The sequence below is a fragment of the Hemibagrus wyckioides genome, linkage group LG18, assembly GCF_019097595.1.
Source record: "Hemibagrus wyckioides isolate EC202008001 linkage group LG18, SWU_Hwy_1.0, whole genome shotgun sequence".
Lineage (NCBI taxonomy): Eukaryota > Metazoa > Chordata > Actinopteri > Siluriformes > Bagridae > Hemibagrus > Hemibagrus wyckioides.
This window is the reverse complement of record NC_080727.1, coordinates 4,090,669-4,162,757: the sequence shown is the minus strand read 5'-3', so window position 1 is coordinate 4,162,757 and position 72,089 is coordinate 4,090,669. Positions and strand designations below refer to the sequence as shown.

Genomic DNA, 72,089 nt, shown 5'->3' with positions numbered 1-72,089 from the left:
CGTCATATTAAATTTTTTTAAATGCTTAAATCCTCATACAATACAATTTTTTACATTTTTAAAATCCTCATATTAAATTTTTTTAAATACGCATATTAACATTTTTTTGTTTTTTTTTTCTGGTTATTTTACAGCATGTCCTGAAGTGTTTTGTTCGTCATATTAAATTTTTTTAAATGCTTAAATCCTCATACAATACAATTTTTTACATTTTTAAAATCCTCATATTAATTTTTTTAAATCTTCATATTAATTTTTTTTATTCTGTTTATTTTACAGCATGCCCTGAAGTATTTTTTTCTTCATTTAAATTTTTTGTTTTTTTACATTTTTACATCCTCATAATACAATTTTTTATATTTTTTAAATCCTCATATTAAATTTTTTTAAATACGCATATTAACATTTTTTTGTTTTTTTTTCTGGTTATTTTACAGCATGTCCTGAAGTGTTTTGTTCCTCATATTAATTTTTTTTTTAATTTTTAAATCCTCTTATTAAAATTTTTTACATTTTTAAAATCCTCATATTAAAAAAAAAATAAAATCCTCATATTAAAATTTTTATTTTTTCTGTTTATTTTATTCCATGTCCTGAAGTGTTTTGTTCCTGATATTAACATTTTTTTTTTGTTTTTACATTTTTTAATTCTCATATTATTATTATTTTAATTTTACAACATATCCTAAAATGTTTTGTTCCTCATATTTTCCTCAAAATTGTTTTTATTTTTTTTAACCAAAGAATGTCTCAGCATTCCTTCATTTATCTTCACGTTTAATATAATGGGATGTCATTGAAAAAAAAAAAAAATCAAGTTATCGCTTATCTTCTGTCCATCATTCCTTTCACCAGCCTAATTTTTCCCCTCTCTGTTTTAAAGTTAACGAGCCAAAGAAACGCTTCATGTCTTACAAGAAACCACAACACTTTACATCTGTCTGTTACAAAGCACTGACACCAGAGTCTCCTTCCAGAAAAATACTAAGTAAACATCTCCATAGTGAAACCTTCACACTGCTATGAACTGAAATAAAGGCCAAGATTTTGCAACATGTCTGATTCTGCAACATCGATAAATTCTGTAGGATTTCATGACACTCTGGCGACGTTGCTGATCTTATTTATTCCAGATTTGAAAGATCTTCTTCTTTATCAGTCTTGACCAGCGCTTTAAATCAGACATAACGGAGCACGTGCGAGGCTTAATATTTCAATCCGCAAACTTAACTAAACCGCCTCGTCTTGTCCATCGGGAGGGGAAGAGTCCATCTTTCTTGTCCATTGGGATGGGACCAATCGTGCTCGGTGCAGAGGTCACGCAAGGGGACAAACGAGAGCTTTAATAATCCACCATGACTCAGAGCATAGCCACGAAGTGACACCCGGTGACAAAAGACATACTGAGGACATCCATCACTGCGGTGAAGGGAAAAAGAGAGAGAGAGACAGAGAGAGAGACAGAGAGAGAAGAAATAGAGCAATGTGGTTTCGCCTTGGGTTTAAGGGAATATGGGACACAGTAAGATTTTCCTTTGGGTGTGCACTATAATGAGTTTCTGTAAATGATTTCATTTGAAGTAATTGTTCCAAGTGAGCTCCACATTAAAAAAATAAGGGCAATAAAAAAATAGAGACTGATAATATCAGCAACATTTACTGGCTAGGATAATCGTATATGAGTAATGCATTATGAAAGACAAGCATGTGGCTTTCAGGCCAGCGTCGTACTCATACTCGTTCGATTTTCCACTTCAGATTGTTTAGATTTTCTTTCTTTCTTTCTTTCTTTCTTTTTTTATTTATTATGAGAAGCAAAAAAGGCACATTTTCAGCTGATACTGTACCAGACTGTACCTGATTAATGTGTTTCTGAAACAAACCCAGGCTAATTAACAAGCCAGAAATGTTTGCTTTTGGAAATGCCATCATTCCCTGGAGCTCTATATGCAGACATGGTGAATTTCCCATCGTGAAGCTTTAAATAGCATGTGAAGAGCGATAGATAGATAGATAGATAGATAGATAGATAGATAGATAGATAGATAGATAGATAGATAGATAGATAGATAGATAGATAGATAGATAGATAGATAGATAGATAGATAGATAGAAAATGAGAAAGAAATAAACAAATAAAAAAATGAAAGAAATGAAAGAACGAAAGTGATAAATGAATCACTAAACAGATAATGAGAAAGAAAGAAAGAAAGAAAGAAAGAAAGAAAGAAAGAAAGAAAGAAAGAAAGAAAGAAGGAAAGAAAGAAAGAAAGGTTTTTTGCCTCAGGAAAGAAAAGAACCATTGTGTTTTTTAAGGGTCGCTACTCAACACGCAGCACATGTGCTCCGAGGCGAGTGAGTTCACCGGCTATCCGAGATACTAAGTAAACAAATTACAGCTCAATATCTGTCCATGTGACTCCCCCCCCAACACTCCCCCCTCCCTCATCATTCCTGACTGAAGACCCCCCAGCACAATCCCCCATAAAAAAGAAAAAGAAAAAAAAAAAGTCATAGTGTTGGTTTGTTGCCTGCTGGAAAGGCATTTTTCCTGCTAAGAGCTGCGGTCAGTGCTGAGGAGAAATAAATGAAGAGCAAAAAGTCAGCTGCGAAAAATGCCCCTTCATCTAAACAATCACGCGTCCGTGACGATCGCCTCAGACTGGTGTTTAGAGATGTGTCAGATTTCACGCTGGACCAGTACGGAGAATCTGAAGTGAAAAGCATGGCTCGGGATTTGGCTGCTGCTGCTGCTGCTTTAGCGATGCTCTTGTTTTCAGCTGCGGGATACGAGTGCATTCCTTGGTTAAAAAAAAAGAGTGCCCCAAAAAAGCAGAGGGGAGGTGAAAATTCCTGTATGTTTATAGTTTTTTTCCCATTTTCTGTACTAAAATGTGAGGAAAGGAATAGGGGCCTGGACAGATCTGGCCTCATGGAGAGCCGGATGTTTGAGAAAGGCAATATTGTGACTGAAATCTTTCCCAGAGAGAGAGAGAGAGAGAGAGAGAGAGAGAGAGAGAGGGCACAAAGCTAGAGTGCAAAGCTAGAAAGAGAGAGAAAGAGAGAGAGAGAGAGAGAGAGAGAGAGAGAGAGAGTGTGGTGAAGAAACCACATCTGTTTTCACTCAAAACAAACAGCATGAACAGCTCGAGCCTGTTATTAAAGGCTTTCTCGATTCGACCGAGAAGCGAGGGACGGCCCACGAGAGCACATTTAGGCAATGTTTCTTGAGTGGACGCTTATTGAGTGGGATGAATAAGTGACGTGGAATTTCAATCAGTCATTTCTGTCACGTTGCCCATACGGAAAAAAAAGAAAGAAAAAGAAACGCTGCTCCCCAGATTTGGGAAGAGTGCAAAAGACAACAGTTGAATTGATTTGAGTAAATGACTGCGGTACAGTGCCTCACGTGTTTACATTTTACATTCACATTTATTCATTTGGCAGATGGTTTTATGCAAGCCAAGCAGAATACAGAGCTGTTCAAGGAGCTGAGAATATCTGAGAGATATTAGTGAGCTAAAAACGAGTGTTAGAACCTGGTACGGAGAACAGAATGAGGCTTAACTGAACACATAAACACACAAATGACCTGAGCCAGGGTATAGTAGCGTTACACTGGAATAACAAGAGCAAATCTGTTAACGTGTGTGTGTGTGTGTGTAGTGCTGCTCATATGGTAAGATTTTGGATATCTTCTACTATATAGTTCTTTATGCTGAAGAGTTCAGGAAATTAGATTACGTGTTAAAAAATTTCTGATTTTTAAGTTTTTAAATGATAAAATCTGTGAAAATCGCATTTCAGATTTTCATTGATTTTCAAGATTTTACTGAAAGATGCAACACAGCAATTGTCTAAAAGAAAGAAAGGAAGAAAGGAAGGAAGGAAGAAAGAAAGAAAGAAAGAAAGAAAGAAAGAAAGAAAGGAAGGAAGGAAGGAAGGAAGGAAGGAAGGAAGGATGAAAGAAAGAAAGAAAGAAAGAAAGAAAGAAAGAAAGAAAGAAAGAAAGAAAGAAAGAAAGAAAGAAAGAAACTGTAAAAAAGAAAGAGCTAAAAGATAAAATAAAGACGTGATAAAGAATATACTGGGGAAAGCAAAAAATTTTTTTTTTAAAAATCAAAGAAAAATTGATAGAGAAAAGAATGATCGATACCCAGGAAAGTGCACATTCTAATCTTTTATTAAAGTGAGGAAACAGAAGAAAAATATATTGTCAGTGATAAATATTGATAACTGATAGCTAATTGTTTAATTTGCAATTATTATTCTTGTTAAATCAATTATAATTGTTGTTGGGGCAGCACGGTGGCTAGTGGTTAGCACTGTTGCCTCACAGCAAGAAGGTCCTGGGTTCGAACAGGGGCCTTTCTGTGTAGAGCAGGCTCTCCCCGTGCCTGTGTGGGTTTACTCCAGGTACTCCGGTTTCCTCCCACAGTCCAAAAACATGTACATTAGGTTGAATAGTAATTCTAAATTGTTCATAGGAGTGAGTGTGTGTGTGTGTGTGTGTGTGGTTGTCTGTCTATATGTGTGGCCCTGTGATGGACTGGTGACCTGTCCAGGGTGTACCACTGCCTTTCGCCCAATGTGTGCTGGGATAGGCTCCAGCAGATCCCCGTGACCCTAATTAGGAATAAAGCGGGTATAGAAAAAAAGCAAACAAAAAGCAGTGCTTAAATATGAGCGCTAATGAAGAATAAGACTGAAGATGTGCGAGTGATCAGCGACAACCAAGAGCTTTCTCAGAACTTCTCATGTGCACTATTGATGTCACTCCATCAGGGACAACTTCCTGAAATGCTAAACCTGAAAAGCTATGAGCATTTTGCTAGCTATGAGCAACATTCTGAATTGCTTTCGTTGCATAAATGATGTGTTATTTGTAAGAAAAAAAAAGTGTTGGTTTCAGTCTTGTTCCAAAACTCACCAGGGGAAATCCCTCAGCCACTCACGTTTCCATCCGAAAGACTCGATTCTAACATCTGCTTTATCTGATTTACCGAGGCTGATTCTTGATCTAGACATGACTCAGTATCAGTGCCTTCCAAAAAGATTCATTTATTGGCTGCCCTTTTTTTTGCATCATTGAAATCCCTGACAGAATTATAGATTTGATTTCCAGCATTTGCATTTCCAGTGTTTTGTATGAATAAGCTTGATGAGATTCTCTGGCAGAACAACAGTAGTTAATCCAAGCACTGAGCTCATAGATGAAATGATTTCACTATATAACAACCATGAGCTCTAGGACACGAGGAGTTGAAGAGTCTTAAGGTAGTTGTGGAGTCTAGAAGAGTCAAAGAAGGGTAATTGGATGAGTTGTGGAGTCTAGAAGAGTCGAAGAAGGGTAGTTGGATGAGTTGTGGAGTCTAGAAGAGTCAAAGAAGGGTAATTGGATGAGTTGTGGAGTCTAGAAGAGTCGAAGAAGGATAGTTGGATGAGTTGTGGAGTCTAGAAGAGTCAAAGAAGGATAGTTGGATGAGTTGTGGAGTCTAGAAGAGTCAAAGAAGGGTAATTGGATGAGTTGTGGAGTCTAGAAGAGTCGAAGAAGGGTAGTTGGATGAGGTGTTGAGTCTAGAAGAGTCGAAGAAGGATAGTTGGATGAGTTGTGGAGTCTAGAAGAGTCAAAGAACGGTAAATGGATGAGTTGTGGAGTCTAGAAGAGTCAAAGAAGGGTAGTTGGATGAGGTGTGGAGTCTAGAAGAGTCGAAGAAGGATAGTTGGATGAGTTGTGGAGTCTAGAAGAGTCAAAGAACGGTAATTGGATGAGTTGTGGAGTCTAGAAGAGTCGAAGAAGGGTAGTTGGATGAGGTATGGAGTCTTAGAAAAGTCGAAGAGTCTTAGGGTAGTTGGATGAGTTGTGTAGTCTAGACAAGTCAAAGAGTCTTAGAGTCTTAGCACTAGCAAGAAAGGGAGGTTTGTCTTTGATATCTTGAGCTGGAGTTGGTCATCTTTCATTCAGGTTGAATGAAATCAGGTCTTGGAGTTTGGCAAGATGCCTACAAAGACCAAGGTGTCCTCCAAAAGCAATAACAAGCAGGCTTAAGTGCCATCAGCATAGCAGTGGTATGAGAGGCCATGTAATTGGATGGCTACTCTCAATACAAGGCCCAAGCACATCCTTGTGATATATCAGATGCAAATTTACAGCTACTTGATGCAAGTCCTGGGTGACAAAGTGACATAGCTTCATGAACTTTCATTCTGCCGGTATCTAAGCGTGTTTCTTCTGGGATCTCCAGAAATAATCACATGTACAGATGAGCAACATCAGCATAGTAACGTGTCAAGAAGGCATGTTATTAAATAAGTTGCATCAACTAATGGCTGGTGTACCTCAAGGATCTGTGCTTGGGATATATATATATTTTTTGCACAGAATGTATTGCATACTATTTGCTCACAACTGCACACATCTGCATTTTATTCACAGTAGTCATACATATGTTTTTTTTAATTATTTTTTTTATATTTTATATATTTTCCCTATGGCTTGTACAGATAATGCTCTTTCTATTTTTTATTGTACCTATTTTTTTGTATTTAATTCTATTTTTTATTTTAATTTTATTCAATTATCACATTTTAATGCTTTTTAAATTCTATTTTGTATGTCGCAAACACTCACAAAGCATTTCACTACATATAAAATATGTATTTTACTTTAAGAAAAGGAAAGAAAAGAAAAACGGCCCAAGCACAGATCCTTGAGGAACACCAGTCATTATATGATGCAACTTTAACTTCTGGCTGATTGCTTTGCTAGAACTCACAGCTCCAGGGTCCCGGGTTTTATCCTGAGCTTGGGTTATTTTCAGTAGAGTTGCACATGTCCATGCGGGATTCCTTTGGAGTTTCCAGAGTTTTCCCACATTATAAAAACACGTGGACTGGCTATGCTTATTGCCTGAGTGAATGATGGCCTGCAATGGACCGGTATCCCAGTCAGGGTCCCTTGTTGCCTCACAACCAGTGGGACGGGCTGCAGATTCACCGTGACCCTGACCGGGACAAAGTCGGTTACTTTACCTCCTTGTCCTTGAGGAAACCTAGTAGAGAGTACAATATGACTATATGAGTCTATTCCCTGTGATGCCAAGGTTGGAGAGAGTGGCAGTTAGAATTTGATGGTTCATGAAATTGAGAAATGAGGAGATGCCTACAGCTCATGCAGATCACAGGCTGTTTGAAAGTCTATAGATTTCTTCTCATGGTGCCTTAAGCGTCTGCTTTTTGAGTTATATGTTGATGATATAAGTGAATGTAAGAGAGATGCTGAGACGTGAGTAAATGGGATCCACGTCGTTTCTAATTTTGAGAGGTTGCATTGATATATTTGGACATTTAGACTGCCTAAGCGTTACCTCGAGTTAATAAAAATAGTCTTTATTAAGAAGTCTGTTAAAAGCTTTTAAAGCAGCCTGTTAAATAATTTGGGGAAAAGCTCCCTAGAGTTAAATTATTCACCTCTGCTTGATGATGAAGAGCCCAGTCTGCTGCTGTTCCATAAACTGAAGCATCCCATAAACTCACATGATTGTGTAAATACATATGTGTGTGTGTGTGTGTGTCTGTGCGTGTATGCATGTGTAAATGTGTATGTGTGCGCTTGTGCATGTGTGTGCATATGTGTGTGTGCATGTGTGTGTGTGCATGTGTGTGTGCATGCACAAGTGTGTGTGCATGTGTGAATATGTGTGTGTGTGTGCGCATGTGTGTGTGTATGCATGTGTAAATGTGTATGTGTGCGCTTGTGTGTGTGTGTGTGTGCTTGTGCATGTGTGTGTGAGCATGTGTGTGTGTGTGCATGTGTGTGTGCGCATCTGTGAATCCATATGTGTGTGAGTGCATATGTGTGTGTATGTGCATGTATGAATGTGTGTGTTTGTGTGTGTGCACTTGTGTGTGTGCGTGTGTGCATGTGTGCGTGTGTGTGCGTGTGTGCGTGTTTCCATCCTCATACTTTCCACTTCGATTAAAGCAGTGTGTTGTGTGGCTCATGCTCCAAACAGGAACTAAGGCTTGTTGATCTCATGCAGAGGTTGAACACTTGGAGTGTTGCACACGTGTTCAGCCAGCAGCCTTGCAAAATAACATTCGAGTCTCACCGTGAACAGCAAATTCTGCACTTCCTGCTGACTCCAGATGCGCTGATGTACGAACCGAGCATTCACAATCATTTCTAATAGACTTCACCTACTGTGCCTCAACAAGCCGTGTACTATAGAGGCGTGTACGTTCAATATAACGATAGTGTTGTACTTCATATCAGGCTTTCCTGAATGCCCTGTGATTAAAGAAAAATGCATTCTATTATATTTCACTCTGACAGCTCTGATGCCGGCACACCTGGTTCTTCAAGAACAAAGAGCCCATGTCCGAGTAAGAAATATTCTGTAAAAACCTGCCTGAGGACATTCAGCAAATCGTGGCTTTCTTTTTTAACTCTCTATACCTTTTCAAGTCTGCACTAAGGAGCTGTTACATCAGTCTACTATCGATACTAATAAAATACAAATAAAAATACATGGCAGAGTTGTATTCATCTTTTGCTGAATGTACTTCATCCCTGCATCCTGCATCAGCTCCTCACAGTACACTCAACACACCCGGCTCTACAGACGTCCAGATATACAGACACAGGACATCAAAGGCACAGCATCTGGATGGATCAATTCTACATTACTATAGGGCAAAAAGGGATTCATATTTTCCATCGGGAGCTGATTTCACTCTTCTCACACGGAGTAGAAGAAAAGGCTGTATGAAGAGCCTGAGGAGGAGCAGTTTTGGAATTGAAAGTGGACAAGGGTCTGCGCTACAGGAAGAAGGAGGATGTATAAGTCTATCATTTATATTTATTTTTTTTATATATCATTCCTCATGCAGGATGAAAGATCGCTCATTTTACTTTTGCAGTAAATGATTGCAGCGGTTTAACCCTTTTAACCAGTATGCTGGAGTTTGCCAGATCAGAAATGGACTTTTTTTAAATATATTTTTTTATACTTTATCAACGCAAGTCTGATATAAAATGAGTCTGTTGGCTTTCAGTGTGATTTAGACGTGTGTTTTTCCCTCTGTTGAATAACCTTACACTGAAGTTCAACCACATCTCGGGGAAGTTTATTTCATCACCTCGGTGCCAGAACAGAAAAGAGTCTTACCTACCTTGTACCCTGAGAGATTGTGGGACCAGTCAGGCAGTGCTAGAAGATCTGAGAGAGCATCATTCAATCATGAATCAGAGCCAAATTTACATCCATAAACCGTCTTAATCTAAAAAATGGCTCTTTGATTTATCATCAAAAGCTACAGCACCATGCCAGTCCAAATTAAGGTGTATGACATTTCTCAGCTCTTTCCTACCCTTTAGTCAGCACTCCTCCTTAGATGGATAGCGTTACCTTGCTACGCCATGACATCTCATCCATTACAGCATCTTTCCTTGGCCATGCCAGTCTATTCAGAGAGACTAATGTCTTAAACTCAAGGACAGGGCAATAACGACAGGTCTGAAGACACACCCTGACTGATAAAAATCACACTGTAAGGAAGAGGGTTTGTCTAATAAACAGGTTAGCAGTCAAAGCAGTGATCAAGTGATGGTGTAGGCCAATCTAGTAACACAAGAGTCCATCATTTATCAGTGTGGAAATTGGAAAGGAAGGGAGCTAGTGTACATAATCATCATTCATCTCGCATCTTCATCTCTCAGCAACATTTATTCACTTCTACCTGCAAGGCTAATGGAAACGAGGGGCCTAGAAAGAGAAAATTACAAAGATAGAGGTTATTATAATATAATTGGCGAGAGAAGTGGGGGAAAAAAAAGAAAGAAATGGAGTGCCATTAATTTCCAGCAGCTGAACAAGAGAACCAAAATGGCTAATAAATACCATTACACGCAAAGCCAAGTACATTTCGTCTAATTGCTTCTATTGTGAACTGATAACCTTTTAGCATTTGTAAACGCACAGAGTGTGATGTTATTTCGCATCGCATTAGCTTCTGCACGTTCCGCACGTTCGCATCCATCATTTCCGAAGCCATCTTATGCTTTTAACATTTCCAGCGTTTAAAGGTCATCCTCCAAATTATGTAGAAAAATTCTAATAAAAATAAATGCAGCAAATATTTAAACATTGTCATTTCTATTTTCAAGCGTGGGCTACTACCGCTTTACAGCTCCAGCACTGAGAATTGTTTCTGCATCTTTAAAAAGTACTAGATAATGAAAAGTACATAAAAAGCAAAAGTTATATAAACATTAAACAGTGCAAGTTTAGGTTTGCTGCTACAGGAGACAAGAAATATGTTAAAGAATTACAAGAATCTTTAATGATGCAGTGGTTTCCTCCAGTGTTTAGGGTTCGATTCCTGTCTCCGTCCCAGAGACCTATGGTAGGTGCTGTGCAGGTAAACCTCACTCCCCTGATCTCAAGAGGCTCACTGGAGACTGATGCTCATGGCTGCAGCCTTTAGACTCCTTGTTAGTGCGCCAACCTCCAATGCAAGAGACCTGGGTTTGAGACCACTTGGAGCAGGTGCGAGAAGGACCTGGGGGGGTTACACTGGTGCTGTGACCCGGATGGAAGTGAGTTTTAGGGGGTTGAGTGTAACGGAGAACAGCGGTAGGTGCTGTGCGGGTAAACCTCACTCCCCTGATCTCAAAAGAATTACTGGCGACGGATGCTAGTGCTAGTAGTCTTTAGCCTCCTTGTTAGTGCGCCCGCCTCCCATGCCGGAGACCCGGGTTCGAGATTTGCTTTAAGAGGGTGCAAGTAGGATCCGGGGGGCGGGTAACATTCACATGCTCTTCACATGCTTTAGGGGTTTCCTCTGGGTACTCTGGTTTTCTTCTCCAGTCATGACATGCTGATTGTCAATCTCTAAATTATCTGAATTGTGCGAGTCTGTGTGTGTGTTGGTGTGTGTGTGTGTGTATATGTGTGTGTGTGTGTAACCCACTGTGATGAGTCGACACCCCATTCTATGCTTGAAGTCTCCTGGGATAGGTTTCCTGTGACTCTGTGAAAGATAAGCAGTACAGATGAACAGATCATTTGAGCAGTTAGTTCAGATTCAGTGTTATTTATTATTAATTCTTATCTAATGTGTCTAATGTGCGAACATCAGGACTCTTAATGGTGACATTGATGGTTCCCCAGTCAGCTGGAATCTGAGAATTTCATACTATTCTACAACAGTCTGCATTTCTTGGTCTTTACTATGAAGGTAACTCGACACTAAATGAACACACAGTGCGTTGGAAACAAGATACACAAACCCGGATACAAAAAAAGAGGTACACTGTTGAGTTTTTGAGGCCAGTTTGTGTGTTTATTAGGATTATTGCACAAGCAGGAGGTTTTAGGAAAGAGAGAGTTAAGTAGTCACATATACGTTACAGCACAGTGAAAAATTACTTCTTTGCATATCCTATCCTTGGAGGGTTGGGGTCAGAGCGCAGGGTCAGCCATAGAGCAGGGCCTTGCTCAAGGCCCCAATGGTGGCAGCTTGGTCCACAAGAGAGAGAGAGAGAGAGAGAGAGATGCAGAGAGAGAGAGAGAGAGAGAGAGAGAGGCCAAGACAGAGAAAGAAAAATTTAACCAAAATATCAGGAACAAATAAAACTGCTTGAATACTACCAGAAAACAGTCTTCTCTTTGAACACCGAACACATTTCTAGTTAAGATTGATCTGAAGCTAAGGAATTATCCGAGCAAGTTCTACCTCTGGATTTATTTTCCAGGTTATTTTTGTTTTTCTAATCTTGAATACTGCCAATACATATTTTCAGTGAACTCCAAATCTGAGTTTAAAACCTCATTCCAAAGTATTAAAAAAAGAGAACGAAATCAGTCTCCTTCTCATGTGGTACATGTAATACAGCGTTCGAGCCAAGACATGCGGCAGAGGAGAAATTTACGCCTGAAGATTTTCTTACTTGCTTTTCTAATCCACTGTATCTTTATTAATAACGGCGATGACAAGACGTCCTCGACTAGAGGCGTTTCTACAAGATTATCTCCCGGATCGCTTAATCCACTTACAGCCAGCAGGTTTTTGTTCTCCAAAACAAAGTCCTCAAATTTCCATTTCCAGAAGCTAGAACTAAAAAGTGTGTGTGTGTGTGTACATGCGTGTGTGTGTGTGTTTTGTGAAATTGTAATGCAAAATATTGCAGCTAAATATAACACAGAGTAGCATCAAAACATCTCACTTGAATATTTCAGATAAATGGAAAAGATGTGGGAACAATAAGAGATATGAGTCAGTATGCAAGGATGAAAGGAAGAAAGAAGGGGAATGAAAAGAAAGGGGGAGAGGGAAAGAGGTGGAAAGCATGGGGCCCCAGACAGGCTGGAGCAGCGCAGGAAAAGGGTTTTTTTCTTTTTTCTTTTTCGCTGACAGGGAGGAGAGACTCAGCCAAGAATAACCTCTTTTCCTGTCATGCAGCTGGTAAGATAGGTATTGAGCACTCAGCAACAGAGACAGGAGAAGAAAACAGAATGAGGGAATGAGAGAGAGAGAGAGAGAGAGAGAGAGAGAGAGAGAAATGCCTGTGAAGTCAACCCTCACCTGGGCGGTGTCAGAATTCTTCTTTCTCTGACTTCATCCTCTTCTTGTCAGAAACTCCATCCCGGTTTGTATTGTTGCAGTGTTGCAGCATGTGCCTGCGCTTTCACTGACAGGTTTTAGCAGTATATGTAGAAATAACGTGATACTTTAAACGCTTTCAATATGTGTGGCGGTTTGGGAAAACCCTTCAGATGATGCTGAGGCTGAGGCTGAAAAAGCTAAAAGTGGGTTCGGTTGAAATGCTTTTAGAACCTATTTTCCCACCACAAAGTTAATAAACCTTAAATATATTACATCAAAATGACGTTATGGGGTTTATCTGATTTGTTGGGGGAAAAAAAGGTGGTAGCTTAGAGTTTAAGATGTCGGACTAGTGATCGGAAGGTTGTGAGCCTGAATCCCCGGTCCATCAAGCTGCCCTCAGTTGTCTGTTGCATAAAATGAGATAAGTTGCTCTGAATAATGCCAGAAATGTAAATGTTGCCTTGTGTGAAAACCTAACACTATGTTGCCAAAGGTTTTGGGACGTCTGCTTTTACATGCACAATGTAATATGGAGTTGTCCCGCCCTTTGCAGCTATAACAGCTTCAACTCTTCTGGGAAGGCTTTCCACAAGGTTTAGGAGTGTGTTTAAGGGAATTTTTGACCATTCCTCTAGAAGAGCATCTGTGAGGTCAGGCACTGATGTTGGACGAGAAGGTCTGGCTCGCAGTCTCCACTCTAATTCATCCCAGAGGTGTTCTATGGGGTTGAGGTCAGGACTCTGTGCAGGCCAGTCAAGTTCCTCCACACCAAACTCACTCATCCATGTCTTTATGGACCTTGCTTTGTGCACTGGTGTGCAGTCATGTTGGAACAGGAAGGGGTCATCCCCAAACTGTTCACACAAAATTGGGAGTGTGAAATTGTGAAAACATTAAGCATTAAAACTGAAGCATTAAGAGTTCCTTTCACTGGAACTAAGGGGCCGAGACCAACCCCTGAAAAACAACACCTGAATTTTATTATTTGGAGGGGTGTCCCAAAACTTTTGCCAATATAGTGTATCTTATCTTATCTTATCTTATCTTATCTTATCTTATCTTATCTTATCTTATCTTATCTTATCTTATCTACATTCATGATCAATGTTTGCAGTTACTAAACCACCTTTAACAACTTCGGTGTCATTCGTTTTTGTGATAAATTTTCTAACAAGATATACTGTAATAAAGACCTTAGTGGCATAAATCTAACATTTTAATTAATGTTTATTATTTTAAACGGATTTATCAAATACAGGTATTGAACAACATAAAAAATGATGAAAAAACAAAAGATTACTGCAGTCACTGGATATTAAAGACAGCTCTCGAAAAATCAAATACAAAGTACAAAACATATTTGTTAAAATATAAAATGGGTCCCAAACACCACACGAGGGTTAAATGTACTTTTCTCCACTGTTTTCTTTGCATATTTATTTATTTATTTATATTAGATGCTAGATATTAAAATGCTAGAACCAGTGATCAGTGATTACAGTGAAACATACAACACAAAAGCTTTCATGTATATATATATATATATATATATATATATATATAGCGTTTTTGGGGGGTCAGAGTGTAGAAACATTGAAAAAACATTATAAGGTTCAAAGTTACAGTTTTTTTCTCATTTGCTAAAACACATTTGTCCACTCAGACATCACATTTTCACACAGGCAGAAACTGAAGCTCACTGGCCAAAATGACTCAGTTTGTTTGCAAAATGCTCCAGCACTTACAAAACTTTAAACATATGCAGCAAAAGCAAATATTTCCACCAGACACGACAACTTGTGGTCAAATGATTATATTTATTCAGTAAATCATTACACATCAGACAACAAAACACAAAACACAGCTATCAATATGACACTCTTCAAACTCAGAAGTGTTGAATATAGTTAAAGAATACAATCTGTATGTGTACATAATGCACACATTTTGCACAATATATAATTACACTGAACACTTTATATGCTGTATATACAAGTTGCGCATACTTTTTTATGCACGTACTGACATAGCCTTATTTATTGATGTATATATTTATCTGCACTTGTTCATTTGCACAATTTCTACTGTTTGCACTTCTGGTAGATGCTAAACGGCATTTCGTTGCTATGTACCTGTACTTTGCAATGACAATAAAGATTCTTTCTATCTATCTATCTATCTATCTATCTATCTATCTATCTATCTATCTATCTATCTATCTATCTATCTATCTATCTGTCTGTCTGTCTGTCTGTCTGTCTGTCTGTCTGTGAAGAATAATAAATAATATTAATACATAATAGCAATAAATAAATAATATTATATATTATTAAAAATCTTAAGAATCCTATTTTAAAAAATAATCATAAATCATATTAATAAATTATTAATAATTAATAGTAATAAATTAATAATAAATAATATTATATATTATTTAAAATAAATTAATGATAAATAATAGTAAATAATATTAATAAATAATTTTTGTCAGCTACTGTACCGACGTGCCATAGACCAGAAGGAACCTAGAAAAACAATCACGTTTGATGGTGGCTATGGGAGTGACAGGCGTTAGATTTCCACTCCAGAATTCCTTCGCTGTTGAATGTGACATGCAGGAAGACGGTTGTCAACACACAACTCTGTCAACACACAGCTACACATACCCACAAAGTCGGAACGCAAGCGACCATTCTTTAAGCATGCCACAATATCACCATGGAAAGAGGCCAATCCGAATTCCAAACTAATAGGCTAGGAAAGTTTAAATTGAATAAGACGGGCTAATCAAGAATCCTGGGCAAGTGAAGGATTATTCCGTGCCAAGTGAAAAAAAAATCACAGCTAATAGTTTTCAGAGCGTTCGGTAATACTGCATATTCATCCTAGTGTAATGCAATCAAGCTACAACACTGCAAATGTTAATATTTATTTAAGAGTTCTTTGCTTTACAACGGTTTAAATGTTTCTTCTCTTTTAGTTAATCAGTAAGACACACAACATGACAGGGCAGGATTGGAAATTAATGATGTGGTAAAGTGTAAAGCTGTTGATTATTTTCCAAACACAGCCTGTCGCAACCTGTTTTATTCTTGTTATTTCGCTGAAATTTACAATTAATTTAAAAAAAAAAAAACGTATTAAAATTGACACAGTACATTTGATCTGTTTGTAGATACGTTTATTGTCTGCAAAACAAGACAAAATGGCAGCTTCTACGTTACCGGGAAACACCTCGGAGCTCCGTGCTGGAGACTTTTCCGTGATGTAAAACTTTAATCTTTAAAATATTGATTGCTGATACTGGAGACTCCTTCCAAAAACGGCAACTAAACTCAAAACGTCTCTAAACGTAAAAATACACTTTTCTTTCTTTATTTTTATTTAAAAAAATGACATTTTCTTTCTTTCTTTCTCATTTAAAAAAAATATCTTCATATGGGCCGTCCATTATACATCTTTTTTATGACAGAGAGATAGAGGGAGAGATGGGGAGAGAGAGAGAGGGGGGAGAGAGAGAGACAGATACAGTAGATAGACAGGCAGAGAGAGAGAGGGAGAGAGAGAGAGATGGGGGAGACAAAGAAAGAGAGAGAGAGAGAGAGAGAGAGAGAGAGAGAGACTGAGAGAGTGTTGAATATATTTTTTCAGTAGGAACAATATAACAAACCAATCTTTATACTAAATATCATGTCAGAGGCACTAAGCAGATGCACAGAGTCATGAGAGAGAGAGAGAGAGAGAGAGAGAGAGATGTCAGAAAAAAACCAGCAGAGACAGAGCAATTCCCCGAGGTCTTCAGCACAGCACGGTCTTCTGAGAGCACACGTCTGCCTTCTGAATCAATGCCTCACCTCATCTCTCTTTGAAGATGAAGATACTTTGCCATGCAGTTTCCCCCCGGTGGCGGCGCCTCCACCACAAAACAACACGCTGCTGCTTGTCTTTATTCGCTTCATTTTTTATTCAATCTGCACCAAAAGGCATGTGACATGGGCTCCTGAGGGCTGCGGGCCTCTCGAGAAACGAAATCAGCCAGAGTGTGATTCAACAGAAATACAGAGTAACTCATCAAGGTGTCAAAAGGCTGGAGGGGAAAATCCCAGCGCTTCTGTAAACCACCGACAGACAGAAGTCAAAATTGAGCTGTAACACGACTAAAGCTGTGTGTTGTTTGTTACACATAATGTCTTGTTTTGGATGTGTGGGTATTTTCACCGTGCCTGTGATTGGGTTCCAGGAGCCAGGCTTTGGAATTATGTCTCATCGTATACAGAACTAGGATTATCTGGGGGAAATCTTTAGCTCAGAAATGTGGCTAATATCATGTTTACTTAGTAATAATTATATTTATTTTTATTTAATGCTGTCTGTAAAACAAATCAGATATTTATCTCAAAGCGCTCGATGTAACACAAGCTACACAAAGACTTTTATGGCAGATGATGCACACAATCTAAATCTAACAGAGTCCCTCAGGAAGGCGTCTAAAAACGGGAAACAAGTTTTTAGCATTTCCATCTCCATCATCTTGATTGCATTTGGTTAAATGCCTGAATTTATTATTTTTTTTGTTTTATTCATCAACATAAATTGCACACTAATACCCAATATGTTTTTTTTTTTTTTTAAGTTTTTAAGTGTCTTGAAAAATTGGTTGCCATCAAGAAGCTAAACGGGGCGACAGAGGTTGTTGGGGAAATTAAAGGCCATCAGGCTGAAAAGAAAAACTCTTCTACTACAATCTCGTTGGATTTATACTAATAACTCACCCTAAAACGACACTATATTGCCAAAAGTTTTGGGACACCCCTCCAAATTATTGAATTCAAGTGTTGTTTTTCAGGGGTTGGGCTCGGCCCCTTAGTTCCAGTGAAAGAAATTTTTAATGCTTCAGCTTCATACCAAGACATTTTGGACAATTTCATGCTCCCAACTTTTCCCCCTTCCTGTTCCAACATGACTGCACACCAGTGCACAAAGCAAGGTCCATAAAGACATGGATGAGTGAGTTTGGTGTGGAGGAACTTGACTGGCCTGCACAGAGTCCTGACCTCAACCCCATAGAACACTTTTGGGATGAATTATAGCGGAGATTGTGAGCCAGACCTTCTCGTTCAACATCAGTGCCTGACCTCACAAATGTGCTTCTAGAGGAATGGTCAAAAATTCCCATAAACACACTCCTAAACCTTGTGGACAGCCTTCCCAGAAGAGTTGAAGCTGTTATAGCTGCAAAGGGCGGGACAACTCCATATTACATTCATGTGCAGGTAAAGGCAGACGTCCCAAAACTTTTGGCAATATCGTGTATTTCAGCTACAACCTTTCGTTCATTCGTATTCATCCACAAAAAAAGAGGACAGTGGATCCTTATCAGGGAAAATGGTTTTAACTAAAATTGAAAAATTAATAGTGGTAAGTAATTTGACTAGGGTTAGATCCAAAAGTCGATGGAAAATTCCTATTAGCTTGTTGTCAAGGGAACCATTGTGATGCTAACTTCCGGGCCGGGCTGCAATGATAAGTCATCACGGTAAGCACCGTATAAAACATTCATATAAGATGTTGTTATTTAAATTCAGAAATCAAACAAGGGATAGGAATAAAAGTGATAAAACTTAATTCTTCGAGATGTGCGATCACAGCGAGATTAAACGTTTTGATGCTTAATTTCTGCATACGTTAAATTATTATATAATTACAATGCGCTTTATTCTGTTTAATGATGAATAGCTAGAATATGTCAGGCATTTCCTTGAAACGGATAATTAAACCGTCTGTAGGCATATCAAAATAATTACTCATCACTTTGGTATTTGAGCCACTCACTTTATGTCTAAGGGAGTGGAAAAGGTTACTATTCTCTGTACATGTTAAAACAGATCATGGTCAAGATCTAAATTTTGGATCATTTTGGGTGTGTGGAGCTATTTACAATTACTTAAGGCATGAACACGGTAGCTTATGATCATTCTGAGACCCAATTTATTCAATTTAAAGCAATATATATGTTCACAGAAGTTCAGAAATCCTGCACTGGATATGAAAGTCTCTTTGCTCATTCTCTCTCATGCAGTGAAGTAGAGATTGTTAGCTGCACAGGTGCTGCACCCCGGTGTTTCTGCTGAACTCCAAAAAACCCATACGCAGACACTTAATCAATTTTCTATACTTGAAAAACAGAGCAAAAGAAAATACAGGTGCACAAAAAAACAGGGTATCTGGGTATCCCAGCATGCAGTGCTCCATGCAGCAGCCCATATCCTGAATCTTCTGAACTGGGACAGCGTTTCCTACCAGCGCATGGATCGATCGGCTGCTTTTAAAATTTAAGACGGTGCTGTTCTTGGGGAGGTGACTGGCAGGACACTGTACAGTAACATCTGCTAGTAGTTGCACTGATATACTGCTGCTCATGCATTAAATACAGTACATGTAGCACTAGCATTAAAGGGGTGGTGGTGGTGGGTGGGGGCTGTTGGAGGGGGGAGTTTGCTGCAGTTTTTCTTCCAGGTGCTATAAACATGTCTGGCTAGAGATCACTGTGCAATAGTTATCGGACTATGACTACGAAGCAGGCCAAGCGTTGGAAAAAAAAAAAAGGTTAAGGACAGAGACTGTAAGTGAGAGACAAATGGAGAAACATGGAGGCGTGGCACTATTTCGGTACTTCAGGTTGAAACAAGACGACCATCTCAGTGCTGATTCATTTTATAATCTTATTCATGTAAACATGTAGAAACAGAAATGTCCTTATACTGTCTTACATTAATTTATTTATGAGTGAATATCAAATGTCCTGCACTACATATAGGGTCCAATTTTCAAAAACGTCTAATAATTGCTAAATGATCTTTAAACTATATTTTTTACTTTATGGTTTTAAGGGATTCAAAACAAGAAGCTACACTTACAGCACTGAGGTACAATGCACCACTGTGGAGCAAATTATTAAAAATATACATGCTGAATTAAAAAATAATCATTTTGATATGGTTAGTCGCAAGGGTTGGTAACCACCAACCTACTGAACCTACTTGCACCAAGAACTATGAATAAAATAACTAATATCCTTTACCTTAATGGTGTTGTCCTGGGCACCAAGTAGGGTATTGGTTTAAGGGGAGTTAGGAGCATTCAAATGACCTTACAAGTGGAATACCTACAGCGGGAAAAAAATATAAATGCTCGATTTACTTTAGATGTTAAATGTCAATGTTAAAGCAGGAATCTTCATCTCTCCCATCACCACCAAGCCCAGGAATAGAATTCAAATGTATTTGTATAGCACTTTTAACAGTAGAAGACAATAAGAACAGAACTCCAGATACAGAGCTACACAGTAGATCCCTAATGAACAAGCCAGAGGCAACAGTGGCGAGGGAAATCCCCCTGATATGACCTTGAGTGGGAAAGGAAACCCACCCTTTTCTGGGTGATTATGTACATTCTAGTATACATGTGTACAAGAGCGCTGTGTTGAAAGAACATTTGGAAGTCTTCAGCTTGCATGTAGAAAAGTGCAATGTGGTGAAGGAACCTTTATGTGACCTTTAGTGAACAATCGGTTTCAGACGGAACTGGTTTTGCCACCACACACTACAGCATCCAAGCCAGGACATTACAGGGAGAGGTAGGTATTTGCTCCAAGTATTGAAAACAGTAGAAGCCACAGGGAGTGTGGGTGCCTTTGATATAGCTTTGGTGGAGCTGTTCCTCAGCTGTTTTATCTACTCTTTATCTTTTTATTAAGCACTATCTTTGCTCTGTAGTATTAATGAGCATGCTCTACTGGAGCAAGCAAAAGCAGGCAGGCTGACAGGCAGCTCACACAAAGAGATGACGAATAAGGTTGTATTTATGATTACAGTAATATGAGTTAAGATTTGCTCAGATCTTGACAAGTAGAAGAAAATGAAAGGCTGTCCTCGAGAACCTTTGGCACAAGTTTAAGATTGCAGATTTCGTCCTGCAGAGATTCCCCAGGAACTTTGCAGTAAGGATCAGGAACACCTTGCTTTATAGAGGATATGGTTTGTTTGCAAGACTATGTTGGGCACCAGAGAGACTGAGAACATAGTGTTCGGCTCATGTCTGGTTTTTCTCTGCCAACTGTTCTGATTATGAGAGTACAGATCAAAGCATTTTGATGTAGACAGAGTGGGAAATATGTCTCAGACAGTGAGGAAAGGCCTGCACCAAATCAGTGAATTGTAGCAATCAGCAGCTGGAAGGTTACACAATTCAGAGAACATCTTGGCTATTACACAACACTAGGATAAAAACAGAATACCACATGTAAATGGGTCCTAAGCATCTTCAATTGGTGAGTACCGAACAACATAATGATAGACCAGATTTGAGCTTGCTGAACTGTTTATTGATGATTGGATACAATGCGTGAATTTGATTTGGAAAGAAACCTAAAGCAAGAATGAACCTGAACATTTCAGCTTAGCTACCAGCTGCCAAAACACAGGCTTAAGTGGTCCAGCTTGTAGACCATCTTTGCCAGCTGAAAAGTGCTGGAGGAAATTAATACTATTAATGCTACTAATGCTAAATCATAGACAAACTAGGTGCCTTGTACCTCCAGGATTGGTGGTTCGATTCCTGCCTCTGTGCTGTGTGCAGGGAGTTTCCATGTTCTCCTCATGCATGAGGGTTTCCTTTGGGTACTCTGCTTTCCTCCCCCAGTCCATAGACATGCGTTGTAGACTGACTGGCGTTTGTAAATTTTTTGTATTGTGTGTGAATTGGTGTGTGAGTACCATATGATTGGGTTGATACTCTGTCCAGGGTGTCCCCTGCCTTGTTACCCGAGTCCATTTGGACAGACTCTAGGTTTGCTGTGATCCTGTGTAAGACAAGTGGTACAGAAAACAAATGGATTGATGTATGAATAAAAGGAAACTTACCAGTTGGCAAAAGACAGTATACCAGTATGACCAGTGTATTTTGACAGCTAGTAGCTGTCTATGATGCTACTAGTGCTGCATCATAGACAAACTACTGTAGGTGCCTAGTACCTCCAGGATTGGTGGTTTGATTCCTGCCTCTGTCCTGTGTGCAGGGAATTTCAATGTTGTCCTCGTGATTGAAGGTTTCCTCTGGGTACTACGGTTTCCTCCCCCAGTCCAAAGACATGTTGTAGATGGACTGGCATTTGTAAATTTGCTTGAATTAGTGTGTGAGTGCCTGGTGATGGGTTAGTACCCCATGCAGGGTGTCCCCTGTCTTGTTACCCGAGTCCCTTGGGATAGACTTCAGTTTCCCTGTGATCCTGTGTAAGACAAGTGATAGAGAAAGTAAATGTAGTGATGTATGAATAAAAGGAAACTTACCAGTTGGCAAAAACCAGTTTGACCAGCTGGTAGCTAAATGTATTATTTATCAGGGTTCTCTGACTACACCAGTTCCATCACATTTGGTCATTGATTCTTCATACTTAACCATGGTGCACAGAACAAACCGAACAGTATCACACTACACAATGAAAAATTCTTTCTAGTTTCTTCCCTGATGTGTGTAGTTTTTTTCTTTGCTGTGTGTTCTGGTATTCACGGTTTATTTACCCCCTCAAAACATCTAACAAAGAGACTATGCAGCAGGAATAACATTCCTCAAAGGTGAAAACCAGGTCTACGCCTGTTCATATACACAAACTAACATGTACAAGAGCACAGACACTCCGACTCAGACACACACACACACACACACACACACACACACACACACAAACACACGAGCATGACATCAGCACACTCTGACCCGCGTGGCCTCTGGAAGGCTTCGGTTTCCTGAAGCCAGTCTCGTAATGACAGATACAGTTTCAGAGTCAAGTCTTAAACATTCCCCGATTCTCTCTGTCTCAGTAGCACACATGGCTGTAGCCTGCACACATGCGGTTAATAAGCTGACGCTGTGCAGGGCCTCCCAATGTGGCCAAGGGAGGCCCTGCACAACCCCAGCCAGCTAAAATAACCAAATAATCAGAATTTCTAAAAACAATGGCTTCCTGACTTTTCCCCGAACTCTCACCTTAGCATTTTGGGGTCATGGAAGCCTAAACTTGAACCAATACCTTCTACTGTGTTCAGCTAACTGCCATTTTTGTTTAACCCAACTCTCTGTCATCAAACCTGAGAGGCAACAACAGAGCTAAACCAGGTCCAGCTGTAGGAGCTAGGAGGCTATAAGCATTTTCCAAGCTCAGAGGCGAGCAGGGGTGTGTTCAAAAGCATGTCCTGTATTGTTTCATGTAAAAATATATCATTATAGGAAGAGCTCACATTAAAGCTCAGTTTCCAGAGAAATTTGGCTAATTATTTGCACTTGCATCTTTAATACTTTTTTCAGTTTGCTTACTCACTAACAATTTAACACTCTGCCTAGTTTTTAAGACCCACAAATATTACTGAGCCCTTCCCACATCCTGTCCCATTAAAAGAAGCAGGAACATAAAGCTGCCAATGACTACATGTCACAATCTCAGTCTCTTAAGAGAGTTTGATATGATTTATAGACCTCAACTTGGGAAATGTTTGAGCAATTTAAGAACACAAACAGATTTGTTAAAAACATCGTTGCAAAATCAAGCCAGGCTTATACACAAACACCAAAACACACTCGGTTAGCAAGACGTGAAGACAGTTACCGTGGTTACCATAGCTGAACATATCACTCAATATGCTGTATGAGTAAATGTGAAAGGGTTTAATGGTCGATTAAAAACCACTGAAATATTGTTTCCAATCCACTTGAATATGTTTAGAGTGAAATATTTGTGATTTTGGTGCTCGTTGCTGGTTGTCTACAATGCCGTCATGACAAGAGGACACTGTTAGCGCAGTTACTTTGCTGTTAAACTGGCGCTCCGTTCCGCCTGAGACTTATGGGACATTTCCAATCAGTATAAACAACTGAATTCTTTTCTCACCACAAGTTTGATATAAAATAAGTCATGGCTTTCAGCCAGTGTGTTTTTCCCTCTGTTGGATAACCTTACACAGAATTGTAGTGGTTGAAGATAACGGCTTCAAATTTTAGCTACTTATTACAGAACAAGCACTTGGGGCGTCTCATAGAACAGAAATGGATTTGATATCAACATTTACTTTGAAAACATTTGTGTGAAAAAATCAAACCGTGTCTGTTTTGTTTTGTTTTTTTCTCGCTGAGACTCGACTCGGCTTGTTAGGACGATGTTATTGGCACGAAGGTTCGAGCTTTGGAAGCTGATCTGTTCTCGCTGAGTGTATAAATGAGGAGGTGAGAGAGCTGGACAGACTAAAGGATTAAAGCTGACGCACAGATCACTATATTATAAATATTGACACGCAAGACATTAAGGTCCTTTAATAGCGAGCCTCGACTCAGGCTCATTTGCTGAATGTGCTACTTGAATTGTTCTCTCATAAACATTATCTCTGGCTTTTTTATTCCCTGTGCAAGAAAACAGATTCCTCAGATGGTTGTGATTTCGATTCAATACAAAGAACACAATAGTTCCTTCTATTTTCCCTCCTTACAAACATATGATCCCTATCATAAGCACAACAACCGGCTTATTCTCTCCAACACCATATATTTACATTATTAAATAAACATTTATAGATGGAGAGCATTTCCATTACTGTGCCTCGGGTCTGAAAGGAAGCATCTCTTTTCTTACACAAGGCATGCGTCATCCGATTACGGAAAGCCGATCGAGTCCAAGTGAATGCTGTAATAAAGCGGGAGATAAAGACCCAAAAAACTATTTAGTGAGGTTAGAGCAAATTCAATTAACTTCCTGTTCAGCTATTAGCTGATGTTAGATAGTGCGGTTGGGTTTGTGTGAATTCTCTCTGTAACAAGGTCCTTAAATTATTACAAAAATAGACAATAGCAAGAAGATTCTCTGACTTTCAAGTACATTACAAGTACAGTACAGCACAGTGGATTTTTTTTCTTCGCTTATCCCAGCTGTGGAAGTTGGGGTCAGAGCGCAGTGGGGCAGGTTAAGAGCTGTGCTCAATTGCCCAACAGTGGACTTCAGTGGTGCAGGGGCTTGAACCCCAACCAACAATCCAGAACCTTAACCACTCGAGTCACTACTTTTTGAATGCAGTATGGCTGTCTGCGAGTCGTGTACGTTAATGTGACGCATATAAAGTAGACTATGATAAACACTGTTTATGGGAAAAAACAAACAAACGTTTATTTAGCTTGTTATAATGTTTGAGGGAATTAGCAAGCACAGATAACATCATGCTCAATATGATGCTCCCACCACCATGCTTCACTGTCAGGAAGTTGCTCTCAAAATACTGTATAAAAAGCTCCAAAATCGGAAATGACAAATGTCCTGTTTCAGAAAGATCTGGCACCCATTGTGTATTGAAACCACCTGTGCTTTGCTTTCCATTTTATTCACCATAATTTCCCCTTCCACTTTCAGGGTTTCTGCTTCTTTTTTTTTTTAAACATGACTAAAACAGTCCCCGGTCATGACGGAAGTAGAGATGTCTGAGTTTAATCAAGCGCTTGGCCTCTGCGATGTTTACTGGATTTCATCATCCTCCGAACAGATCCATGGCTCTCGTCAGACATTACTAATCTCTCTTCGATCTGCCCGCTAGTGCTGCGCTATCACAAAAGAGCCTCTATTCCCATGGTGAATTCTCTCTGATTTCTCACACCTACTCTGGAATAAAAAAGAAAGAGAGAGAAAGAGAGAGAGGATGGAGATGGAGCTTAGCTGAAAGGGGAGCAGAAACTCTAATGAAATTTGGCTCTAATGTGACCGTACTCTTAGGCAGCAGGTTATACATGAATAAAAATAATCTCCCAAACTTTCTTCTTCTTCTTCTTCTTTTTATTATTATTATTATTATTATTATTATTATTATTAGGTGCTTGATGATTCTGCTAAATCATATATATATATATATATATATATATATATATATATATATATATATATATATATATATATGTATATATATATATATATATATATATATATATATATATATTACACTTCCAATCGTGTGAAAATCTCTCTCTTTTTCTCCAGACCCTTGCCAAGATCCCACAAACATGTTCAACCACCTCGTGGAATATTCAGAGAAAATCCATCCGCGCACCACAATTAAGCTGTCTGTGTGCATCGGGTTTGTCTCTGAGGAAAGCTCGGTCCTTACCGGGGTCTACTGCTCTACATAATCCCTTCTTTGTATTACCAAAATGAAGTAATGCAACCAGACTAGGCGCATTTATGAAACCATAAATTGAATGCTTATAAAGGAAACATTGTGAGAGCGGGAGCGCTGGTGGAGCTCAGGGGCCGACACGTCTCTCGCAGAACGAGGTCGAATTGAGAAACCAGTTGGGCAATTAGTGTTTCTACATGAACATAAACAGGAGTAAATCACCTCTTTTGCAAACCACGCATATTCTTCATATTCCAAAGTCTGTTGCAAATGGGGCCTTTTATCCAGATTATGAGGTAGAGGCTTTTAAGGATTGCAAAATTATGAGGTACGTGATTCGACTTCTACCCGGAAAGGACATTATGGAAAGAACTTGTGAGAGTGTACGACTTCTAAGCTGCACCACAAAAACCACACTGGGAGAAGAGCCAGACCGACCATCAAACCCTGCTAGATAGTTCATTTGAACAAGGGACGGCAGACATCAAAAGATCCTATTGTTCCCGATTTTTTTTTTTTTTAAACAAAGAAGTCTGGGAGAACGTTCCTTTTCCGAGCACAAAAGCTTATTCTCTGGATCTTTGTGAAAAAAGAAAAAAACAAAAACAATTACGTTCGGAGTCTGCTTTCTGTTTCTGTTGCCAGTCCACGTGAACTCAGACTGTCCTGCTCTCTGTAACGAAAAGACGGAATTGCTTCATAGTGTTTCTCATGCTAATGTGTGTTGCTAAATTATTCTGACCGGTGTGTCAAGACTCCAGAATGAGAACACTGTTAGGACTGCGTGTGATAATCTTTCACCTTTATACACATGCTCTTTCAGTCACATGACGGGATTTTCTTGTGGTTGTTTTTTTTTCCCAAAAGGGTCAAAATGGTCAAATTAATGACCACAAGATGGTTAGAAATACACGTGTAAGAGATTCAGAAATATAAATGTTGTAAAGAGCTGCTGTTATTTTTTACTAATGCTAATTTCAACCTAATCCAAGTTTAATCCGTTATCGTTTTCATGTAATAAACATTTAATAAAAGTTAAAACACACTTCGGTTTAAGCACAAGTCCAGGGACAAAACACAAGTCAAGGGGCAGTTTTTGCTTCATATTCAAGTCAAGGGGCAGTTTGTTTGAGCCCAAATCAAGGGGCAGTTGTTGGTTAAAGCACAAATCAAAGGACAAAACACAAGTCAAGGGGCAGTTGTTGGTTAAAGCACAAATCAAAGGACAAAACACAAGTCAAGTGGCAGTTGTTGCTTCATATACAAGTCCAGGGGCAGTTTGTTTGAGCCCAGTTGAAGGGGCAGTTGTTGGTTTAAACACAAGTTGAGAGACAAAACACAAGTCAAGGGGCAGTTGTTGGTTTAAACACAAGTTGAGAGACAAAACACAAGTCAAGGGGCAGTAGTTTGTTTAAACACAAGTTGAGAGACAAAACACAAGTCAAGGGGCAGTTGTTGGTTTAAACACAAGTTGAGAGACAAAACACAAGTCAAGGGGCAGTAGTTGGTTTAAACACAAGTTGAGAGACAAAACACAAGTCAAGGGGCAGTAGTTGGTTTAAACATAAGTTGAGGGACAAAACACAAGTCAAGGGGCAGTTGTTGGTTAAAGCACAAATCAAAGGACAAAACACAAGTCAAGGGGCAGTAGTTGGTTTAAGCACAAGTCAAAGGATGAAACACAAGTTGAGGGAAAATTGTTGGTTTAAGCACAAGTCCAGGGACACTTTGTTTGAGCAGTTGTTGAGGGGCAGTTGTAAATTTAAATGCAAGTCAAGGGGCAGTTGTTTGTTTAAACACAAGTCCAGGGGCCGTTTGTTTGAGCAGAATTTGAAGGGCAGTTGTAGGGTAAAACACAAGTCGAAGCACAAAACACAAGTCAAGGGACAGTTGTTGGTTTAAACACAAATCGAAGGACAAAACAAAAGTTGAGGGGCAGTTGTTGGTTTAAGCTCAAGTCCAGGGGCAGTGGTTTGTTTGAGCACAAGTCAAGGGGCAGTTGGTTTAAGCAAAAGTCAAAGGACAAAACACATGACAAAGGACAGTTGTTGGTTTAAACAGTTGGTTTAAAGTCCAGGGGTAGTTTGTTAGAGTTGAAGTTGAGGGGCAGCTGTTTGTTTGAATACAAGTTGAGGGGCAGTTGTTGGTTTAAACACAAGTCGAGGGACAAAACACAACTCAAGGGCATATGTTGGTTTAAACACAAGTCTGGGGCAGTTGTTGGTTTAAGCAGTTATGCTGTGATAACTCCAAGCTGTGGTGCCAAAACATGTAGCAGGATGCCATGTTAGAATGTTACAACTAGATGCTTAGCAACAGACAATCAGAAATCGAACCGCGCCCCTGTGCCTCATATCACATGAAAACCAGGACATTTAACAGCTTGGTAGATAGAGTCAGGCAGCAAAACACTGAACATCACTGAAGTGTGCGCTGTAGCAAAGGGGAAATACACTATATTGCCAAAAGTATTCGCTCACCCATCCAAATAATCAGAATCAGGTGTTCCAATCACTTCCATGGCCACAGGTGTATAAAATCAAACACCTAGGCATGCAGACTGTTTTTACAAACATTTGTGAAAGAATGGGTCGCTCTCAGGAGCTCAGTGAATTCCAGCGTGGAACTGTGATAGGATGCCACCTGTGCAACAAATCCAGTCGTGAAATTTCCTCGCTCCTAAATATTCCACAGTCAACTGTCAGCTGTATTATAAGAACGTGGAAGTGTTTGGGAACGACAGCAACTCAGCCACGAAGTGGTAGGCCACGTAAACTGACGGAGCGGGGTCAGCGGATGCTGAGGCGCATAGTGCGAAGAGGTCGCCAACTTTCTGCAGAGTCAATCGCTACAGACCTCCAAACTTCATGTGGCCTTCAGTTTAGCTCAAGAACAGTGCGCAGAGAGCTTCATGGAATGGGTTTCCATGGCCGAGCAGCTGCATCCAAGCCATACATCACCAAGTGCAATGCAAAGCGTCGGATGCAGTGGTGTAAAGCACGCCGCCACTGGACTCTAGAGCGGTGGAGACGCGTTCTCTGGAGTGACGAATCGCGCTTCTCCATCTGGCAATCTGATGGACGAGTCTGGGTTTGGCGGTTGCCAGGAGAACGGTACTTGTCTGACTGCATTGTGCCAAGTGTAAAGTTTGGTGGAGGGGGGATTATGGTGTGGGGTTGTTTTTCAGGAGCTGGGCTTGGCCCCTTAGTTCCAGTGAAAGGAACTCTGAATGCTTCAGCATACCAAGACATTTTGGACAATTCCATGCTCCCAACTTTGTGGGAACAGTTTGGAGCTGGCCCCTTCCTCTTCCAACATGACTGTGCACCAGTGACCAAAGCAAGGTCCATAAAGACATGGATGACAGAGTCTGGTGTGGAGGAACTTGACTGGCCTGCACAGAGTCCTGACCTCAACCCGATAGAACACCTTTGGGATGAATTAGAGCGGAGACTGAGAGCCAGGCCTTCTCGTCCAACATCAGTGTGTGACCTCACAAATGCGCTTCTGGAAGAATGGTCAAAAATTCCCATAAACACACTCCTAAACCTTGTGGACAGCCTTCCCAGAAGAGTTGAAGCTGTTATAGCTGCAAAGGGTGGACCGACGTCATATTGAACCCTATGGATTAGGAATGGGATGTCACTTAAGTTCATATGCGAGTCAAGGCAGGTGAGCGAATACTTTTGGCAATATAGTGTATGTGACACTGAAAAATTAGCGGAAGTTGAATATCAATGAACATCTGGTTCAATTACACGAAACTTACAAACGACCGAAACGGATTAGAAAGCTGTGAAAGGTAACATGACAGACCTGAGGTTTTTTTTAAATCCAGGGTTCTTATGGATGTACAGTGTGAAACATCAGGATTCATTGTTAACCCTGGGGGAAAAAGTATGAGCAGTGTGAAACCTCAAACAACACTGTTGTTGATCCAGGGTTTAGAATGACCCTAAAGAGTCTTAGGACCAAGTCGTCCAAATTAGCAGCGTTCTCAAAGCATGCTATAACGCAAGCAAGCAATGGAGCAGCTTAGAGTTAACACAAAATCTACAGTATGTGACGTCCCTGCAGAGAGCAAGGATGATGGATGACTTGATCTCGTAGAGCTCACTGACTTGGCGGACCACATACATAGTCACGCGTTTATTCGTTCATTCATTCTTACTGGAATTTTTTTCTTTTTTTTTTGCAGACAAAGTGCTGTTCCAGCATGCTTTGGCAGGACGGTTGATGGCCTACAGTTATAGCCTCGTTCTCTTCACTAAAGAAACGAACAAGCTGTTCTGTGACAGGGTACAGTAAAGCTTATTCTGGCTACAAGTCAAGCTAGTTGCAAATAAGAGTAGCAACACGACCAGGAAAACATATTCCCCCTGCAAGAGTTTGTGCAGTTTGCCAACTTTCTTCTGCTCTTTCTACAAGAGGAGAAAAGCCGAGGCTGCTATTGAGAGATTTCTTAGAGAAAACGAAAGCTTTGATGTGGAGTAAAAGGCTTTTGATCCGCGCTGAAACTCTAAATTACGTGTCAGCGTGGATATTTGTTTGAACGTGTTCAAGATCTCGGCGTTGATAAGCCTGTGACGAGGATAGAATGGAGGAATGATGAAGATGATCATGGGGAATAAAAAAATGTAATGCCAAATGATTCTTCCTAACAGCTGCGAGAATTGTGAAGAGGGGAACATCTGTGGAAAGTTACGTTTGCAACTGACATTCACTTTCCTTCAAAACTTAAGGCGAGTCCTTGATCACAACGGTTAGAGAAGTATTTTATTTTTTATAGTGCTTTTTACAGGGTAGTGCAGCCCCCTCTCCCTCCCCCCCTCCCTCCTTTTTTATTTAAACAAAGCATCAGGGAGAACATGGCAAAGAAAAACTCCCAAGATGGAACCAAGGAGGAAGCGACCTTGAGAGACACTGAAACTTTATTCTTATTTTACTGTTGCATCAGTTCATCTAAGGATTAGAGTTTAGATGGAATAGTGATGGGGCTCGTGGCTTAGTGGTGGGTTTGTTTTCCCTCACAACTCCAGGCTCAGGGGTTTAATTCCAGACGCCAATGAAATATGAAATTTCTCCTTCTGCTTTAGAAGTGTGTCTTTGGAACGGGGGGGGGACCTTCAGGAACCGACGAACCTAGTCCAAAGACATGCTTTGTGTGGATTGACGTCTGTAAATTTTCCCTAGTGTGTGATTGTATCCTGTGATCCAAAAATGCCTGATACTGGTGCAGATTTTTCTACCTTTTTCTATACGATTTTGTGCATTTTTTTTGTATGTGTTTTCTATGGAAAACGCTAAAATTGCGAAACTGCAAGCTCAGGATTCTTATTTTGACATCACACGAACCATCTCTGCCCAAATCTCTGGTAATTTTGAAAATCCCAAATAAGTTTGTTTGCTTTTGCCTTCATTTCTGAAATCACAGAAACACAAAATCCTGTAGAGACTGGTGTAAAAAAAACAATGTCTCTGATGAAATTTCCTCACTCTCCCCATTACATGGAAATTTGCTAAGACGATATGATTAATTGACCATCTTAGTCATAGATTTATGCGTTTAATAATACCCTTCAATAGCATTCTATAGATTTCAAGCCTAAAACATCATTTTAAAACATAATTTTAAGTGTGACATACTTTCTCAAGTAAGACAAATCAACTTAAGTCAAGGAACAAAACCGAGACACGCCTCAGTTCTTGGCAAACTCCCCCAAGTTTAAGCAACTCGTCTATATATATTTATCAGCTTTCCTCCAAACTGCTCTACTGCGCAATCATTCAAAAAAGAAGAAGAAGAAGAAGAAGCAGGTGGGACAATATATAGAGTAAGAACTTGACACTTATGTCTTCCTAAAACCGAATCAATAAACACCAGCTTTATTTATACATTTCATACAAACGCTAGAATAAACTCTACATTTATGTCTGCACATGATATCAACACACACACAGACATTCCATTGCTTAGATTTTCATCATCAGAGTAGCCTAAAGTAAAAATAGACCCTTCAGATATATATATATATATATTTCATTTATAGCAAACCACATCATTCAATAAAGCCCTTGAAATGTCTGTCATTTTCTCTGACAGGCCGTACTTGAAGCCAGTAACAACTGATCCAAGCCTCAACAGAAACTCCGCCTATATGAAGTATTTCTGACTGAAACAAAGAGCTTTCTGTGTAAACTCAGGTGCCAAAAGCAATATTTTCATGTGGAAGCCATACCTGTCTACCGACTTCCTGTCTTATATAAGACTCGTACAAAACAAGATAAGACTAGTCCAGGGTGAAACTGCAAAGGAGCACGTTTAAGAACAGAGAGTGAAGGTAGCCTTGAACATCCAGACTTTTTAGCAGATTAAAGCTCCAAACTTTTAAAAACCTCTGGGTGGACGAAGCGAAAGTTAGTTTTATTTCTACTTCTGTTCCCATAGACCCCATCAAAATGATAGCTAGGGGTCACATCTGAATAAACATAATAAAACATGGCTAAACAACCTTAACTTCAATTAGTAATCATTTAAGACTTGACTGATTTCTTCATCTCATCAGACTGTACATAACGCCAGCTCTAATTTTTCTATAATCTGATTGGCTGAGCTGCGTTCCGAGCCGTTGTAAAAAATCCTTGAAACACACTCGCATCCATAACCGCATCACAATACCTGAATTCTGTATTAATGCTCAGGTTTTAAATCAGTAAAACCTCCACACTTTAGTCATTGTTATGCTCATGGAAAGTCCTGATATTTGCTTATGTTGCTTAGCAACCAACACTTACTGTTAACAGACTACACTATGTGGCTTTATTACTAATCTTATTAACTACATTTCTTTAAACACTGGATTTTACAGTATTGGGGACTTTTCCCAATCTATAAGCCGGATGAAAGACTCCTGGATTTGACCTCTGCATGTGATCACACCTCTGCTATTAACTCTTATTGACAATACACTGATTTCCATTCTGCAGACGGGATGGGAATCGACTTAGAGAACTTAGTTATTTTAAGTCTGATATATAAAAGGAGTCAGGAGTCAGATGTGTGTTTTTCCCTCAGTTGGATAAACTTACACAGAATTTTAGAGGTTGAAGATAAACGCCTTTATATTTTAGCCACTTTTTATAGAACAAGTACTCAGCGAACAGAAATGGGTTTGATATCAATATTTACTCTGAAGATAGAAAGATCTGTGTGAAAAAAAAAAAAAAAAACTGTTGGCACATTTCTATGAAGTAGAAATAGTTTAGTTGAACTCTAGTAGTTTAGTTAAAAAACAGAAACGCTTATAAAAACTACAAAATCCTGAGTGTGTACTTTCATATGAGCTTCATATTAACCACCACTGTGGAGTGAGATATGACAAAAACATTCAGTGCTGAACATAACCAAAACAAAAAAAATTTTTGGCTTCTGGGAAAAAGAGTAAACGTCTTGCATTGGATTGTGAAAGTGTTTCAGCTAACCTTGTGTTAGTTTGTTATAAAGCATGTGGTGATGTGATGTCCTTCACCTTTGCCCCAAGTCCCCTGGGATAGCCTCCGGGTTTCCCGTGACCCTGTGAAGGATAAGATTTATCAGATTTATCATCACAGAATAGCCTGTTACTTTTACAGAATAAACTTCTCACTGAATCTTTCTGAATGAATATCAATTGGATCTGAAAAGTATGCACTAGTTAGTCCAATCTGGCCTTATTCTACAGACTACTACTATCATTTAAACCCTAACACCACAGGCCCCAAATCCATACTCCCTTCCCCACACACACACTCACACTCACACTGTTTATTTTTGTCTCTTTCCCAAATCTTTATTTTCTCATTCTCAGCAAGCGACTCTGACACTTGACATAAGTATCACAGCTAAGCGGCTGATTTAACAAAGAGTGCTCTTTCAGATCCTGTTTTATTTTCTTCCATGCACTCCACAAAAGCAGTTTTGATGTGGTATTAAGCCATCAGTGTCGACTGTGGCGCCACGGCCTGCGGGTCCGGCTCCAATAAAGGGAAATGGGAAAAAAAAGAAAGCCACGCGTTTGAATATTCAGTGCTCAAGACGCTGCATTACGAGTCCCTCTGAAACACTAGGCATAAACGGTTTATGATAATACGTTCCCATAATTTTTACAACCACTCACACTGATCCTTTTCCCACATGTCCAGGCCGTTTTATACGATGGCCACACATCTCCCCGGAGCCTCTTCCTGCTGGCAAAATGGTCTACTTTTCTCCACGGCATCCACTAACATCCATAAATAGAACAAATACTACGCTACAATTTTCTCTTTCTCTGTCTCGCTTCTTAACCTACTGCAGCTGAGGTGTGATTTGGATTGAATGCTTCAGATGTATGTGAAATATTGTCATTAGAAACAGTCACACCTGAGTATTATTAACTTTATTATCTGCTGCTCTGAGCCCTAGACGGCTCCCGTGAGCTCGTCTGTATTACAGCTAATCCCAGCCGGGGTTACAACCGAGCCAAAGATCAAAAGTTCAAGGAGTTTTTTGGAAACACACAGATGATGGTAAACATCTCCATCTGGTGGAGAACACAGCTAAAAAATATCTCAGTGAGAGACCTGAAGGATTAAATATCGTTAAATATCATCTTAAAAATGGCCTGCTATATTAGATTGAAAAAATATTCTTAGGTTTCTAAAACTAGAAACAAAAAAAAATAAAATAAAATAAAAGGGTTTTTTTATTAGAAACAACTTTTTCCTATTTAATTGTGTATGCAAAAATTCCCTACTTTTTACACACTTTTACACAAGTATATATATATATATATATATATATATATATATATATATATATATAAAAATTATACTTGTATATATATATATATATATATATATATATATATATATATATATATACAAGTATAATTTTTTTTACAAGTGTAAATATTTATTTATAAATCTCAGCAATCTGAGCAACAGTAGCTCGTCTGTTGGATCGGATCACACGGGTCAGCCTTCACTCCCCACGTGCATCAATGAACCATAGTTCCTTCCTTGGACCACTTTTGATAGATACTGACCACTACAGACCAGGAACACCAAGCTGCAGTTTTGGAGATGCTCTGATTCAGTCATCTAACCATCACAATTTGTCCTTGTCAAAATCATTCAAATCCTTACGCTTGTCCATTTTTCCTGCTTCTAACACATCAACTTTGACAAAATGTTCACCTGCTGCCTAATATATCCCACCCACTAACAGGTGCCATGATGAGGAGATCATCAGTCTTATTCACTTCATCTGCTCCGAATGTTAAGCCTGATCGATGTAACTGCAACCTGAAATCCCAGACCGTTTACTTTATGCTACAGATGCCACCTAGTGTACACTGCAAAGAATAAAAAAAAAGTTTCCAGAAGAGGTTGTACCTCAGAGACAACAGTCAATGACAGGAAAACCTTCTGCTGTAAAATCTTTAATGGTTTCACTAAGGATGCACAAACTAAAAAACACTTTAGGGTTTAAAATGGACCCAATTTGTCCCCGACAGAAGTATTAACATAGTGGAATATTCAGTCCAGTTATTGATCAGTTGATAAAACACAAATTTATTCTTTCATTCATCTTCAGTGGGTCTCTGTGGATAAGGAACTTTTTCCACAGTCTAAATCTGAGAACCCAGAGACACAGAAACTCCACACAGACCAGAGTAACCTGAGATCAGGAACAAAGCATGTTCTCTGGAGCTCTAGGTGTGGTCTCCTATTAAATGTCGTTGTTTTCTGTGTTTATTTCAGATCAATGTCTTTTGTAATGCAAAAGCCTGTAGGCACTACTTGTATAATTCAGCCTGACTTCGTGGTCCACGTTGTTCCTGTTAATTTAAAGTGTCTGATTCTTTAATTGACTTACCGGACATAAAATAAGCAATAAATATTTTGTGATTATACATTTTATTTGTTATACTGAAAGTTGGCAACGTGTTTTTCTTTTTCTCACTGAGTTTCACTCTGCATTGTTTGCCTTTTTCAAGCAGAGATCAACGCAAGCATTGTTTTCTGTCCCTAATGTTAAACATTCACATAAATCATGTACCATACATCATGTCTTTCATGCTCTTAGAGGCATATATTATAAACACAAAGCACAAATTTACAGTATGAGATAGAATACAGCAGTCAGGTTTAGTGGAAATGACACTATTACATAAAAATTACAATGCTTATAATGATAGTATAGAAATTGCATGATATACGATTTTTTTTAATTGCATTATATAAAATTTCAGATTTTTTTTCCATCCGATTTCAGTTTGTTTTTATTTTTATGATTTTATTAAAAGGTTAAAGTGAAATGGATAGGATAAATGAAATGTAATATGCACTAGGGCAGTGCAGACAGTCAATCATTGTCTAAAAATGTGCTTAAACGTCGTGTCAAGTACATTTGACTAATAATATACCCATTTGTCAAAAAATAAATAAATAATAAAAATAACTTTTACTTACATTCTAGGTCTGAAAGTGGATGTTTGAACAGAAGATGGCAGCAAATTCTCATAGCTTTGGAAATTTTCTTTTTTCCCCACATAACACTAGAGAAAGCTTTGACATCTACAGCAGCTGATTTTCAGTGGAATGAAACGAAATGTTTTGTAATAGTAGACTTTAATGATAATATATTTTTTTAAATATATAAAATAGTTGTAATGCATATATAAACATACGTTCGTGATTTTATAACAAAATCCGCTCCAATCACAAAGCACGTTGCTAAAGAGGCGGGGCTTGAATGCAAGATCACGCTGTTCAGGGGCGGGGCTTAGGGTCCCCAGTCCTTTCAGTATTCTCTAGAATTGCACGAGATTGAATTCAGGAACTGAATATGAACATGAACCCTACAAATAGCTTATCTAACCTACTTTTAGCTGTAAATAATGTTTCATATTTGGAATTTAGCATCTAAATGTAATATGTCATGTTTGATGTCTAAGTATGACCCTTTATTCTATACTCTCTCTCTCTCTCTCTCTCTCTCTCTCTCAATGAATCAATGAATACAGTAAAAACAAGGTTACATCTTTCAGCATTGAACATTTTCAAAAAATAAATAAGTTCAAAAATATATATACAGTATATAAAAAAGTTGTTTATAACATACGATCAAAATTCTTCCCAGACAAGTATTCAACAACGTGCCTGTATAATAACGAAGCTAAGTACAAACGATGTTCTGTGTTTTGAGCAAATAAACACTGATCACTGTTAAAAAAAACAACAATTCTAATAAAAATATTAAATATAAATTTGCAACTCAATCCACAAGACCATGAAACTACAACAATAACAAAGAAAACACACATTTATCAACTATATCATTTTAACTTCTACAATTAAGTCTGGGTTTTTATAACCTCCATTTTGTTATTCAGCATAAAAATAATTGAAAGTGTTCTCGCGCCCGAAGTGCTATTTAGTAGTTGCCATGGAAACCGAACCCTTTGAAGTAAATATTTATAATCACTTCAGTTTAAAATCACTTCAGGCTGCCGTGGGCGTGTCCGTGTTCCAAGTGCCCTACGTAGGGTACAGCACTTTCAGAAAGGACTGCATTAGAGAGTAACCCTAATCTAATTTTCCTGCGGCGATATAAATCTCCAGAGTCACCGCCTCCTCCTCCTCCTCTCTCAGTGCTGTGTCAGAGGGGCGTCTCCCGGTCGAGATTACAGTCAAAGCGGCCTGTGTTTATTCTGCACACCGAGACACTCTCAGCAGCCGCAGTCACACCCAGAAGATACCACTCAGCAATAGGTAAGACGTTTTCCTTCGCTGTTTAAGCTGCATTACTTAAATACGAACCGAGTCACATTGCAAACTACTAGAGCTGTTCTGATATGCTGTATAAACCTAGTGATGTGTCGTTCCTGAACGAGTCGGTTCATCTGAGTCGGCTCTTTTAGGTGCGAACTTTATGCACTCTTTCTTTTCCCCCCATTATACTTATAGTGTAATTTAATTAAGTATTTTTCTGCTCATTGCTGCATAATATATTGTTATATTGGAAAAATAGAAATGAAAATCTTCTTATTTGGAGCACACATTCATAGTATCCTGCTGATTCAAATCTATTTTATGAAATGCAAAGCAAAGTCATTTTATTTTGTTTAGTAGAGACAAGACCAGAGTATACTGGTGCTTAAACAATCCTAGTAATAGTTAGGCAAAGAATCAGCAAAGAAAAAAAAACTAGGAGTCTGTGAGCTGAGTCAAATGATCTGACTCACTGAACAAAAGCTCATTACTGATGTGAATCATATGAAGCTGTATGGGTTACGAATCAGAAGGGTGTGAGCTCCTGTCCCAGTTCTGTCATGGTTTGGTGCTTGAGGAAAAAGCTCATAAATCTCAATTGCTCTTCTTTGTCCTGCCCAAGTTGTACATTTTTGGGGGGGGGCATCTATAAATGAGCATCTATAAATGAAGTACTTCCTTCAACTAGTTTCCCTGCTGAAGGGCATTTATTGGCACACGTTACTCATTCAAACAGCAACCCTGTTTTACAGCCATTCTTATTTCCCCTGCTCTATCAGCACATCCAGGCCATATAGGGGCATTTTCAACCCTTGCTGTTCAGAATTTCCTGGCAGACAAGATAAAGATTCAGTTATAATTGCACATGCAGTAGTTGAAATAAATCTAGTAAAATAAATCTGCCAGAGCTGTTAAGTTTCATACCAGTGTTGTGACATTCTTTCCTAATCGATAGGTGAATAGTGTTGTTAGATGTCACCTTGGGGCATGAATAACCTAGAAAGCCTGGTAATTCATTGGATTGTTTCCAGAGGTTCAAATCGTTTGAAACCCGCTCGCTATATGGCTGAAATAATGGCATGCAGTATTATTATTATTATTATTATTATTATTATTTGCAGTACAATCCTAATCCCTATTAGCCTAAAGCTGGCAGCAAATTAAACTATGGACTAAAAGTACATAGATTTTAAAAGTATGTTGAATTGTAATGGAAAAGATGGATATATATCTACATTACAAATTTGTATAGACTTCCTGTTTGATTACTAGGCGACGTCTCGTGCATAGACGCCTGTTTGTTACCATGGTAACCCACATAAAACAACGAAATACTGTCCTAACTTCACCACAAAAGGAAGTGCATGGTCTAACTTTGTATCTTTGTGGAAACTCAGCGTCACGACAGAGCTGACAGTTACTGTAGAGTGTTTTAGATGCAGTTTGTGTGTTTATTACAATATCAACACAAAGGATTTAAAGACATATAACATGAGGACATAAGGCTTGCAAGGGTGTGTATTTTGCAAGAGACTACTGTCTGCAAATTAATCAACAATAATCAGAATGATGAAATCAGCAACACTGATAAGGCAGTGATGGAGAAACTCACTCATCTGCTATAGCCATTGTGTTTATATCTGTTTGTTTTTTTTTTGCAGCTAAAAATTTATTGCAGTTCCTTGTCAGAGAAGGAAGTATACTCTGACGAATCACTGTCCAATCACCAGCTGCCTCATACCACAGTCATGCAGCACACACTAACATTTTCCTTCCTTCTCCTCTTAACCATATTCAGATCCACCCCTGCATTAAATAGCAGCCTTGCTACCAACGCAGCTCTCTCAAATCAACATCTATCCTCAGTTAGTCTTTACACAACGTAGCATGCAATTACAGCACACATTTCTGCCCACAGCAGCAGACTTTGAACCCTTATATGGACTCCTCAAGGCATGTTTTTTTTAATGTTGTATGAAGGCGGAGTGTAGTGTAGGTGTAGTCATGCTGGGCTTTTTGCTGAAGTGTTCGTTGTTTGGCCTTGTTCACTATCAAGGGCTGAAATTGGCGACCGGAGTCGGAGAAGGGTGGGATCTGTCGGTGTGGTGAGAATGAGTCAGGCAGACTCGGGATTATATGTATGCACAAGGAAAACATGTGTAGGCATGGAACGGTGCCATAAAGAATGCAAATCTGTATGAGTCACATTCCTTAAGGTGGTCTATAGGGTGTTTTCTAACATGAGAAGCTGATTCTTTGGCTTATTGAAATGGGGATTTGCATGAGGATGACTTCATGTAGAAAATGACCTTGTAATAGTTGCTGTGGTATAAGAAGAATGAAACATTTCAGGAAAATAATCAAGGTCAGGATGCATCCCAGTTCCCTTTTGTTGATTATTTCCTACAAAGTGGTTTCTTCATAATCCTTACATAATTATTATTATTATAGTCCATATCATAATATGTGGATGTTATGGAAATTGGACTGCATGTTGACTGACTGAGACCTGAGATCTTTGTCAGTTTTTTCCCACATGAGCTCACGAGTCCAACAACATCAGTCATGTGACCTGGGCTATTTATATCACTGTTTGGGATACACTTACAGTGTAGGGTGGAAATCTGAAGTAAACTTCTGCTTCTTCTCTGACATGAGGAATCTAAGTGTGAATGCACACACACACACACACACACACATCCAGTCCCGGGGTGAAGATCTAATTACACTGCTTCGTCAGTCTCGGTCTCATGTCTACAGGGGCCTGTTATGTGTTTTTTTTTTTTTTGTTGTTGTTGTTCAGTCCCAGCTCTTCACATGCAAAACTATATATAAAAACTGGTCCACCGGGCGCTCCTAGATGTCGATTAAATCTAATAAAAGCAAGCTTCAAGGCAAATGTGTGAGTGTGAGTGAGTTTGCAAGAAACAAAATGCAGCTGGTTTTGGGGTGTGGTGCGTTATTAAATATGCTACTTGTAATTTAATAAGAACAGTTTATGCACAAATGTATTATTTAGCGCCTCTAACCGTGACGTCGTGGTGGAAATAAAAGGAAGGTTGTGTCACAATTTCGTAGTAATGACTCTTCGGTTTTAATCACCGCTATGCTTGTGTATTTGGGCTTCTCAGATTTCAAACAGAGACTGGAACTAGTACTTTAATGAAGCAAACACTTACCTAAACCTGGTCAGTTTTATTGCCACTGTATAAGAGGAATAGCCCCAGACTTCTGCAATTTATTCTCAGGTAATGGGAAGAAATGTTGTTTATACACTTGCTAATTTCTACTTGGTGTGTTTAGTTGGGTTTACGGCCTACGGAAGATAAAGCTTTCCAAGTCTGATAGCTTGATTCATAACACAAGGATTTTTTATGTTTTTATTAGATCCACATGACTTGATTATACACTAGACTGCATAGGAGTTATTTTTTTCATCTAAAATACAAATGCAGAGGTTCTAATTTCAAAATTTCTAATCCTAGCAGATGAAGAAAACACAAAAATAGAGACAATTATAGAGATAGTATTACATAGCTAGTTACATTTTCCCCTCCCATCAAATCGGTAAGCACCAACCAGATTACAGAAAAAGAATAAGGTTGCCATGACCACTAGAATTCTTCATTTTTATCAGTAGATCAAGAGGTTAAAGTTAATCTTGATAAAATAGGCATGAAGCCAAAAAATCGTTCCCGTCCTACGTCCTTTCCCTTTCAGTGAAACGGCTTTTATGTTTGGCAAATTTTATTCATATTTAGACTCCAGACATTGGCACTCGTAGCAGCAATCTGTAGCAGTTTATCAGCCTGTTTCAACTCGCATCACATTTTTTGGGTTCTTTTCTCAGCATCTATAAGACACACACTACTCTAGTATACAGTCTACCAAACGTTTCACGTTCCATCTAGAGTAAACTGTTCGTCTAGAGGAATTGACTAAATACTGCTTCTCTATGCTCCCAGTTTTAAGCCTGTGGCATTTCTTTCTACAAGAGGATCGGGGTGGACCGGAAAAAATGTCAGACATCCTCTACATGTGCTCCTGCCAACAAGAGCCCCCATTCCACGAGCCTCACTGCACTGATGCAGAACTCTGTTAATGCTTGCACTTGGAGCTTTTGTGTGGATATGTAGGCGTTAGGGAAGGCAGCTGGGGCAAATGTTTTAGCAGGCGGCAACAGCTGCTGTTCCCATACTGCTAGCCTGAGTCACTCTTCCTCTTTATGTGGGCTTGGCCTGTACGTCCTTCAGTACAGGAAAAAACTTCCAGTCCCTGGGTTTAGAGAAACTCCCAGTTTTGTGTGACTTCTGTAGGCCATTTGAAGTGGCGTACAATGGACCTAATAGCCTATGAAACAAATATGTTAAGGCTTACACCTAAAAAGTAATGAATAGGAATAAATTTACTTTTATATGATCACCATAAAAAGAACTTTATTTAATAGCTTTAGGCTTGTGTTCAGGGTTGGTCAGATTTTGCACTTCCTTGGTTCCTTTCTCAGGGAGTTTTTTTCACAACACCTTCACCTCTGGCTTGCTCATTAATGATCCAAATGTAAATCTACATCTGGATACCTGTAAAGCTGCTCTGCTTAGTGACAAAGTCTATTGTTAAAAGTTTCGTACAAATAGAATAGGAATAAACTCAGACATATTTATGAGGAGCCAGATATATAAAATATAGCCATATTAAGGTTGATAGACATCTATCAAGTCATGAAAAGAAGGATAATTTGTCAAGGCGCATTTGTTTCAGTGTGGCAGTTTGGAATAGTCTAGGAATCACGGGTAGCATTGCTTCATCACTGCTCCAAGGTTCCTGGTTTGATCCTGAGCTCAGGTTACTATCCCAGTGGAGTTTGGTTTTCCAGTTCAGGTGGATTGCCTGTAGGTATGAATGAGTATGTAGTGTCACATTTCCACCTTACACACATTATTCCCGGGATAGACTCCGGATCCTCCATGGCCCTGATGAGGATTAAGCAGTTACTATGCTAATGCTGAACTGCCATATCTGTATTTATGACACGCTGGTCCTGTTTAAAGTAATTATGTTACTTAGTCATTTGTCAGAAATGAACATTACAAATGACATTACGTTTGAACAAAGGACATAATTCACTTCCCGGTGTTAGGTCCGAGCTAAGAAAAATGGCTCAATAGCTTACAGGAGCAGTGAAAACTGACTGTGCTCACGTGAATTTCTGGCACTCGTGAATAACTCTGTATAATTTTCTGTGATATTTGATTGTATATTACTATTTTTTATGTTATTGCAGTTGTATCTTTAATTTTTCTTGGGTCTTTGTTGCCTTCTTGGCCAGATTACTTAAGATTGGTTTTATCCTGGTTAAATGAAGGTTACTACTAACTAAAGAATGGGGAATTGAATTAATCACTGAAGCACGGCTCTGGACTGTCTATACTTTTTCTGAGATCTGTCTGTTTTTCTTTCCAGACATTATGGTGTATCATCCTGAGTTTGAGAAGGCAGGCCAGCAGCCTGGACTGCAGGTGTGGAGGGTTGAGAATTTTGACCTGGTTCCTGTACCAGAGAACCTGTACGGAGGGTTCTACACAGGCGACGCCTACGTGGTCCTCAACACCATCAAACAGCGCTCGGGGAACCTGCAGTATGACCTCCACTTCTGGCTGGGTAAGATCATTGTCTATATGAGATCTGATCCTTTAGTGCACTCGAGTAAGCTTCAGTAAAAGAAATATGATAAGAAATTAGCAGTTGATTGTGTTATTGGATCCAGTTTGACATTAAATTTGCCCAGTGCTACATTTTGACTTATACAGCAATTCATCAGACTGGAAAGTTTATATTTTTGTATTTTTTTTCTTCTTCCAGGTGATTTCTGCACGCAGGATGAAAGCGGCTCAGCAGCCATATTTACAGTGCAGATGGATGACCACCTGGACGGAAAACCCATACAATACCGTGAGGTCCAGGGACACGAATCTAAAGCTTTCCTGGGCTACTTTAAAAAAGGTCTGCAGTACATGGTAAGTAACATGCAATGGTTAAAGAGAGGGTTCCATTATTAAAAAGCAGTAAGTAGATTCTGTACTCGTGCAAGGTCACTCCTGTTTCTCTGACACTATACAGTAGCATTAAAAACATCCTGCTGATAAAGGAACTAGCTGAATGAAATTTAAAAGGCCGTATTTACAGTTTTGTAGGAAGCTTGTGCGCATGGCTAGTTTACCAAATCTACTTAAAAAGGCGCATGCAAATAAAGCTGAACGTTAAAGGAGTGCTTTAGATTTAATTTTTGAAGATTTGCATCCGACAAAACAAGTACACATGTAAATTTAAGGTGGTATGAATCTTTATTTCCGGCTTTCTTTGAACAGTGTTAGAAATCATCGTCAAAGCCATCTCAGAGCGGTGAAGGATAATGTCTTTGCTCTCAACTCTCATCCTTGTTTGCACTGATGAAATAATATGTGCACAATTTCACATAATACTGCAGGTCTTTATAAATTGGTGCTTCGTTACAGTAAATCTAATAACGCTGCCTATGAGAATTGGTGTTGAGGTGGTGTGTTTTAAGTATGAGTGCAGTAGATGTCATGTTTACACTCGCTCTAAAATGAAGCCTTTAAAAAACGGTCACTTTAGTACAGTGTAAGTGAAGTGTTTGTTAAATAAAAGTTGTTGCTGCTTTGTCTGTTTTTTTTCCCCTCATGATTCAATTATTGGCTACTGTATGTTACGAATAGGTGAAAAATAACGAGATGCATTCAAACGGATAATTACTTTTGACTCTAGAGAGAGTCACTCGTCAGTGTTCTCACTGAGGGAGTAAGATATAGTCCTGATTACATCAGGGGGAAAAAAGGCATATTCAGTGAGGTGTGAAACAAAACTGCAGAGACTGTAGAGCCATACTTATAATGTTATATACACTGACCAAGCATAACAATGTGACCACCTGCCTAATATTGTGTTGGTCCTCCTTTTGCTGCCAAAACTTCTTCAGCAATTTGAGCAACAGTAGCTCGTCTGTTGGATCAGATCACATGGTTCAGCCTTCGCTCCCCACGTGCATCAGTGAACCTTGGCCGCCCATGACCCTGTTACCGGTTCACCACTGTTCCTTCTTTGGACCACTTTTGATAGATACTGACCACAGCAGACCGGGAACACCCCACAAGAGCTGCAGATTTGGAGATGCTCTGATCCAGTGGTCTAGCCATCACAATTTGGTCCCTTCATCAGACTCGCTCAAATCCTTACGCTTGTCCATTTTTCCTGCTTCTAACATCAACTTTGAGGACAAAATGTTGACTTGCTGTCTAATATATCCCACCCACTAACAGGTGCCATGATGAGGAGTTAATCAGTCTTATTCACTTCACCTCTAAGTGGTCATAACGTTATGCCTGATCGGTGTATGTTGAAAAGAATTCTATTTGTATTAACATTCTACAATGGACATTGTCTCAAAGCAGCTTTACAGAACATAAGAAATATAGAACAAAAAGTTCAAGATTAGTATTAGACTTATATTAAACATATTTCTATTTATCCCTAATGATCAAGCCTGAGGCGATTATATTTTCATCTGTTTTTGTCAAGAAACATTGCCGTGATGGGAGTAGCTGGTCATTAATAAGGCACTTTGTATTCATGAGCTTTCATTAGATCAGTCTCGGACGTACACACAGGTCACTGCTTCCTTTTAATACTTTATTGGTTTCGCTTCATCTCAGAAAGGAGGAGTCGCTTCAGGGTTCAAGCACGTCGTCACCAACGAGGTAGTGGTTCAGCGTGTGCTCCAGGTCAAAGGTCGTCGTGTTGTAAGGGCGACAGAGGTGCCGGTCAGCTGGGACAGCTTCAACCAAGGCGACTGCTTCATCCTGGACCTCGGCAACGTGAGTATCTCAGGGATAGAAATGGATCCGGATACGGGTCAATCTGCTCATTCTGATCCGTTTCTATAGTGACATCCTCCAGGACTTCATATGTAATGGTTGAAGTTTTCTGTGAGGAGAAGTTTCTCTTATTCCTGTCATTTCATTGTATTACAGGAGATCTACCAGTGGTGCGGATCCAAGAGCAATCGCTTCGAGAAGCTGAAGGCCACTCAGCTCGCCAAGGCAATTCGTGATAATGAGCGCAGCGGGAGAGCCCGCGTGTACGTCTGCGATGAAGGAGTGGAACGAGAAAAGATCATCGAGGTAAAGTTTCTGTTCTACCTTTAAATAAAGCCAATGACTGTACTAACGGCAGTGTTGATGCTCAGGCAACAGGACTAAGGCAATGTTCCGTATCTGATGACAGGTTCTAGGAGAAAAGCCAGACCTGCCTGAAGGAACTGATGATGACCTCAAAGCAGATGCGTCCAACAGGAAGCTGGCTAAACTGTACAAGGTGATATGTCTGTTCAAACAGGTGGAATTGTGAAGAACGAAAACCAGACCAGACTTGTCTAAAGTACGGTCTCTGATCCACAGGTTTCGGACGCTAGCGGAACCATGGCTATGGCTTTGGTGGCTGATGAGAATCCGTTTACTCAGAGCGCTCTGGAGTCCACAGACTGCTTCGTTCTGGATCATGGTTCAGACAGCAAGATCTTTGTCTGGAAAGGTGAGCAACTTATTTATAAGTCAAAGCCTCAACTTATTTGTGCCTGTTTGGTTATGTCATTGTTCAGTATTGAATGTCTTTGTCATGTCTCGAGTTGAAAGAGATACTCAGGAATTTTGTAGGGTTTTTTTTTCTGTTATTCTGTTTATATCTAGCCTGCCAAGGGCAATATATTCATAGAAAAGTTCCAAAAAAAGATTTTGTTTCTATCAGCAATGATATAAAAATTATTTCTGCATTTCTGAGTTGCTCCAAGTGCTTCTGAAATTTAAAGGTGTTATCCTCAACCACTAAAATTCTGTGTAATCCAACAGAGGGAAAAACATACATCTCACACTGAAAGCCAACAGAGTCCTGACTCATTTTATATCAGACTTGCGGTGATAAAATAATTCATTTGTTTACACAGATTGTAAACGCCCTCATGCGCCCTCAAACCATCCCAAATTCTAGCTACCTATATAGACAAACTTCAAAATCTAATGTAAAAGCTCATCATTTTTAAGTTAGAAGCCAAGTTAGAAGACTAGTTCAGCATGCAGGCTCAGTAAAACCTTTTGCATATTTTTGCATACATACCTCATAGTTTGCATGTTGAATGTGATGGCTAGAAAGTTTGATGTGACTTCATACATCGTCACGTGTGTTTTAACAGATGGACTGATAGAATCTCTCTCGCTTTCAGGGATAAAAATATAGGGAAGGTATGCGATTATGGGAAAATAATCAATGAGTTGGAAATAAGGTTATTAGGATGATAATCGTAATAAAGTTGATCATTTTTCAAGAACATATGTAAGATGTTACTATAGAAACAATAACGTGTGTGTTAATTAATGCATTAATATAAACCTATGGTTTGAATTGTTGGCAATAATTCTCTCGGAGCTGGTAGAAAATGAATCAACGCTTTCTAAACCAATCCGAATTATTAGCAACATGGTGTGAATACTTTTTTTGAGCCCATGGAATTTTTAAAGCAGAAGTTTTCTGACAAAGCTTGTAATCCAGTGGCTTTCGCCCAACAGGAAAGGACGCCAACGTCGAGGAGCGCAAGGCAGCCATGAAAGCAGCAGATGGCTTCATTAAGAAGATGGGCTACCCGAAGCACACTCAGGTACAGATCCTCCCTGAGATGGGTGAGACTCCTCTGTTCAAGCAGTTCTTCAAGAACTGGCGTGATGTGGACCAGACAGACGGCATGGGCGTGGCGTACGTTTCCAACCACATCGCCAAGATTGAGAAGGTTCCGTTCGATGCTGCAACGCTCCACGATTCTCCTGCCATGGCAGCGCAGCACGGCATGATCGATGACGGCAGAGGAGAGAAACAGGTGAGCACTGCACATGCACTCGTACATTTTAACTCATAACTAGAGATGATTGAAAATTCAAATGTCGTCTCTTTACAGCTCTGGCGTATCGAAGGTTCCGACAAGGTTCCTGTCGACCCATCTACATACGGCCAGTTTTACGGTGGAGACAGTTACATCATCCTTTACAACTACAGACACGGCGGCCGACAGGGTCACATCATCTACATTTGGTAAAACTTCGCAAAAGTCACGGTCGCGTGCTATCAGATTGTGTCTGATCTATAAAGAATAAAATTTAGGGGCATTTTGTAAGCAGGAAGTGTGCAGCCTTGATGTGAAGCTGAGTAACTGTTAACACCCCAGAATTGATTACAGTGGAACCTCAGCATACGAATGCCCTCCCTTATGAATTTTCACCTTAAGAATTTAAGTTTTTCAAGAAATTTGCATCGGCATATGAAGCATAAGTTGCATGTACGTCAAAACTCGTTTGCGTCAGTGGAAAGCCAAGCTATGCCAACCGAAGCAAGTTTACGAATTTTACTATTATTTTACGATTTAGTAATTACGCATATTAGTTTACGAATTGAGTTATTACAATTTTTTCAGTCAGTGAAAGCTGTTTGGAAAGAGTCAACCCACGATACCAACGTTGCCTTCGCCATGCGAAGCAAGCTAGGTGATTTTTCGGGCGTTTTTTGTTGACAGATTGGTGGCGTGGGTGGCCTGTTCTATTTTTAGCACAAGCTTTGTGGCACAACTTCCTGTGAGGACTCTTGACATGGAATGCTTGGGTCAGTTCTTTGTAAGCAGCCCTACAGTTTACATACGCTTCGTATCGGTCACATTGGTCATATTTCTGGGCGGCTTGAACGGATTATCTGCACCTACATTATTTCTTATGGGAAAATTTGTTTCGCAATACACACTTTCACCTTAAGAATGCTCCTCCAGAACAAATTGAATTTGTGTGCTGAGGTTTTACTGTATTTTACTTTCACATTTTTTTTGTTTAGAACTGTTGTACCCTGTCACTGAATATATTATTCCCAAAATGTCCACATTTTTTTTCGTTTAAAATGGATGACACAGTGCTTCTATTTCCAGCAGATAATCAGAGAATTATATAAATAGACCCAAGCAGCTAGCACTGTTTGTCGAGAACTCTGAAGCGCAGCAACTCGAGTCTTGAGTATTTTGTTGATCTCAATCTTTTCCTACAGGCAAGGTCTGGACTCCTCACAGGATGAAATTGGAGCATCTGCCATCCTGGCCGCACAGCTGGACGATGAGCTCGGAGGTGGGCCTGTGCAGGTAATTAACTAACCACAACCTCAACCTCATTTGTTATTCCTCAGTCACTTTATAATTGGATTGATGTCATCATACAGGAGTTGTGTAGGAGAAGGTACAGTATATACTACAGTGTTGTGGTTGGTCATTGAGGAATATATCCTCAGCTTCATCTTCTTCCTCATCATCCTCATCTTCATTTGTCCTTCTTTCCTGTCCTTTTTGTATTTGCTGCCCATGTTTGTATGTTTCTAGGTGGCTGGTGCTCCTATCACTACTCAGGTAGACCCGTCCAGCATGCCTCTCTTTAAAAGAAAACAACCCTTCCCATGGACACTGACTGTACTCTAGCCATTGTTTAGCTGAAGAATTTACTCAGGTTGTTGCACGATTTAGAGAAAGAGAATGCTTTTTATCTCCTAGATAAAAAGTAAAGCTATTTTTCTCAGACTCTAAATAGTAGTACCAACAACAACAAAAATCATAGGCTTCATTTATGCTGACCTTTTCATAGAGGTGCCAATATTTACAGGATAAACTTAGCTTTTTTTAATCTACAGCAATAGAGGAAACCCAAAACAATGCTTTTTTCAGCTAGTGCTCAGATGAATCAAAAATAAAATTCAACTTTTACATCATAAGGTTCACTGAAGGGGAAAGGACGCTACGTGTAAAAGGGTTTTTCTTTTGTTTCCATCACGACAATTTTATCTTCCTTTGACCTGTGAGTTTGCAAACCTTATCTTTACATTTTAAGGGTGTGACAATACACAATTGTCATGATTTGATACGATTCACAATACTGCGTTTACGATTTAGTTCTCAGTAGATTTGAAAATCGACTGAAACAGAATGAGCTCCTTACCAGATTTAGAGCTCCCAAATCGGCTAAAATGCTCGATTTCTGTGGCCACTTTCTTGGGCACCATCTATCATGGGGATGTGGTTAAGGTGTTGGATTACTGATCGGAAGGTTGTGAATTTGAATCCCAGGACTGCCATTGTTGGGCCCTTGAGCAAGGCCCTTAAGGGCATCTGCCAAATCCTGTAAATGTAGATCGTGCAGAGGGTTGTGTTTAAGCTAATAATATAAATATATATATAATGTGACCGTACAACATATAATGTGTGTTTGTTGTTGCAATTCAGGGCTATCATCAGTCACTCTACAAGCACAGATTATTCCTGTCTCAGGAATGAGACCCTACAGGAAAGAATGTGATCATGTGATCAGCTTGTTCTCTGAATATAACTCTAAAGGATGTACAGATTTTTGACAGAAATAGATTATTTTTTTTTAAATTCATTCAGTCAGTACTGTATAGTTGGACTATTTATTTAGGAAAAAATGAAGTTAAGTTACTACTCTGAGCTGGTTGCTTTTAAATCCAAACATTTCTGCAGTTCAGCCAAAAACAATATTTGAGCACTTATTAGCATGTAGCCATTTTGTCTGTGAACTTACACTAGGGTTTTTGTGGTTTCCCCAACTCTTCCTTCTAGCTAGAAATCTTGGCACCTCACCTCGCTTTTCACATTCTTTCACGTCTCATCTCTGCTTCGGTCATCTCTATATATGTTTCCATGCATCCTGTGTGTCCACCTTATTGATTGTTTGGGTCCCACCAAAATCCTGATGGTTTGCTATTCACTGTCCGACAAACCACATTGGAATGTATGTATAGATGGATGTATGTCTGAATGTATTGTTTGTTTTGTGAACTTGTGCATTTCTTGCATGTCAAATACTAAAAAAAAAAACATACAAAATACACAGTCCTGTCAGGAATGTGCTAGCAAATGCAGGATCCTGGGTGAAGCTACAGCTTCATTTCAGAATACTTCTTTATATATACACATGAGCCTCAGAAGCGCAAACCTCGGGAGGAACATTTGGGGAGCTTAATTTGTGTCCAAATACGGCTGGAATTGGGCTGAACGGTAAACAACTGCATAATTCAGGCAGAGTAGAGCAGAAGGGAGAGAGTTTGGCCCAGTGTTTGGGGGAGAGGAAGCAAAAGAGCCCTTTTTGTCCGAAACTTGATGAAGCAATGTTTTTTTCCAGTCGTTGAACAGCTCACAGTCACTCGGCCAGCCAGAAAAAAGCTGCTAGGAATGTTAGCCATAACCTGACACTCCATCTGATTAGCTCACAGACGCCATCTGGTGGAAATAAGTGAAAATATAAACATGAAAATGGGATTTGTAGGTTTAATATCTCGAAATTGGATGGTAATTAAGGCTTTATTGGATGGTAATTAAGGCTTTATTAAATGCTCCTGCATTGCTTAAGAAATAGCCTGTCATTTGCGTCCCAGTGATATTACATTTCAAATATATATACAGAAAGTAAAATGTAAGAGACAATTGTAATGGTGTCTTTCACAAAATGTCTGTTTTTGGAAAATAAATACAGTTAATAACATCACCAAATAGGCTTGAAATTTAAAAATTACATGGTATCCATGCGCTTTTTACCACAGAACTGAATGCTTTGATTGTTAGCTAGCCAACTTGGCTAATGTCACTGATGGGAGAAAAAACATGTTTTTGGTTTGTGTACTTGTTAATAAATTGCAGAAAATATGACAAATCCAAGCTAGTTTGCTAAAGGTTTAGTAGCTGGCTGGTTATTTGGGATAAGAGAAGGAGGTTTAAGCATAACAAGGCAAATTCCTAGATCCTGCTATAGACTATACATCTTTCATGATTCAGGTAAGTGTGAGATTAACTCTGAGTAGTATTTAACTGTGTGTATGTGTTTCTCAGGTGCGTGTGGTTCAGGGTAAAGAGCCCGCACACCTCATGAGTCTGTTTGGTGGAAAGCCCATGGTGGTGTATCAGGGAGGAACATCCAGGGATGGAGGTCAGTCCCAGCCTGCAGAGACTCGCCTCTTCCAAGTCCGCTCCAACTCGGCTGGATGCACCCGGGCTGTGGAGGTCAGTGTGTAACACAAACATCTATGGAGGTGTATGACATGAATCATTATTATAAGATTCCCTTTAACTCCATAATGGCTGTCTAATTCATATCAGTGAATCCATGTGTAACAAAGATGTGTACCTTTACCCAGACTGAACCTATGTACAAATTCACATGAATCAGTCCCTTCAGACAGATTTCAGGCTATTATCCTTGACCTAAGCCAGGAAGCTGTAATAAGGGAGGGAGGAAAGCTGGGCCCAAATATTGCCTTTAAATGCAAGAGGAAACTTCAATTAAAAATCAAACTGTCTTTCAATTCACACAGGAAATATATGTATTTTTTTCCAGTTTCAGCTTGCTGAAAGCAAGAGTCGAACCTTATCATTCAGAGAGCAACATGTTATCTACCAAAGCACACATGGTGCCATGGACAGAACACTCGGTGATACTGAAAACAATAAACAAACAATCTTTATACAGCACTATGTTTCCAACAAAGCTCCCTAACATAGTGAAAGGAAGACTAAGTACTGAGTGAGTTGCAAGCTTCCCTTAAATAAAACCAGGCATGAAGTAATGAGTTAGCAGGTTGTCTCCTTCATGTCTCCCTCTAGTGGCCAAAGTTGTCCTAGCAGGTAAACCAGCTCCACGTCTGGTCATGACAGAAATGCCAAATTTATTTTCATTTGCCCTCTCCAGGTTGATGCTGTTTCCTCAAACCTGAACTCCAATGATGCCTTTGTCCTGGTGACCCCATCAGGCAGCTTCATGTGGGTCGGCATTGGTGCCAGTGACACTGAGAAACAGGGAGCACAGGAGCTGTGCGGCATCCTCGGGGTCACCACCTCTGAGATTGCAGAGGGTGGAGAGAGCGGTAAGAGCAGAGATTATCATCCTGGCTTATAGTCTGGAAATATATTCTGAAAATGTTTCATTGAGGTACAACAACAAAAGATGCAACTATAAATTGATAAAAACGGTCACGGATTATTTTCGCATAAGAGCATGCCCCCAAGATTTAGTTACATATAGCAACTAAAACTCAAGAGCAGATAGTAAGTATAAATATATATTTATACAAGTTATGTGTCTATTATGTGCAAGACAATGTCTACGTTCTAAAATATATACACTTTACACCACATATGGTTTTTTTTACTGTTCATTTGTGTGCAGGTGGCTTCTGGGCAGCTCTGGGAGGAAAGACAGAGTACCGCACATCCTCCAGGCTGAAGGATAAACTGGACACTCACCCACCCAGACTGTTTGCCTGCTCCAACAAAACTGGACGCTTCATTGTGAGTGTTTGAACAACATTTATTTAGGGCTGAACAACTAATCAACAAAATCGATAGGTATTTTGATTGTGACTGACCAGAATTGAACAAATCAGTTAATTAATTATTAAAATAATCGTCCAGTGTCACATGATCAGCTTGTTGTGTTTGTGTAGATTGAGGAGGTACCTGGGGAGATGACCCAAGAGGATCTGGCCACCGATGATGTCATGATCCTGGATACATGGGACCAGGTAACATAAGCTACTGTCTTTACAAGTGACGCAAACCTCAAACAAACAGACCCGTACAAATGTCGCTTAATGATTTCCTAGAGATGTGTACATCGAGTAGCATGCATCCATGTTGATGTCTCCTGGGGTTTCTGACTGCTCTGACTGGTTGTGTTGCAGGTGTTTGTATGGATCGGTAATGAGGCACAGGAGGAGGAAAAGACTGAGGCAATGGCTTCAGGTGAGGCTTGTTAAATGTCTCACTCATGAGTAACGGTCTCAGATGTGTGGAAAGTACTTCATTATACATGTTTTTTGGATCCCATATGCTTACGGCTCATTATTCACCTTACAGCACATTATTTAGCACCTATAATGAAACCTATGTAGTTACATGAGCATTCTAATGTATGTTACATAGATTATAAAATGTTCACTGATACAGGTTAGTGCAGGATGACTGACCACTTTGCACATGACTAAAACTCTATACTTTTTTCAGCTGCCCGTTACATCGAGACAGACCCGGCCAACCGAGACCGCCGTACTCCTATTGTGAAGATCAAGCAGGGCTTCGAGCCTCCCACGTTCACCGGCTGGTTCCTGGGCTGGGACTACGACTACTGGAGCAGCGACCCTCTGGACCGTGCCATGGCCGACCTTGAGATTTGAACCCTTTCCACTGACCTTTAAAAAAAACCCTCTGCCTTATTAGGGTAGCAGTGGAAGTTGCCCTTTGCCACTGATTGCAATACTGGAGTATTTGGGAGTTCAGTGTAAAAAGGCAACTTGTACATGCTGAGCCTTGTCTGTAGTCAGAAGCTTTTAATTTCCAATTGCACTTTTTTTTTACTGCATTTTAAAAGTAGGCATTGTATCTAACTGTATTGAAGCGCTAGGCTGTCGTTTTTTGAGGTAGACCGTGTATCTGAGGTGGTATTGCTGAACAATCCTTCTTCACTAGTGCTGTTTCTGTGACTCTTTGCAAAGACCAAAAACCAAATCGAATCATAATTTGTGATTTGTGAATCGCAGATCTTGCTCCCTAAGCGGATCTCAAATAATTAACCACCAAGGGATTAAGAATTATCAAGACTGTTTACTGAGTTTGATTGTTACTTGTCAGAGCAGCTCTACGATGCAAAAAAAATCCCCCAAAGTGGGTTTTTAATAAAATAACACTGCCTGGTTCTTCCTGTACGTTTGCATAAAGTTTGTCTTTACGTCCGAGCAGAATTTTTACATCAATATAATCTTCCTTAGTGTGCAATTTCTTGTCACTGTACTCAGAGTTGAAATAAAATGCAGCCATGTATTTGAATATGTAGTGCCTCAAAAACAGCATCATACGTTTTGCATCCTGTCGATATGCCTTCTGATGCTCAGGAGATGTACAGGGAGGCCATCTAATTTTGAGCAGTTACCCTGGTGTGCTGCCAGAGGGCGCTGGAGAACAGTTTGACATTAAATCTAACATAAAACGCCAAAGATTATAGAGATTACTCCGTAGAGACCACAAATTTTGTGTGCACAGGGCCTAATTCATCTGTGATAAAAAAAAAAAAAAAAAAAGACATGCAAGCTCATAATCATTCCTGATAGGAGTCGGTTCGTCGGTCACACCCAAAACGTTAATTTAGGCAAAACTACTTTTATCCAGATTATGCTCCAGAAGCTTTTTTAATATAGTAAGATGTACAGTTTAGTTCAATGTGGCTATGGGATACTGTAATACTTGCATTTCATTTGTGTTAATGAAATTGCGCCCATCTTTTGGTTTAATTTTGGTTTCACGTCCCCCACTTTACTTTGCTAAAGAAAAAAAAAAAACAGTACATCTGAGTAGAGAATCCTCTACAGCTGTTCAAATTGCTTTTAGCTACTACATGACCTCAGGCTTATATTTCATAACAAAGCAAAAACGTATCTAATCTAACATTGTTACATGGCATAAATCTGTTCCTGATCAGACTTTACAGACTTTTCTTGTTGTCTTGGTAAAGAAGAAAAGACAGATCCAGAATTAGGTCAAATCAGCAATGCTCTTATGTAGAACAGGCTTGTGGTGGTCTCGGAGCCTCTGTGGTATGTCCCCTTATTAATGACCAACTTGACCGTTTGTTTAGAAAGAAATGTTCAGTATGCATCACTGTACCATAGTGACAAATTCCAGTCTTTGCTGCTTCTGTTGTCTAAGATACCAAACAGATGTTCTCTCTTTTGTTCTCTTAAAAATAAAAAAAACCCCAGCACCGTTTCTCAGTTGTCTGATGTATTTACTGCGGCCAGATTGTAAAGAACATACACAGACCCTGATAAGAAATAAATGACTTTGATATGATTACATGTATGTGCATTTAAGATTAAGAACACAATACAAAAAACTTTCAGTGCGTGTAAATTTAGAAAAAAAGACAAGCAAGATGACACTGGACAATGAATATGGCACATCTGAGACAGGAAGAGGGATGGAATACAAAATGGCAGCAATGTGTATGAGATGCGTTCTGAACAGCTGAGCCGTATTCCTTCCTAATCCCAAAAAACGACCAAATGCGTAAGAGTAGGGTGCGCAAGAATAAAGCGAATAAACACACTGCAAAGCTGATTAAAATCTAAACTATAGGCAAAGCATTGGCATAGAGCTACTTATCACTACTTATAATGTATATTTATATAGAATATCATTTTCATGCTTAAATATGTTAGAAAAATACTGAGTAGATATTAGGAAACTTGAAGTAGATCAGTTAACCATGAAACGCTACACATGAACTTCGTGTTGCTTTATGAGGAGTTGATGTTTAAGGCTTAAGAAGGGTAGATATGGTTGTTATAGCAGCTCTGTCACAGAATGGAGTAGGCACGGAGAAGTTAGGGCTGCGTTACGGGATATAATATCGATCCCGTGATCAGTTTAGTCACTAACCACCTCGGCTTTGTGATATCATTAGGACTTTAGAACAATTACAAACTCAGAAAGCAGCTGATTTGAGGGGAAGTGTTTAGTTCTTACATATTTCAGGGTGAAACTAAATTTATACAATACGTATGTATGTATGTATCGTGATACGATATCTTTTACCGTATCGCCAGCCCTAACAGAAACATTATCAATGATGCTGCTGTCAGATTAGCGCTGACTCAGTGTGATAAAAACATCACTACAGTACAGCAAAAATCTGTGTGTGTGTGTGTGTGTGTGTGTAAAACGTGTTCATAGCTCAGTGCTTCATGAACGACTGCATTATGTCGATCGGCAGCGGGAAGATGATGGTGGAGTTCTTCTCGGCGGCAATGGTGTTGAGGGTCTGCAGGTAGCGCAGCTGCAGCGCAGACGGAGACTCGGCGATGACCAGAGAGGCTTCCTTCAGCGCTCGAGACGCGTTCATCTCGCCCTCAGCCGCAATCACCTGAGAGAGAGAGAGAGAGAGAGAGAGAGAGAGAGAGTTTTTTCTCTCAGTAGAAACTTTTTTGCAGGCTGTTTTTTTCTCTCACGAACTTCGAAAGATACAAACACACCCGACGAAGAAAAGATGTATATAACTGCTATAACATAAGCAATAACAGAAACCATTCGCATGGACGTTCCTCAACATTAGACGCTATTATAAGCTGCAACTCTGTGGTATAAGAAGAGTTGTGGTGTTTTATTTCCAGCTTTTTACCATTCCCTGCTTTTACAATACTCCTCTTTGCAGGTCCCCGAGGCAGCTGCTCACATTTTATTTATTTAAAACTGCGTTCTTGTGTGCCCCTAATGTAAACATCTTTTTCCATGGTCATGGGAAAGGGCCATTCTGAGAGCAGCAGGCTGACAAAGTGAGGAATAATAAAAGTAAGAAGGTTCTAAATATAACAATAAAATGAGCGCTGAGAAAAGGGGGCATTCGTTTCCTGCAGTGTTTCCTGTGTTGAAGTTAAAATTCAGCTGTGAAAGCTGTTGATAGCCGGAAGAGACCCTGAATCCACCCTGTGTAAAAGTATTGTATGTGTCTAGTTATATTTATGTCTGTGTGTGTTTCTCACTTTAGCTCTGGCCTCCCTCGTAGCCTCGGCCTCAGCAGCCATAGCTCTCTGGAGCTGTAGGGGCAGTTTAACGTCTTTAATCTCCACCCGCTCCACTTTAATGCCCCAGTCATCAGTTGCATCATCCAGAGTGGACTGGAGGGGAGAGAGAGAGAGAGAGAGAGAGAAAGAGGGATGAATTCAACTCAATATGGACTGCTGATATGACACTTGGAGATAAGTAACTGGTAAGTAACTCGACTACATTTCTGGGGTGTGTGTGTTTGTGTGTAAATATCTCACCTGCATGCTGTGGGCAATCTCTTCACGGTCAGACAGGATCTCAGACAAGTTCTTGGTGCCCAGGACGTTCCTGAGAGTGGTCTGTGCCAGGAGGCGAGTGGCAGCATCTGCGTTGGTGATGTTGGCCACAGCCAGAGTGGCGTTCTGCACGCGGTAATACACCACACCATCCACACTCACTGTCACAGAGTCTTTAGTGAGAACCTGAGGACACAAACACACACAGACACCCACCCATCCATGTACACACACACACACCCAGCCATCCATGTACACACGCACATACACACATCCAAACACACCCACACACATCCATGTACACACACATTCACCCCCATGCACGTACACACACACACCCATGCACACACACACACACACACACACGCACACTGCATGAGCCATAACAACAAATGGAATCCCACCAGCTAGGACACATTTTTTCCCTGACTCAACCCATCCTCCTACTGCTAAAAATGCGGTATTGTATAACATTGTTCTTCAACGACACGGTGGAGTGACATTACAACAGCATGAGTCTTGTATTCTTTTCTCATCTGTTCATTACCGACGATTAACAATCAACAATTTGTGTGGCGTGTTCACATATACAGATATATCTCACCTCCTGGGGGGGGATGTCGAACGTAATGGTGCGCATGTCCACGTTAACGAAGCTGTCAGTACAGGGCAGTATAAAGAAAAGACCTGCAGGATGAAGCCACAACACCAGAACACACTCAATGTCAGAAAAACAAACAACCACCACGTTTCCTTTACTCCTCTTCATACTTCTGTGAAACCAAACTCGGCAGTATGCAGCAGTGTAATCTGGCTACAGTGTTTTTTGGGGCAACTTCCTGTTTATTTTACCATATAAACCTGCTCTGACTACACACACAGAGCGCTTCTCAGAAAGAACATTGTTGTGGTAAATGACATCATGGCAAAGTGGCCAATTCAACCTGAAAGCCGAAATCACGGTCAGCTAAGTGGACTCATATTGTACTGTATTTTTTTTTTATGCAGTGCAATTAATCCTGCCTAAAGGCGCATCAGACTCTCACTCGTGCTTTTAGCGTGAATCCCCCGAGTAACCACAATGCACAATAAAACCACCAAGATGTGTTGCATGGGTTAGGATGCTGTTGCAGAGTAAGAAATAATTCATCGCATGCTTTGCTTCTCATTCTAGATTCGCTTTAGGAGGAAAATATTCGACAAGATGGTGGTATGAAGCTCCATGTAAATCAGAGACAGTGTTAGGGAGTGTTACCGCTGTGAAGTCAATTACTTTAGAAAACAACAACCTTGAAGGATTTTGTTCATCTTTTATACGACATCGATTCTCCAGAGCGGAAAATTCCATGCTCCAGGAAATGAGTTAGTTCCTGTTATCACTTGCGCTATAGCAGTTATAATCTTTAAGCTAATAAAGAACAGAAAAAAATGTCATGCTGCTACAAAACTGCACAGTGTTTTGGAAAACCTAATCCTTTACTTTGGACTGTTTCAAGCTTTGAGACTCTTTTCAAACTGCTAAACCTCCTTACAGAAAACTTTACCATATAAACAGCTGTCTTAAATTCCATTTATTTGCATTTCTGGCATTTGGCAGACATCCTTATCCAGAGCGACTTACATTTTATCCCATTTTTTATACAACTTAGCAATTACTGGGTTAAGGGCCTGGCTCAGGGGCCCAGCAGCGGTAGCTTGGTAGACCTGGAGTTCAAACTCAAAATCTGCTGATCAGCAGTCCAACACCTTAAGCACTAAGCTACCACATCCCCATTATAAGAACATTAATCATACAAATCTCAGCCCAAGAGGCAATATCTGCTGTACGAAAATGGTGTTTAAGGAAGATTTATTTATTATCCATCAATCCATCCATCCATTCATTCACTACCCATTCAACTAAGCTTGCTCTAAGCTGACTAGAGGGTAATTTCCAGGCATCTGGTTTTGAGTTTTTTGTTTCATCCAATAAATTGTCCTTCACCGTTTATTGCTCCACAAATCCATTTCATTAAAGGTGATTCCCTCTGATAGAAATCTACTTTTGAATAAAGCATAGAAAGACAAGAGCAGTGATAGAAAACAGCGCATGTAAGAGCGACATGTTGAAGGTAAACATGTAACTGAAACCTACTGCTGTTCAAAAGGCACATGGGAAGTGAGTCAGATCGGCGTCTGGGTTTCATTATGCTGTTGTTGATGAGTTTTTTTTTTTTCCCGTTTTGCTCTGCACCATGCTCACAGCTGTAGTGCTCGCTTTGCATCTCAAGGACGTAATATCGAGCTTCGAGATCAGCTTTCAGGCCATGAGCAGGTCAGTGACGGCGAAGCTGACTAGTTCTAATGTTAGTTACTTCTCTCAATACTCTAAGCCTGATGGGAGATTCTTTACGTCCCACAAGGTCAAATACCGACACGCTGACCAAAGGAAAGCCAAATAAAGAGAGAGATAAGTTACAGCATGTTAAGAGCTAAGGAACGCAGGGCTAACCTCCCTAAAACTGGTCCAGTTGAGAGACCGCTGATTTAAAGTGTCTTCATTTTATACAGCTGCTGCTGAGGCACAAGACAGATAAGGAATAAAACACAGCAAGGCTGGAGATGCAAACAGGTTGTGCTTTTGGCTTTAAAACTCAAGCCGTGCATCTCATAACACCTTGCCGATGTGCCAATAACTCATTAGAAAATGCTCACAAACGTTGTTGATTTTCTGTTGCCTTCCTAAGACAAGGTCCTTTCCAGCCTTTCTTTGTCTCTTCCACAACAGAATCATCATATGGAAGCAATCTGATCATGACACTTAGTGGAGGCCTGTGTGGTCTGCTCCTGAGCCATCCCATCGCCATGGCAACAGAGACAAAGATCATAAAAAACGGCTATGAATTGCATGTCTGGGGCATTAAGTGAATTAGACGCTCCAGAAGGGCAAGCTGGATGAAGGCTAATGTAATGTAACGTAACTGCCCTGAGTATGAAGACGCAATCATGTGAGTCGCTTACTGATTTCTCTTCAGAATATAACAGATCTTGGGATGTTTATGGAATAAACAACCTGTCACTGGTGCCTTACGTTTTCATTCTAATAGGTGATTTATGACTACAGACAATAAGGTCTTCTAGCTCGCTCTCTGTTCGGTCCGGCCGTCCTGTCGGCCGTTTTTGCTTACACAAGCATGACTCTACAGTCCTTTTGTTCTTTATATCAGATGTGATCTTAGCTGGCATTTCAAAACTGCCCCAGCGAAGGACGGATGCTGAATATAGGCCAACAGGAACGGAAAAACAGTCGCACTTTGTTTATTCTCTGTGGCAGGTTTCACTGTGTGCCACACAGACCACTGGCGGAATAAAACATGACGGTGTGTGCCGTTATAGGGGGAAAAAATCAATGGTGCGGTGGCATGATGTGACCAGACGTGACCGAGTTTGTGTTTGTTAAAGAATGGTACTATATTTTTCTAATTTAAAGTGGGAAAACTCAAAAACTTATCACTTACCTTAGAGCACACTTTAAACATACCTCCCGTTCCATCACCATCCAAAAAACACAATTTGATTATCCTTAGCAAAAGCATATAAAATTAGATGCTTTTCTTTGTTAAATAAAAACCATCCATTTATCATTAGATTTAATTACGTGGAGCATCTGTCATACAAAAGCTGAACAAACACTTCGTGAGAAGCCAGTTCGGGATTTTAATAGCAGTATGGAGTAAAAGCAAATAAACAGGTATCATGTAGCCCAAGCTGTGGGCTCAGCCTGCTGAAGAGGTTTTATAAGCAAACGGGCTGTCTCATTTATTACAGAATTGACTGGGAAATTTTTCTTCAGACCTTTATTAGTATTAGGCTGCGTCTCAGTCTGCTCTTTACTTCCCTAGGTGGTGAATAGGTGTAACTTGTCGTGTAGACTGCTAAGGATTCTGTCTCCTCTGGCGAAATTCTAATCAGAATCAGTCACCACTTTAAAGTTTTACACGTAATAAAATAAAATTTTATTATATAAAGATAAAATTTGTTCGCTTGCACACGTTTCTGTCATCGCACTTCAATCAGGATCATAAGCTAGGCTTGAGGATTTTTTTTAAATCATTAAACGCAAGTTAAACATCACTAAGTAAGTAATCATTTGAGAACTGTTATGCAACAACGAGAACAAATCTTTCCACTCGTAGAGATTTGCGGACGCCGTGCCCAGGGAGAGAACACAGTGAGCATTGACTCTCCTTGGTTTGTGCCGTGCATTGTGGGATTTTTTCTTTCTTTTTTGTGTCAGGTCGCCCACTTTTGGAAGGTAATTTACCAGAACTGAACTGCACATGATGAATGATCATGCATTTGGCTCTGGTTGCTCCAGCTGCACGTCCTATTTCTTTTAAATGTGACTCAAAGGCATTTGTCCACATTTTTAAATAGAATAAAATCATATTCTAACTAAACACATTAATAAATACCTTGTTATTCCTTACGTTATTTGTACTAACGTTATAATACTATAATGCAGAGCTGTCAAATCTGCTGATTTACAGCGTTGATTAGCCGCTTTAATAGTGTTTCTGGCTACAAGGACGCTATTAATGTATAAATAAATTTTTTTTTAAAATGATTTCATGATGATTTCATTCTTTAATCAAGAAAAAAAGAAATAGAAAATAGCCTATAAGAATTAAGGATCTACTGTTATAAGAAAATACAAAATAACCGTTGATTTTTTTCCTATTTTCACCCGCATGTCCAGTCCTGTTTTTTATTCCTCACATCCTAACCTACACCCTTTATTACATTTCTAGCTCTATACAATAATTCAGTAATTTATCTCTTGACTGTACAGAAGTATGACGAATACTCCTCTACGGATTCATTCATTCAGAAAAGCATACAAGATTTCCAACAGCGTTTTCTACTTTTCTAGGTCGAACAGTCTCACCTGGTCCTTTGGCTCCTCCTCGCAAAATACGGCCGAGGCGAAAGATTATGGCTCGTTCGTACTCCTTGACTATCTGTCGGGATAAACGGACAGATTTGCAGTTATAATCTGAGCATAACCTTATCACCTACTTCACTAACTTTAGACAACAACAAAAAAAATGCTAGAAATATGTGTTATGTTTTGTCTTTAATTACGCAGCACCAGCTTTCACAGAAAGAATGAATTTGCCTGGAATGGCGAAGGATCCAGACGCAGAGTCTGCCTGGAAACATGTACATGTACTTGTACATGCAAAACACGGAAAAAGCTGAAAAGCTCATTGTGGTGTTGGCCACAGAAAGCCAATAAGTCACAATTCTGAAGCTTGCTACCAGAAAAGTGTACAAAGCATCCCAGATGCTTTATATCCCTTGGGTAGGAGACTGAATTCCATTAACTACACCCCAGCAGTGCTTAAGGCAATGAGCATGAGTACTGCTGATGCGATTTCTCATTACGTTAAAGGATGTCAGGCGAGCATGTCCCATTTCCCAACTGACCCTTGAACAGAATCGGCATAATGAAGTGTTATTGTCGTGTAATTGTAGAAGGTCATCGTTGTACTAGCTGTGACTTTTCCGGTTAGAAATAACAAACCTTAAACCACTTGACCCGAACGACAGCACTCTGAAACGTGGACGCAAACGTGAAGCCACTTACCTTAATGCACATCCATATGGAGATGGGCAGAGTGAGGATGGTCAGGAGGATGGAGAACAGCACCAGGAACCAGCCGCAGAGTCCCATGTCACTGTCTGAGCTCTCGAAAACTACAAAAAAGCAAATGAAACAACTAAATCCATCTTCTTAAACCACACGGACGAAGCACTACGTCCGGTTTCAACCGGTTTGCACCAGGGTTAATGAATTAACAAATCAATAAATCAAGCCAATCCAGAAGCTGCCTTGGGTTTGAGACCTCTAATGTGAAAAACCCACGCGACATAATAAACGCTAGGCATGGAGTTAGAAGCGTTTTATTTTATTTTTAGCTGTATAATGGCACTGATCTGAAAACAGCAAGGAGTAAAATACAGGACACTAAGAAAATTCTCAGTGATCGTCCAGCAAATGCAATAAGAACAATAAGGCAGTAGGTTAGAAATAAACATTCAGATAACACATAAATAATAAAGAATGAACGTAATCTACTTTCAACTGCAAAAGGCTGTGCGTGAGATAATGGTATTTATTATAAAATACTATATTTGTGAGCTCACTGTGTCTAGAATGTCTTTATTTATCTCAGTTGGACATGGACTTTATGGTAAAGCAAATCAATGGATTTTTAAGGGTTATTTGTGATTGTTGACCAGAATGATTGATTTTGTGGCTTTGCCTTTTTTTGAGGAAAACTATTCAAATTGGTAAAATCTCAAGGACAGGATTCTTCTTTTAAACTCCTACCAGTTTTACTTTCTACGAGAGCTGCATTCATGTTTATTCACACGAATCGAAGAGGACTTTGGCTGAATGCGTGTTGTGATGACGCTGCACATCGTGTCTCGGCCAAAATTTGTTGTGGAGATTGATTGATTTTGCTTAAATAATAAACCTGGAGGCACTGTTAACATGTCGGACCTGTCTTTCTTTCTATAACTGAAAAATTAAACAATAGTAACAGACTTTAACAACAAAATGGAACAAAACACTTGTTGCTGTAATAGCAAGTTAATTAACATGTTACATTGTTATCCAATCACCGTTTCCACATTTAATGGTGTTGAACATCAACGAAACATCTACAAATTTAGTTCTCTTTATCGCTTACATTACAGCAGCTGTAAACAGTCGTTCTTTTATTTATTTATTTTTATAATTACGGAAACAGGAAAAAAAATTCTTTCTATCTTGTTGCCAAAAAACCACAAGGTGAAACGTCATTTCGGAAAATGTAAAGGAACAACTTTACCTAAAGCCCTGACACTGGAGGCTCAACCGGATACAACCGGAGCGGCTGTTAATGACCACCTTCTGACCAATCAGAACTGAGAATTCGACCACACTGTCGTTTAAGCTACTAGCAGCTCTAATATATAATATCTAGCCCAGCTAGACTAGATTTTCCAGATATGTCTATTAGAACAAAGATAAAGAAAACAGATCATGTGAACCACTAACCCCATTTCACTAAATGTTTCCTATTTGAGGTATAGTGTAATCTTATACACACGAAGAGCTGAGGGCATCTTTGCAAGCTGGTTTCTGAAATGCCACTAGATTGTATCACATTGTACACAGGATACTGTAAATTCAGAAGCATTTCTTGAGCAGAAATCCTGGCAAAAATAAACAGTCCACTAGTTTGACTCGCTCAGCTAGATGGATTTTTTTCATCAGGATTTTTTTGGTTGGTATGACAACGCTGACTTTGCGAAATATCTGGCTTCATACTTGCTGGATACTTCCTGATTAAACTGCTTTGTATAACAGAGTAAGTGCAAGACAGTGATTTAAATAAATATTAACTGGCTATGATTCATTAAGCCTGCATGACTTGCAGAAAAAGAGATATACAGTACTTCTCTGACACCACTGAGATCCCAGGCCAGAGTTGGGGTGGCAGAGGAGATGGTGTAAGGGTGGCACCGGCCCACCATGGTGCCACACCCCTATTTTTTTTAAATAATAATGATACAGGAAAGTTTCTAACCCTGATCCCTGATCCTGGAATACAACCTTTCTTGCACATTTGAGTGTTTTCCCCTGCAGTGACACCCACTGCACTTCAGGAAAGACAGCTGCTTAGATGCACCATGTGTGTATTGGAGCACTAAAGAAAAGCATGGAAAGTGCAGGAATGTGCACTTATGCCTATAAAATATTAGTTATATGTAGTTTTAAATGGCAAATATTTACAAAAAAAAATGCAAATATAAGACAGCATTAGATTACGTAACAGCTGCGTCTACATAAAATAAATGTGGCCCGCCCCTCGCACACCGTCACCATTAATTAAAACAACGCTCACTGATTATTGTGCAAAATGTAAACAGCTGCAATGTAATGTTACCTGCTTGTTTGTCTCTCGTCCTCTCTCCTTTCACTTTGTACGATTCCGTACTGTCCTCCATGCTTGAAATACCGTTAACGACGATGTACAACCAAAACAACAGTCCCGTCCCGCGCTCCCTGAGGATCACGTAGCAAAACGTAATACAAAGGAGTGAGCCGCAGTGGTGACCACGAGAGATAACTCACCCGCCCCTCGCCAGGATTGGCTAGTGACTGCCTCGATCCACGCCCCCTACGCGTTTCTACGTAACGAACCAGGGTGTCCACCATGTCTCTAAGGTCTAGATTTGCCTGTAAACAAAACAATGCAAATAGGGTTTTTCAACCAAAGAAGACGACTGCAAATTCGTTTTTATAAGCTTTTCCAGCACTACCGCGTTACTACTGTGATACCCATGACAAAGGATCTTCCAAATTTTGGAGACAAAGGCCTCCAAATTTAACAAACCCACTGCCGCCACCTAGCGGCAAGAATTAAATATTACATTACATTGAACTCGATCTGTTTAACCTAGAGGATGGTGGAGAAAGTAATGATATTCTTTAAAAGAAAAAGTAGATAAATGAATAAATATTCTGGTTAAAGCCCAAGTGCAGGTTCAAATTCTTCAAAGAAAGACGTTTTACCAAAGACAAATTCCTCTGCCTCCTAAAACACGTGTTTATTTATTCACTAACCCTAGCCCTAGCATCATAGCTCATGCAAAATAGCTGAATACAAATTACCTGGATAAATACAGATAAAAGTTACAATTTGGTAGGAACTGAAATGCAAAAACGTCACCATAAGTCTGTACATATATATATGATTGTGGAGATGTTGGAGAAAGTAGATTTTTTGGGGAAAACACCCACCCCAAACTAGGAAAAATTGTAACCCTGCACTGATATTAGCAAGCAAAAGATGACACTTGATGATGGAGGATTATTCATTTTCTATGTAAATGCATGAGACTGAGCTGTGTTTGTTGCATGTGATACTTCAATCTAGACTTTTCTTAATTCTTCAATTCCCCACTAAGTCTCTTCTCATTTACTGTCTGATTCACATAAACCTGTAAGGTTGTTTTCAGTATGTCCTGGCATATATATGACTTCTCAGTATGTGTACGTGGAGACAGAATTAACTCAAATAAAGCTGGGAAAGACAATTGGAGTGATCGCTGATGCTTCTGGTGCATGAATTCCACACTGAAAAGTAGATTGTTTATGTATTTAACTAGTCAGCTTTAGAAGGTATACCTACCATTGGTTCTCACTGTAATGTCTGCAAGACACAAATTACAAGTGAGTCACTTGTGAATAGAGGTGAAAGCTATAAAAACATGAACAAAGCTTGTTTGAGAACATTATTCTGCAAACATTATTCCATATGTATAATCTGTCCAGGTAAACACTGGGTTTAAAGCAGGCATCATACTATAGATCTTATATTGAGATGCAGAGCAGAACGGGCAAGCGAGAGAAAGACGAGGAGGAGGACACGGACCTGGTGAGCTGTTCTCATCCACTCAAAGAGATCAAGCCCAGAAGCTCAACTCTCCTTTGCCTTCCTTTTCTGGGCAGCCATCCAGAAAGCCCCTTACCCCATTCCCTTCCATTTCCTGGAGGTGTGATTATCCTGAAAAAGTAAGGGGAAAGTACGCACTGCACACTGGAGTGGGCTGGGACTCCATGCTGGATAATCCTCTTTTAATTAGGCTAAGGAGAGGGGGAGATGGGACCCCCTTGGCTTAGTCACAGCACATTGACAAAGCATCAAGCTGGGACAAGTGTCCAGCAGCAGCCAGTTAAGGCCTAACGCCACCTTCTCAGGCGTGAAAATATGCTCTTCTTTTACCTAGAAGCCCACAGTGATCTTCCTTTTTTTTCAGGGCTGTAAGCAGAAGTCACTCTCTTATTTTCCAGTTGTATCTTACTCTTGGGTTTTTATTTCCCGAAGCTTCCTTTTTGTCATTGGGAAAACCTTCAGAGGACTCACAGTGATTGATAATTAAGCAATGGTTGATATGATATAGACAAAGAACCAACCCAACACTTGTACTACGTGTCATGCCTTTCATTCTTTCATTTATCTATTTTTTTTTTTTCAGTAAAAACGAGGCTTTAAAAAATCCCAAATGGACAATGACATCTCCGACAGGAACAAATCGTCAACAGCGATGTGTATCCAAGCTTTAGTGGCACAAAGTAATGCAGTGCTATACATATGACTAATAAGCAGGTGGAGTGGCTCCTGCCACCCTGTGCCACCCCGTGCCACCCTATTAAGCCACATCCCTAATAATAAGCAGAAGTATGGCATAAAATAAGACAGCATGCACAACAAACCTGCTCCTGTGTTTGATGAACCTGAATCTGATTACTATACCAGACTACAGTGAGAGTGTTAGGCCAGAAGAAGGCAGTATTGCTCTTCAAACTGTTCCTGTGTTGAGAATTAATAGATGGCATTCAGCGCATGAAGACGCTTGTGCCATCCTCAGCGTGGGAAAAGCTGCTGAAGCTTCCTGCCATCTGTTTTCTCTCCTAAAAGCACAGACACAGGAAATATGGCGGCAAGTGTAGACATTTAATTTAAACATGTTTCATTTTTGTTAAGCATCTTACCATCTTACCAACTACTGTGGTTCAGGAGCCTCCAAAAAATAGAATAAAATAGTAGATTTATTAAGGAAACAACACAAATATGACGTGGTTATTAAATAACTAATGGCAGTAATAGATGTTTTACAATAACTAAAAATATAAGTATGATTTTTGTTTTTTTTGTTTGTTTTTTAAATTTTTTTTGTATTCTTTATGGGTTACTGGTAATTGTAGCTAACTATTTTTAGATTTTGTATATTTCTCTAAAATAAAAAAAAATTGTGATCGTGAACTTTTTTGGAATTTTTTTTACTAGCATATGCAGTGTATATTTATATAAAGTTATATAAATTATAAATTATTATTATATATATTTATATAAAACTTTCTTTGTTTATTTGATTTTTTTTAATGACAAGTATTAAAAGGTAATAATAAAACCAAAATATTACCAAAAAAAAAATCAAAATGTATAAAACAATAATTTTTTTACATTATTTTTTGTATTGTATTTTTTAAGTATACAGTTAATGTCTTTTTACTGAATTGAAAATGTACTTAACACAATTAAATATTGGCACTTAACAGTATGTATGTAAGCAATATTTGAAATCTTGTTTTTTATCTTTTTCTTTACAATAAATACAGCAAAAATAGCCCAAGTCTGACTCTCCCAAAAACATGAATGCAGAGAAATCTGTCTTAGATGGTAGAGTGAGCATCACATTGACGATTTTAACTTTACAATGCTTTCAGGAAACTAGCATAGTTTACAACATCAGTATTAGTAGCGTTAAACGGATGTTTTGCCAAGTGGAACTGATGGATTTTGGGTTGTCCTGTTGTGCTGAGACAGTAAAAAGAAGCTCAGGACGCTTTACATTCTGCCCCATCTCTCTCAGTGAAATGAGTTCTCTGTCAGAGAGGATCGAGGGCCCACACAGCTGCTCTCCCCTGAGCTGCTGTACATAAAACATAAAAAGGCAAGTCTATATGAAAAATGCACAGAGCTGTGGATTATAATGCGCTTGATACCCTCCTGTTGTTGAGAAGACAGAAGGAGAGACAGTGAGAGAGAGAGAGAGAGAGAGACAGACAGACAGAGAAAAAGTGAGAGAGACCTGCCCTGGATTGATTTCCTCTTCCACTAGAATGGGTTTGATGGCAAGCCTGGATGAGCGCCTGTGCAAACATTTACTCACAGTGCACCATCTTCCGATCGCATTACAAAGATTGATTGTTCACTCCCAATCTCACCTACTGCTGTTTCATTGGCCAGTGCGAAATCAAACACAGGTTTGAAACAGGGGAAATCGGAAAAAAGGAGGGGCTTGGTAAGCGCAGGGGACAGGCAAGCTGGCAATAAAGCGTAAAGGACAGCGAGGACGTGCGTCTCAGCAAACCCGCCGCCTCCTTGCTGAGCTGGCTTGGGAGCAATAAGAAGGTGATAATTTATATAATGTGTTTGAGGGAGGGTGATACCATAATGCAGCCGCAGAGACCTCGGCAATACACACATCAGCGTGAGTCAGATCGAACCGGACACAGCTCTGGTTTACAAGGTGACCCAGGGCTTTTACCCCAGGCTTTTCCAGCCCACTTCACCAGCCACATCCAATCAGGCCGACGTAACTGATATTATCAGGGAAGCGAGTCCTGACACTTCCAAAGACACTTCCAATTTTTCCATCAATATCTGAGTGGCTGAAATTAACGTGAGCTAAACACGACGGAAGTTAGACTGTGAAAGGGCAGCAGGGGCTGAGGAGTGGGGAAGCGAGCGCTGATGAGGGGCGCTGACCTTACACAGACTGGGTCAGTACACAAGGAGGGACATCTTGGCTAAGTTAATACCCCCACCAAGCAGTTCATCTAACAAAGGTAAGACACAACAGATCAGGGCTCAAGACTCCATCAGATTAAGCTCCGTCCTCGTGGAAGCATCGCATCTCTCCCTAACGTCGTTAGCATTTAGATAGGCGAGAGCAGCAAGGCCAGGGTAATAGGCTTTTCCCGTCAGCTGAAGAGAGGCGGATTAAATCAAAAGAACAACAATGATGAGAGGAAGAGAGAAAGACGCAGCAGAGATGCAGCATTATGCCTGATTGACTATGAGCTCATTAAGCGAGGCCTTGACGAGAACTGATGTTAGAGGTGATTGGAGATTATCACATTTAGAGGATATCCACCAGCCTTCGCGCTCTCTCTGCTCTCCTATCTCCTATCACTCTTCTCTCCATTTCATCCAGGTCAGCTGGTGTCCTGTGGGAGCGGGCTGGGAGATAGCATCACCGCTCTCTGTCTGCTTGATCTCCTAATTCTGCTTCATTTAAACCTCATCAACTCTTCCACTGGACCGGAAGACGAGAAGAATGGAAACAGCTTGCGTCTTTTTTTTTTTCTTCTTTTTTTTTAACCTCCACCCTAGTTTTGTTGTCAGATCTGATATTATACCTTCACACACCAACGCCAGGCTGTCACGCTTACAAACACACACATGTGTGCATTGCACGAGTTGGCGATCTCAACAGAATGGAAAAAAAGGACACTAATCCTGCGTAACCCCCAACGCACGTACACACTGAAAATTTGGCATGCCCTTGTGGCTGATGCAGAAAATGAGATTACTGTATTTAAATGACTATGATAATAGAGTCCATGCCTCTGGCCTCCTGTAGGAAAAGGGGGATTTCGCCAATGCCCATTGTTAGCAGTTTAGCTGAAAGGCCTCGTCTGCACGAGACCGTAATGGGGACGTGAAGACGAGGTCTTTCGTCTTCACCCTGTTCGCTTCTGTCCCCCCTGGAGGCACAGATGTAGGGGTTTCCCTTTGTACGGACCTCAACGCAAGGTGGATGAATGTCCTGCGAAGCATCATGATGGAAAGCGCTTAGTGCATTTTTAATGACATAATCCTATTGCTAATCAGAGATCTTTGGTTGAGATCCTTTTGCTGAAGCTTGGACTGAACAGGTGTCCGTGTCTAGTGACTGAATACGGAGTGCTTTTTTAAAATATATTTTTAAATATATGCATATATACACCAGAGACAGCTGTGTACATTCATCCCCAACCTATTCTGAGTGAAGATACCTGGAGGAGAATGCAGCTATTCATTTACTTCACACTTTTACTCCAACTCTCCAAGCAAGCTTTTATATGCAACACTCGTATTCCAGTTGCACTGTGTGTCTGCATTGCAGAAAGCAACACACACACACACACACAAAAGAAGAGGGAGGAAGTAAAAAGCAAAGAAAAGACACATCACCCCATGAAACTCCAGCTACTGTATACATTAACCCAGTGTAGGGCAGCAGAAAATAGTTGCATATGGACATAAATATATATATACGTGTAGGAGGGCATGAGAACATTTGTTTGTACGGGACGGCCGCTGTGGCAATGAAATCACCAGTGTGTCACTGAGCACTTCATCATTGGTGGGTTTTTCGGCGGGGCCTGAGTGTCCCCTGTCCCCCGCTCTGGCTCCCCAGGTCCCCCGCTGCTCTCCTGATCTATCGCTGTTCTGCGGCACAGGGAGCGATAAATCACCATAATGCGCCCAACCATGATCTGTACTGCAGCCGAGATGGATGTGTGGGTGCCCGCGACAAGCTGCTTACTGATGGAGTTTGTGTGTCTCAGTGCGAGTTCAGGCGCTTGGGTGCTACAGGAAGTGGCGAGGGATGTGACTTAGGTGGGTCAGAATTAGCCGAACACTGATTAAGACGCATCACAAGCCCAATAGGATTCAGAAAGGGGATTTAGGATTTAAGGCTGCAGGAAAGACGAGAGAAAGAACGGCAAAAAGCAAATACGTAAAACACCATAAAGGATAAAATGATTAGATTCCAACTGCACAATTTTAACCTCAGTTTTTGCAAGACACCGTGTGGGACGAGAGAGAGAAAGAAAGCAGTCGTTATGAA

At 39.8% G+C, this 72,089-nt stretch overlaps 2 protein-coding genes and 1 long non-coding RNA gene across 5 annotated transcripts; 1 reads left to right on the top strand and 2 right to left on the bottom strand.

Moving 5' to 3' along the window:
- Positions 1 to 20,683: 20,683 nt before the first annotated feature.
- On the bottom strand, positions 20,684 to 36,724 carry LOC131368864 (uncharacterized). Of its 2 annotated transcripts, none has more exons than XR_009207209.1 (4): positions 36,306 to 36,724; positions 33,294 to 33,385; positions 21,645 to 21,898; positions 20,684 to 21,472 (listed from the first exon to the last, which is right to left on the bottom strand). It is a non-coding gene; the product is annotated as an uncharacterized LOC131368864 (long non-coding RNA). The 2 variants fall into 2 exon arrangements; XR_009207210.1 differs by lacking the exon at positions 36,306 to 36,724 and adding an exon at positions 33,968 to 34,241.
- A 701-nt stretch (positions 36,725 to 37,425) lies between these two features.
- gsna (gelsolin a) lies at positions 37,426 to 55,512 on the top strand. 2 transcript variants are annotated; one of them, XM_058414657.1, is made up of 17 exons: positions 37,426 to 37,607; positions 43,068 to 43,265; positions 43,467 to 43,621; positions 45,335 to 45,496; positions 45,653 to 45,802; positions 45,906 to 45,995; positions 46,079 to 46,211; positions 47,240 to 47,544; positions 47,623 to 47,756; positions 48,750 to 48,840; positions 49,075 to 49,101; positions 51,589 to 51,759; positions 52,445 to 52,619; positions 52,922 to 53,043; positions 53,199 to 53,276; positions 53,436 to 53,496; positions 53,758 to 55,512. In XM_058414657.1, the coding sequence occupies exons 2-17, from the start codon at positions 43,073 to 43,075 to the stop codon at positions 53,925 to 53,927; spliced, it is 2,217 nt and encodes a 738-aa protein (XP_058270640.1). In that variant the 5' UTR covers positions 37,426 to 37,607; positions 43,068 to 43,072; the 3' UTR covers positions 53,928 to 55,512. The 2 variants fall into 2 exon arrangements, with proteins under 2 accessions (XP_058270640.1, XP_058270641.1); XM_058414658.1 differs by lacking the exon at positions 49,075 to 49,101 and having other exon boundaries at positions 37,430 to 37,607.
- A 61-nt stretch (positions 55,513 to 55,573) lies between these two features.
- Positions 55,574 to 65,727, bottom strand: stom (stomatin). Its single transcript, XM_058414659.1, has 7 exons — positions 65,567 to 65,727; positions 63,214 to 63,323; positions 62,512 to 62,584; positions 58,189 to 58,271; positions 57,567 to 57,770; positions 57,285 to 57,419; positions 55,574 to 56,668 (listed from the first exon to the last, which is right to left on the bottom strand). The coding sequence occupies exons 1-7, from the start codon at positions 65,625 to 65,627 to the stop codon at positions 56,480 to 56,482; spliced, it is 855 nt and encodes a 284-aa protein (XP_058270642.1). The 5' UTR covers positions 65,628 to 65,727; the 3' UTR covers positions 55,574 to 56,479.
- Between the last annotated feature and the right edge of the window lie 6,362 nt (positions 65,728 to 72,089).

Coding starts and splice junctions, on each gene's coding strand:
- gsna (XM_058414657.1), top strand. CDS start 43,073: ATGGTGTATCATCCTGAGTTTGAGAAGGCAGGCCAGCAGCCTGGACTG. Junction 47,757..48,749: donor GGTCACATCATCTACATTTG/GTAAAACTTCGC, acceptor CTTTTCCTACAG/GCAAGGTCTGGACTCCTCAC. Junction 53,044..53,198: donor ACAAAACTGGACGCTTCATT/GTGAGTGTTTGA, acceptor GTGTTTGTGTAG/ATTGAGGAGGTACCTGGGGA.
- stom (XM_058414659.1), bottom strand. CDS start 65,627: ATGGAGGACAGTACGGAATCGTACAAAGTGAAAGGAGAGAGGACGAGA. Junction 58,272..62,511: donor AGGAGGAGCCAAAGGACCAG/GTGAGACTGTTC, acceptor TTCATCCTGCAG/GTCTTTTCTTTATACTGCCC. Junction 56,669..57,284: donor CGAGGGAGGCCAGAGCTAAA/GTGAGAAACACA, acceptor TCTCTCTCTCAG/GTGATTGCGGCTGAGGGCGA.